Source organism: Salmo trutta, chromosome 19 (genome assembly GCF_901001165.1).
Source record: "Salmo trutta chromosome 19, fSalTru1.1, whole genome shotgun sequence".
In the NCBI taxonomy this organism is placed as follows: domain Eukaryota; kingdom Metazoa; phylum Chordata; class Actinopteri; order Salmoniformes; family Salmonidae; genus Salmo; species Salmo trutta.
In genome coordinates, this window is record NC_042975.1 from 27,600,977 (window position 1) to 27,664,308 (window position 63,332).

The 63,332-nt window shown below is 42.5% G+C and overlaps 2 protein-coding genes and 1 long non-coding RNA gene across 5 annotated transcripts in view; all 3 read right to left on the minus strand.

Annotated features, from left to right (window-relative positions):
• Positions 1–7,294, minus strand: part of LOC115154276 (uncharacterized) — a 20,935-nt gene extending 13,641 nt beyond the window's left edge. For all 3 annotated transcript variants that reach the window (XR_003867858.1, XR_003867859.1, XR_003867857.1), the window contains exon 1: positions 7,200–7,294. This is a non-coding gene — a long non-coding RNA (uncharacterized LOC115154276). The remainder of the gene's footprint in view (positions 1–7,199) is intronic.
• Positions 7,295–9,950: 2,656 nt separating this feature from the next.
• On the minus strand, positions 9,951–37,618 carry LOC115154277 (phosphoglycerate kinase-like). Its single transcript, XM_029700334.1, has 11 exons — positions 37,354–37,618; positions 32,705–32,755; positions 32,422–32,577; positions 32,079–32,223; positions 19,018–19,121; positions 18,673–18,792; positions 14,589–14,703; positions 13,467–13,646; positions 12,958–13,135; positions 12,514–12,612; positions 9,951–10,667 (listed from the first exon to the last, which is right to left on the minus strand). The coding sequence occupies exons 1-11, from the start codon at positions 37,416–37,418 to the stop codon at positions 10,627–10,629; spliced, it is 1,254 nt and encodes a 417-aa protein (XP_029556194.1). The 5' UTR covers positions 37,419–37,618; the 3' UTR covers positions 9,951–10,626.
• Positions 37,619–52,031: 14,413 nt separating this feature from the next.
• Positions 52,032–53,655, minus strand: LOC115154278 (cytochrome c oxidase subunit 7B2, mitochondrial). The gene is made up of 3 exons (XM_029700335.1): positions 53,566–53,655; positions 52,446–52,561; positions 52,032–52,274 (listed from the first exon to the last, which is right to left on the minus strand). Exons 1-3 carry the CDS (start codon positions 53,600–53,602, stop codon positions 52,191–52,193), a joined length of 237 nt encoding a protein of 78 aa, XP_029556195.1. The 5' UTR covers positions 53,603–53,655; the 3' UTR covers positions 52,032–52,190.
• Between the last annotated feature and the right edge of the window lie 9,677 nt (positions 53,656–63,332).

Sequence of the window (63,332 nt, forward strand, 5' to 3'; positions counted from 1 at the left end):
GAGTTTTGTGATGAATGAGCCATCTGATTCAATTAATGATGGATTGGAGTTTGCCTTTTTTTCCTAAATTAAATTAAAGGTGCTCCAAAGCTTTTGATGATCATACTTTATATAATGTATTTTTGTTTCGTAGTATAGTTTCTTTTTCATTTTATTTAGGGTAGTCACATAATTTCTCAATTTGCAGTACGTTTGCCAATCATTTGGGCTGCCAGACTTATTTGCCACACCTTTCGCCTCATCCCTCTCAACCGTAAACATGTTAAATTCCTCATCAATCCAAGGGGATTTAATAGTTTTTGCAATCATTTTCTTAATGGGTGTATGTGCTTATTAGTAACTGGAATAAGCAATTTCATAAATGTGTCAAATGCAGCATCTGGTTGCTCCTCATCACACCACAGACCAGCAAATATTGTTTACATCATCAACATAAGAATCACTACAAAAACAAAACGTATTGTATGACCTCCTACACTATATTAGGCTCAGCCTTTGGAACTTTGGTTTTCCTAGATATAGCTACTATATTGTGATCAATAAATCCTATGGATTTGGATACTGATTTAAAGCGAATTTCTGCAGCATTAGTGAAGATGTGATCAATACATGTTGATGATTTAATTCCTGTGCTGTTTGTAACTACCCTGGTAGGTTGACTGACAACCTGAACCAGGTTGCAGGCACTGGTTACAGTTTGAAGTTTTTTCTTGAGTGGGCAGCTTGATGAAAGCCAGTCAATATTTAAAATCACCCAGAAAATATAATTCTCTGTTGATATCACATACACTATCAAGCATTTCACACACATTATCCAGATACTGACTGTTAGCATTTGGTGGTCTATAGCAGTTTCCCACAAGAATGGGCTTTAGGTGAGGCAGATGAACCTGTAGCTATATTACTTCAACAGCATTTAACATGAATATAGACCGCACCACCGCCCCCGTTGGCATTTGTCTTTTCGGTAGATGTTATAACGATGTATTGCTACCACTGTATCAAAGGTATTATCCAAGTGAGTTTCAGAGATAGTCAGACTACAAATGTCATCTGTTACAAGCAGGTTATTGACTTCATGAACTTTGTTTATTAGGCTACATATGTTAACATGGGCTATTTTTAGCACTTTTCTGGGTTGCTTTATTGTTTTTAATGCTTTATTTGGAAGCTTACCAGAGGTAGAATTGCTCATGTTATTTACATTGTAGCTGATAGTGCACGGTGAGCTGCACACAGTGGACTTCCTACTAGGGCACACCGCCTCAGTGCTGACAGTGTAACTCTGGTTCAAAGGCACATGATTACTGCATACAATAGCTGAAGGATCAACAGAGGTATTCAGGGCAGTTAGGAGGACATAAATACATTGTGTCTGCCAACGCACCTGGGAATATGTACATTTGATGCAGCATTATGATGACTTATTATCACAATGGTAGGGATTAATTGAGTTGGTCATGGGTCATTGATAAGTCATTGTCTCAACGCAGCCAGCAGCGAAGATGATTTGGATTCGTCATTCCTGTAGAGCAGTGGTTCCCCAACGTTTTATAGTCCCGTACCGCTTCAAACATTCAACCTCCAGCTGTGTACCCCTCTCTAGCACCAGGGTCAGCGCACTCTACAATGTTGTTTTTTGCCATCATTGTAAGCCTGCCACACACACTATAATATAATACATTTTTCAACATAAGAATGAGTGAGTTTGTCACTTCCCACGAGCCGGGTTGTGACAAGGAGCTCTTATAGGACAAGGGCACAAATAATATAATCAATACATTTGCTCTTTTTTTAGCCATCTTACATATAACATTTTATTTGTTCATCGAAAATTGTGAATAACTCACCACAGGTTAATGAGAAGAGTGTGCTTGAAAGGATGCACATAACTCTGCAATGTTGGGTTGTATTGGAGAGAGTCTCAGTATTAAATCATTTTCCACACATAGTCTGTGTCTGTATTTAGTTTTCATGCTAGTGAGGGCTGAGAATCCACTCTCACATAGGTACGTGGTTGCAGAGCGCATCACTGTCATAACAGCACGATTTGCCAAGGCAGGATACTCTGAGCGCAGCCCTACTCTGAGCGCAGAAATCTGGCAGTAGCTCTGATTAAATAAAATTTTCATAGAACCGCTTGTTGCAATTTCGATGAGTCTCTCTTGTTCAGATATCGGTAAGTGGACTGGAGGCGGGGGATGAAAGGGATAACGAATCCAGTTGTTTGTGTCATCTGTTTCGGAAAAGTACCTGCATAATTGTGCACCCAACTCACTCACGTGCATCGCTATATCACATTTGACATTGTCCGTAAGCATGAGTTCATTCGCTCACAAAAAAAATCATACAATGATGGAAAGACCTGTGTGTTGTCCTTGTTAATGCAGACAGAGAAGAGCTCTCACTTCTTAACCATAGCCTCAATATTGTCCCGCACATTGAATATAGTTGCGGAGAGTCCCTGTAATCCTAGATTCAGATCATTCAGGCAAGGAAAAAACAGATAGGCCAGTCGTGTGAGAAACTCATCATCATGCAAGGAGTCAGACAAGTGAAAATTATGGTCAGTAAAGAAAACTTTAAGCTTGTCTCTCAATTCAAAAAAACAAGTCAATACTTTACACCTTGATAACCAGCTCACTTCTGTATGTTGTAAAAGCGGTATATGGTCGCTGCCCATATCATTGCATAGTGCAGAAAATACATGAAAGTTCAGGGGCCTTGCTTTAACAAAGTTAACCAACTGCTTGCACGTGCGTTACCACTCCACTATGTCTTCCTGTCATGGCTTTTGCGCCATCAGTACAGATACCAACATCTTGACCACCAAAGTCAATTTGATGTCACAAAGCTGTCCAGTACTTAAAAAATATCCTCTCCTGTTATCCGGGTTTCCAGAAGAGGATGTCTTCATTAATTGACCCCCCATAAATATAACAGACATATACCAGGAGCTGTGCCAGGTCCGCCACGTCTGTGGACTCATCCAGCTGTAATGCATAGAATTCACTGGCTTGTATGCAAAGCAGTAATTGTTTCAAAACATCTCCTGCCATGTCACTGATTCATCGTGAAACAGTGTTGTTTGATGAAGGCATTGTCTATATAGATTTTGTTGGCCTTTTCCCCCAGCATTGTCCCAGCCATATCCACGGCAGCAGGAAGAATTTAGTCCTCCACAATAGTATTGGGCTTGTCTGTCCTAGTCACTCAGTAGCTCAGCATGTGGAGTTGCAATCTACTGCAGACATAGCTTGCAAAGTTCTGTCATACTTTCCAGGTCTATGCCCAAACAGTTCGAGCTTCTAATTTTAAAAATGAATCTCTCCAGAAATAAGTCTCTCACTGTTGCCACCTGTTATAGACCCCCTCAGCTCCCAGCTGTGCCCTGGACACCATATGTGAATTGATTGCCCCTCATGTATCTTCAGAGTTCGTTCTGTTAGGTGACCTAAACTGGGATATGCTTAACATCCCGGCAGTCCTACAATCTAAGCTAGATGCCCACCATCTCACACAAATTATCAAGGAACCCACCAGGTACAACCCTAAATCCGTAAATATGGGCACCCTCATAGATATTAACATCTGCTGTTTTCAATCAGGATCTCAGCGATCGCTGCCTCATTGCCTGCATCCGCTATGGGTCCGCGGTCAAACGACCACCCCTCATCACTGTCAAACGTTCCCTAAAACACTTCCGCGAGCAGCCCTTTCTAATCAACCTAGCCCGGGTATCCTGGAAGGATATTGACCTCATCCCGTCAGTCGAGGAAGCCTGGTCGTTCTTTAAAAGTAATTTCCTCACCATCTTAAATAAGCATGCCCCTTTAAAAAATTTTTTTAACAGATATAGCCCTTGGTTCACTACAGACCTGACTGCCCTCGACCAGCACAAAAACATCCTGTGGCGGACTGCAATAGCATCGAATAGTCCCCACGATATGCAACTGTTCAGGGAAGTCAGGAACCAATTACAATCAGTCAGTCAGGAAAGCAAAAGCTAGCTTTTTCAAACAGAAATTTGCATCCTGTAGCTCTAACTCTAAAAAGTTTTGGGACACTGTGAAGTCCATGGAGAATAAGAGCACCTCCTCCCAGCTGCCCACTGCACTGAGGCAAGGTAACACTCACCACCGATAAATCCATGATAATTGAGAATTTCAATAAGCATTTCTCTACGGCTGGCCATACTTTCTTCCTGGCGACCCAAACCCCGGCCAACAGCTCCGCACCCCCAGCAGCTACTTGCCCAAGCCTCCCCAGCTTCTCCTTCACCCAAATAGCAGATGTTCTGAAAGAGCTGCAAAACCTGGACCCCTACAAATCAGCTGGGCTAGACAATATGAACCCTCTCTTTCTAAAATTATCCGCCGCCATTGTTGCAACCCCTATTACCAGTCTGTTCAACCTCTCTTTCGTATTGTCCGAGATCCCTAAAGATTGGAAAGCTGCCGCGGTCATCCCCCTCTTCAAAGGGGGTGACACTCTAGACCCAAACTGTTATAGAGCTATATCCATCCTGCCCTGCCTTTCTAAAGTCTTTGAAAGCCAAGTTAATAAACAGATCACTGACCATTTCGAATCCCACCGTACGCTGTGCAATCCAGTTTTGAAGCTGGTCACGGGTGCACCTCAGCCTCTAAACGATATCCTAACCGCCATCGATAAAAGATTGTACTGCGCAGCAGACTTCAGCGACCTGGCAAAAGCTTTCGACTCTGTCAATCACCGTATTCTTATTGGCAGATTCAACAGCCTTGTTTCTGAAATGACTGCCTCGCCTGGTTCACCAACTACTTCTCAGACAGAGTTCAGTGTGTCAAATCAGAGGACCTGTTGTCCGGACATCTGGCAGTCTCTATGGGGGTACCACAGGGTTCAATTCTCGGGCCGACTCTTTTCTCTGTATATATCAACGATGTCGCTCTTGCTACGGGTGATTCCCTGATCCACCTCTACGCAGACGACACCATTCTGTATACATCTGGCCCTTCTTTGGACACTGTGTTAACAAACCTCCAAACGAGCTTCAATGCCATACAACAGTCCTTCCGTGGCCTCCAACTGCTCTTAAACGCTAGTAAATGCATGCGTTTAAGAGGGCAACCGTTCGTTGCCCGCACCCGCCCGCTCTACTAGCATCACTACTCTGGATGGTTCTGACTTAGAATATGTGGACATCTACAAATACCCAGGTGTCTGGCTAGACTATAAACTCTCCTTCCAGACTCACATTAAGCATCTCCAATCCAAAATTAAATCTAGAATCGGCTTCCTATTTTGCAACAAAGCCTCCTTCACTCACGCCGCCAAACATACCCTAGTAAAACTGAACATCCTACCGATCCTTGACTTTGGCGATGTCATTTACAAAATAGCCTCCAACACTCTACTCAGCAAACTGAATGCAGTCTATTACTGTGCCATTCAGTTTTGTCACCAAAGCCTCATATACCAGCCACCACTGCGACCTGTATGCTCTAACCGGCTGGCCCTCGCTACATATTTGCCGCCAGACCCACTGGCTCCAGGTCATCTATAAGTCTTTGCTAGGTAAAGCTCTGCCTTATCTCAGCTCACTGGTCACGATAACAACACCCACTCATAGCATGCGCTCCAGCAGGCATATCTCACAGGTCATCCCCAAAGCCAACACCTCAGTTGGCCGCCTTTCCTTCCAGTTCTCTGCTGCCAATGACTGGAACAAATTGTAAAAAATAAAATAAAAAAATAAAATCGCTGAAGGAGACATATCTCCCTCACTAACTTTAAACATCAGCTATCTGAGCAGCTAACTGATCGCTGCACATAGCCCATCTGTCAATAGCCCATCCAATCTACCGTCCTCATCCCCATATTGTTTTTATTTACTTTTTTGCACACCACTATTTCTACTTGCACATCTATCACTCCAGTTTTAATTTGCTAAATTGTAATTACTTGCTACTATGGCCTATTTATTGCTTTCCCTCCTCACGCCATTTGCACACACTGTATATAGACTTTCTTTTTTTCTATTGTGTTATTCACACTACGCTTGTTTATTCCATGTGTAACTCTTGTGTTGTTTGTGTCGCACTGCTTTGCTTTATCCTGGCCATGTCGCAGTTGTAAATGAGAACTTGTTCTCAACTAGCCTAACTGGTTAAATAAAGGTGAAATAGAAAATATATAAGACTCTTCTGGCCCCTTCTTATTAATGGTATATGTTGCTTTTATACATGCCTTACTACTCAAAAGTAGTCTTCATTCTCACTCAAAAAACTCACTTGGCTTATTTTTTAAATTGGCACGTTTTGTTTCTAAATGTCTGCGCAAATGTGAAGGTTTCATTGTGAGATAGTACTTTTGCACATATAATACACTGTGGCTGAGAAAAGGCACTACTCCCAATATAAGTGAACCCCAAATCAATGTAGTTCTCATCATATTTGCGCCTCTTCGATGGTCCAACGTCCCCGTCTGTTGTTCGGTGCTTTCCCGGGTAAGGGGGCAGTAGCTCTTCAGCTGCATCAGATTCACAACTGTCAGTTTCCATGCTAGCTGGGCTAACAACAAATGTACAATTACTGATGCTAGCATTGGATGTGCTCGTGAAAGCAGAACAACTTGTGTCGTTGACAGGTGCAGGTGTAGTACTGTAGTACTACCAGTAGAGCTGGTATGTGTCTCTATGGACGCGGGCCTTACTTTTTTTAAAACCATTTATCAATTTTCAAGCAAACGGAATGAGCAGCATATGGACAGCATTTGTGGAATTCCCGCAAATGAGTAACGGTTAATGTGATTGGATGTTAATTATTTGACGAGGCTACCTGTATTTGACATCGTGTTGTTATTTCGCTGAACACCTGATAGTTTCATTTTAGGCAGTGAAACGAGGCTGCTCAGGCGAGAAAAAAATCTCACCCAAATGTATAGCACTGTTGGAAAATATAAATGGACAGTAAGAAAATGTGAAGAAATAAAAAAATTATTTGGTGTACCCCCAGTTTGGGAATACCTGTATTAGGCTATAACTAGCAATGCAAATGGATTTCTGATTCGAATAATATTACTACACAGATCATACATGTAACATTAGTTAGCAAGCCAGAAAGCTAAAGTTTGCTAGCTAACAGTACGCTTTTACTTGCAATAAAACGACTTTGACAAAATTAGAAACTTATCTGAAAATGTAGCTAGACTCTTACCCGCATACATGGCAGACTAGAACCATTTAACTCTGTTTTGTTTCTGGCCAGCATTGTGTCAAGTCACTCCAGTTCACACAGACCGGTTCACTGACCGTGGCTTGTGCAAAATGTAGCCCATCACTTTTTCCATCTGATCTGTCGATAGCGCCTGCTAAATTCAGGGCATCAATGTTGTTAAGAAAAGCAGCAAATGCTCAATCTTTCAAAAATGGCACGATAGAAAGGCCTGTCAACACATACTGAACAGCTCACGTTATAAACTCAGCAAGAAAAGAAACGTCCCTTTTTCAGGACCCTGTCTTTCAAAGATAATTCTTAAAAGTCCAAATAACTTCACAGATCTTCATTGTAAAGGGTTTAAACACCGTTTCCCATTCTTGTTCAATTAACCATAAACAATTAATGAACATGCACCTGTGGAACGGTCGTTAAGAAACTAACAGCTTACAGACGGTAGGCAATTAAGGTCACAATTATGACAACTTAGGAAACTAAAGAGGCCTTTCTACCGACTCTGAAAAACACCAAAAGAAAGATGCCCAGGGTCCCTGCTCATCTGCGTGAACGTGCCTTAGGCATGCTGCAAGGAAGCATGAGGACTGCAGATGTGGCCAGGGCAATAAATTGAAATGTCTGTACTGTGAGACGCTGAAGACAGCGCTACGGGGAGACAGGACGGACAGCTGATCGTCCTCGCAGTGGCAGACCACGTGTAACAACACCTGCACAGGATGGGTACATCTGAACATCACACCTGCGGGACAGGTACAGGATGGCAACAACAACTGCCCGAGTTACACCAGGAACGCACAATCCCTCCATCAGTGCTCAGACTCTCAGCCTATTGCAGACAGAGGCTGGACTGAGGGCTTGTAGGCCTGTTGTAAGGCAGGTCCTCACCAGACATCACCAGCAACAACGTCGACTATGGGCACAAACCCACCGTCGCTGGACCAGACAGGACTGGCAAAAAGTGCTCTTCACTGACGAGTCGTGGTTTTGTCTCACCAGGGGTGATGGTCGGATTCACATTTATCGTCGAAGGAATGAGTGTTACACCGAGGCCTGTACTCTGAAGCGGGATCGATTTGGAGGTGGAGGGTTCGTCATGGTCTGGGGCGGTGTGTCACAGCATCATCGGACTGAGCTTGTCGTCATTGCAAGCAATCTCAACGCTGTGCGTTACAGGGAAGACATCCTCCTCCCTCATGTGGTACCCTTCCCGCAGGCTCATCCAGACATAACCCTCCAGCCATACTGCTCGTTGTGTGTGTGATTTCCTACAAGACAGGAATGTCAGTGTTCTGCCATGGTAAGCGAAGAGCCCGGATCTCAATCCCATTGAGCACGTCTGGGACCTGTTGGATCGGAGGGTGAGGGCTAGGGCCATTCCCCCCAGAAATGTCTGGGAACTTGCAGGTGCCTTAGTGGAAGAGTACGGTAATATCTTACAGCAAGAACTGGCAAATCTGGTGCAGTCCATGAAGCGGAGATGCACTGCAGTACTTAATGCAGCTGGTGGCCACACCAGATTCTGACTGTTACTTTTGATTTTGAACTCCCTTTTGTTCAGGGACACATTATTCCATTTCTCTTAGTCACGTCTGTGGAACTTGTTCAATTTGTGTCTCAGTTGTTGAATCATATTTTCATACAAATATTTACTAATATTTGTTAAGTTTGCTGAAAACAAATGCAGTTGACAGTGAGAGGACATTTCTTTTTTTGCTGAGTTTAGACAGAAGTATGCTACATGGCAGATCAATCCAAACTCATCTCCCGGCATGTCCAGCCCATCCATTATCTCAGCCAATCATGGCTATCTTTTTCCATGGCTGAACCAACTAAGTTCGTAATTGAACAATTTTATTCGCATTTATGGATGGAATACAAGTTGGTTACGCACCTGTGAAGTGCCGTGTGACATACGCCTAGTTTCGTGAAACTAGTCACAAATGATTAACGGTCCGGTCTGCAAGTATCCTAGTTTTAGAACAGCCTGCGATATGCTTTATGAAATGTAAAATGCAGGCCACCAATGCACGATAGAAATAAAAAAAACATAGTGCTGGTATTATGGGTCATATCTTTTTAACAGTAATCTCTCAAGCCGTTTTCTCTAAGGAAAAAAAGATGGAGACTTGGCTGCAGAACCTGGGTATGAAATGTAGTGGGAAAAGTGGGAGGTTTGAGTGAGACTACAAATTCAAAGACAGAAAAATGGTCTATACTCAGGGGAGAGAAACATAGCTAGACAACTGTTTCACTATAAACTCAATGCTGCTATTGTTTTTACATTTCGTAAAGCTGCTTGTGTTTATTAACCAGGCAAAGGGTAGCTAACTAGAAGGCTGGTGGTGACTGGTTAGCTATGGGGAAGCAAGAACCACTTGCACAATGTGTATAAGCGGAGGCGGAGCCTGTCTGCCCATACTCATTGCTTGCTCCCCCACAGCTCACCAGCTGATGCAGGCTGTGTGTGCCGCATCCTTCCCACTGCTGAACAGTATTAAGTGTGCTCATCACTGAAAATCTCTCAAATCAAAATCTTTTGTACAGTCCCCTTAATAGTCATATTTTAGTCAGAAATATTCACCTCGTTTTAGTAATCTGAAAATATATATATTTTTCCCTTTACTTCTAATTTTATTCTGGTTCTATTATTGAGTCAGTCTCATCAATTGCCACTGAAAAAAGGTATTTCACTATTTTAGTTGATGAAATTAAACAATGAATGACACTAAAGTACAAAGAAAGTCAATTTTTTTTATTTTACACCAACTGTTTTATTCTGTGAGCGTCTGTTCAGGTCACATGACCTGCAGTAGCTCGACCCCTGAAACCACCACTGGGGAACAACCATCTTACAAGCCACAGGGTCATAGGATGGATGACATAACAGGGGGGAGAACATGGTTGAGACAATAGGGGCAACTGACAACATTTGTGTGAAGAAAAATATAAAGGTCTAGATAGTTACAACCCATTTTTATGCTTGAAGGGTTGTAAAACTCCCTGGGCTGGCTGGCTATACAAGAGTAATACAAACAAACACACGCAAGCGCTCTTTTACAAAGGCTACGCAGATGACAAATTCCCACATTTCTGTATGATGAAAACAGTTGTAGCTGCAGTTGACTGGTCTCTGAAAAACACAGCTCAAAGGAACATAAGTGCATATGAGGGAGTGAGGGTGGGTGGTTTCTGCTGAGAACACCACTTCCTCAGTGATGTAGATGTTGGGCACGAGTAGGAGCGAGAGAGATATTGCAGTTTGTGTCAGTAGTAGACTAGAGAGCAGGGGTGGTGCTAGACAAGCGCAGGGTGGGAAACTTAGGGAGCACTTTGCCTTGGGGGCTGGGTGGGTGTCCAAACTCTGGTGGGTGTGTTTGTCTTCACTCCCACCTCTCCTAGGTGATGGGGCTTAGGCGCTGCTGAGGGCATCCACACCGGGCAACACTTTACCTGTGGGCAGAGAGGAAGGACATACAATATGGTCACCGCACTACTGTTCCCTGAAAGAGGGAAATGAGGTACAACACGCAATGAGTCGCCGCACTCTTGCGACTTCAGTTGAAGTATCTACAATAACACCTCACAGGTACACTTCTAAACGTGGAGAAGGCCCCACCCCTGCTCGAAAAAGCTCCTGTAGGAACATAAGGATGTCCCTCACAGAACACTGAAAAAGAACAAGCCCTTTCTTTCGGCTCAAACACTTTCCACTTGTATGCATATAGCCCTCTTGTGGAGGGTGCACTTGCAGACAGAATGGTAGCAATAACATTTTGAGGTAAGCCTCTAGCCATCAGATTGGTCCTCTCAGGGGCCAGGCCCATAGGAACCAAATCTCTGGCTTCACGTGTCAAACCTGCCCATGCGCCTGGGACAATGATCTCCGTGAACCAAGGCTGCCTGGGCCAACGGGGAGCCAAAAGAATGAGTGAATGAATGAAGCCCTCCTGGCGCACTCTCTCCACATGGGCTGAATCAGAACCACTGGCAGAAATGCGTAAAGGAGGGTCAGAGGCCACTGATATAGCCCCCACTCCTGAGGAAGAGGGACCCCCCTGGATAGCAGATCCGCACCCGAGTTGAGGCAAATGGGAACATGCATCAACCGAAGTGAGAGCAAATGCACACTGCTCCACAGCTACAGGGAGCGGGCCAAGATGAGGAGGGGATGGACTGAGTCCCCCCCTGCCTGTTGATGTACTGTATACCATCACCATGTGGTTGGATCTGACCAGCATATGTTCTGACAATCGGGAGGTGCCCGAGGACACGGTCAGAAGTTCCAGGTAATTGATGTCGGGCACTCTGACACTATCCATACTCCCCAAATTGAGTAACCCTCGCACAGCGCTCCCCACCCTTGGGGGGGGACAAGTCATGGCCACCTTGCGGGATAACACCTGGCCCATTAGACGGGGTTCTTTCCAGTGCCCGAAGGCATGTCAGGGACACCTGAATCGACTGGTTTAGGTGGCGAGATGCATCCAAGCGCGTTGCTAGCACCCAGCGTAGAACGGCTGCTCCAATAATAATCCCAAAGGAATGACCACTATGATAGAAGCCATTATCCCCAGTAGGCGGAGGAACTGCCAAAAACGACATGTGCGCCCTAACCAGCCTCTCTGAACAATAAAACGTCGCCCAGCTGAGCAGCCGAAAAGTGACAGTGCTTGTTCGGGAGTGTAGGATTCGCATTATCCACATCCTTGTTAGCAAACGGGGCTAGGTAGCCAGCTAGCTTGCCATCCACTGGAGGAGTGTGCATCAGCCCTGCCCCCTCTAGATCCATGAAGGGGGCACACCCATGTAGTATCAGCTTAGCTGAATGCGGGTTGGACCAGGTTGTTGTCCATTCGTCAAAGAATATCCAGTTTCTAATTGTTTGCTTTAGTAGTGTGAATCGTTTCTTTTCATACTGAGGTGAAGAGCGGAATAATTGAAGAAATGAATCTGAGCCTCACGCTTATCACCTGTGGAAAGCGGGGCTTCCAGTGAGGCGCGGATTTCATTTGATTGTAGATCCTTCAACCCGAAGACGCAAAAGTGCAACTCCCTATAGTATGGTGTACCGAAGTTAACTGATTGATAGGGAACTACCATACAGAAATGCAGTCATTTGTTGGTAGTCTGCTGTTGCATCTACTTACAGACACTACATCATGCCCCCTTGCAGATCTGAAATGTGTGTAAGCAACAGGGAAGAAACTACGTAGTGTCATGGGGCAGCGGCTAGGGGGTTGATTTTGAACTGGACATAGGTCAACAGTCCGGATGAGACCGTGGTGACGTTACTCACCCTCCAGAAGCTCCAGACTGGCTCCGCCTCCTGTGCTGACATGGCTGACCTTGTCCTCTGTGCCCCATTTGGCGCAGCAGGTAGCTGTGTCGCCTCCACCTGGGCATCAACAAGACAACATGGGGTTAAAATTAAGGTCATACAGACCCTTCACTGTGATAGTGATCATTCACTACTATAGATGTGAGGAAGAAAGGGTGTTGGTATTTGGCGCCATCTAATGGTGAGAATGATAAAAAGAGTGGATGAAGAAAAACTTCCAATCAAAACGGCAGCGCAAGGATAAACTTGAATAAAAGGATTTGATAACATTATACACAGTAGCAGGCTTGGTTTTAATTAAATATCTCAATTATACATGTATTTATTTGCAAACATTGTCTCAGATGCCTGGTGAAAGACGTGCTTCATGGTAATTGTGCAAACAGTGGTAGAGGGTCTTACCGATGATTGTGACGCAGCCTGAGTTGGTGACCTCCACCACTTTGTCCATCAGGCTCTTGGTTCCTTTGGCGAAGTTCTCAAACTCAAACACACCCACAGGGCCGTTCCACACAATCTGCTTGGCTCTGCCTACAGCCTCTGCGAAGAGCTTGCTGCTCTCCGGTCCACAGTCCAGACCCTGGGGAGAACAGAGGGAGCGAGGGACAGAGCTCAGCCCCAGTTTTACGTATTCATCTACAATATCTACATAAAACCATCTTATATTTTATTTCACTGTGAAAGTGATACAGTATATCAAATTGCTAGCTAGCACAATAACTAAGGAAAATTCCCATGACCACCCCTCAAGAAGACCCATTCAGGGTTGTGTTCATTAGCAACCAAACTGAGAAAAAAACAGACTGAAACTTGGAGGGACTTCCCTGGACTTGTCCAAAGCTCATTTTAGTTTTCTGTTACAAAGCGTTTACATTTTTACATGACCCAGGTTGCTCTCCTCCTCTCCTCACCATCCAGCCTGCGGGGATGCCAGCAGCCACAGTGGCGTTGCCAGTCTGGGCATGCTCGTCAAACTTCTCGGCGATGATGAAGTCGACGGGTAGGTTGATCTTGACCTTGTTCTTCTCAGCCTTGGCCATCAGCTCTTTGACGATCTTGGCGCCCTCCTCATCATACAGGGAGGTGCCGATCTGCCAGGGAAGAGAGGATCACTCATTTAAAATGTTGAACTACAACCACCATGATATACACCACAGTCAATCATTGAACATATTTAACTAGGGGTCGCGCTAACAAAGGACTCTGTGTTTTTCCACACAGAAAAGGAAAGACAATTTTTTTATTTTTTTATCTTGCTGCATTTTGTAAACGCAGATCTAAAATGCTTCTTATTGTAAATTATGCTCAGCTTCAGTCAGGGTTCACTCCAACTCATGAATGTAAAAGGAGTAACTTCGTGCTTCAGTTGCAATACATTTTCTCTAGTCATTGGCTCACCAGACAGCGCTCTGACTGATGTGTAGACTACTTTTCTCCAGTACTTTCCTCCAGAGTAGTTTCTCTCTGGTAGCAAGTTAAAATGCAAGATTAACTTCAAGCAAAACATTAGGAAATGTAGCTGGCAAAAATCTTTCTATGATAAACATTACAAATTTGAAAGCCATACATTTTTGAAAAATAATACCTTGCTTTTTCATTGTAAGCCAAATAGCGTTGCACTTCTAATGAAAATGATATTCTGCCAAATGTGTTGCACTAACGTATTTTGTGTTAAGAAAAACTATAGTTGCACGCCCCTTATTACTCTATTGAAGAAAAAAACGGAAGAAATAAAACAACTTTCAATATAAAAAGTCGGTGAAATGGTTGAAACTCAGATTTTTTGATGGTCTGCATTTTTTAAATGCAGATTTCTGAAAGCTAATGTGACCCCAGATTTAACTAGATTGTGCTGGGGCACGAGTGAGTTCCGAGTTACATCCAATCAAAGAGGTTAAAATTATGATACAAACACAATTGGCCAAAAAAAGGGACAGAATCTTCCTCTCCATTGCTCCCACCCTTCTCCCCTCCAGTGTCTCCCTTAAACAAAGTATCATCTCCCTCAGTCCCCCCCCTCCCTTTGTCCTCACCTCCATGTTGTTGAGGACATTGAGGAAGGTGAAGGCCATGCCACCACCGATGATCATCTCATTGACCTGGTCCAACATGTTGTTGATCAGTTGAATCTTGTCCTTGACCTTGGCTCTGCACACAACAGAGAGAAACTATGAAAACACTAGTAAACATAGTAAAACTGATAGTAAAAATGATATGAAGCTCATTTATTTGAAGCCCATATCTATAATCCATTACAAAACACACTTACAATTTTTGATAATTTTTTTATTTGACCTTTATTTAACTAGGCAAGTCAGTTAAGAACAAATTCTTATTATCAATGACGGCCTGTTCAGGGGCAGAACGACAGATTTTTTACCTTGTCAGCTCGGGGATTCGATCTTGCAACCTTTCGGTTACTAGTCCGACGCTCTAACCACAAGGCTACCTGACGCCCCATAGTCATAACGCAGTGTAAGTGTAGTTATAAACTCACATGGTAAAACTCAGTTCCAGAAAGGTTTCTAGTTGAGGAAGATAGCCATATTCGGAAAGTCATTTTTTCGGTGTTACATTATTTGTTTGTTGTCTAATGAATTTAGAACTAAATCCTACCGCCTTTCATGCATTGTCGTGTGGCTTATTATTAGCCAATTCACATCAATGTATTTTGTCACTGGCAGTGGCTGAGGGCCAAAAAGCTGAACTGTGTCAGTGAAAGAACCGGATTGGATATAGCAGTTGCACAATGCCCGGCTGAAATGGACTGCGACACTGGCCAATTTTCGACATGTTTCCAACGGTAGCTAGCTGTGTGTGTGTGGCTCAACTTTCCCACTGTGCAAGGCTGTAAAGTGGCCAGTGATAAGGGAATACTAGAATGCATGAGTAGAGTACTGTCACACAGATTGAAGTATTACATAACAAGCTTAAAAGAAACTAGTCCATTGTTGACATAGTGCCAAAATATGTTGCATGTCAGCAATCAAGTTTAAGACATTCATCTTTCAAAATACAGAAGGACATGCAAAACATTTTTCATCCTATGATTCCAAATACTGTCTGTATTTCAAAAGATCTACATCTTGAAAACTTGATTGTTAACATTCAAAATATTTTGGGACTATAATATCAACAATGGACTAATGAAACAAATACCAAGAGACAGTTTTTTGGGTGGAATTCTCCTTTAACACTAGAAACTCTAGCTAAAGCAGTCATTTTGACTGCTCATGAAGGTAATTCTTTTTTTAATAACTGCCATTTTTTAAAGTCCTGAACCCCTCCGTCCTTGACCTTTCCTAAATAAGTCTATAGAACACACTGCCATTGTTAGAATCTTAATATCACAAACAGAATTGGAGTTCAAATCAAATTTGATGTGCCGAATACAACAACCTTACCGTGAAAAGCTTAGTTACAAGCCCTTAACCAACAATGCAGTTCAAGAAATAGAGTTAAGAAAATATTTACTAAATATATATATAAAAAATAATAACAAGGCTATATAAAGGAGGTACCGGTACTGAGCCAACATGCGGGGGTACAGGTTAGTCGAGGTAATTTGTACATGGAGGTAGAGGTAAAGTGACTATGCATCTTTTCAGTCTCCTGAGGGGGAAAAGGTGTTGTGGTGCCCTCTTCACGACTGTCTTGGTGTGTTTGACCATGATAGTTCGTTAGTGATGTGGACACCAATGAACTTGAACCTTTCGACCAGCTCCACTACAGCCCCGTCAATGTTAATGGAGGCCTGTTCAGACCGTCTTTTCCAATCAGTCCTGCCACATCCGACGAGTATCAGAGCCGGTGTAGTAGGATTCAATCTTAGTCCTGTATTGATGCTTTGCCTGTTTGATGGTTCGTCTGAGGGCATAGTGGGATTTCTTATAAGCGTCTGGATTTGTGTCCCGCTCCTTGAAAGCGGCAGCTCTAGCCTTTAGCTCAGTGTGGATGTTGACTGTAATCTATGGCTTCTGGTTGGGATATGTACATACGGTCACTGTGGAGAGAACATCGTCGATGCACTTATTGATGAAGCCGGTGACTGATGTGGTATACTCCTCAATCCCATTGGATGAATCCCAGAACATATTCCAGTCTGTGCTAACAAAACAGTCCTGTAGCGTAGCATCCGCATCATCTGACCACTTCCGTATTGAGTGAGTCACTGGTACTTCCTGCTTAAGTTTTTGCTTGTAAGCAGGAATCAGGACGATAGAATTATGGTCAGATTTGCCAAATGGAGGGCGAGGGAGAGCTTTGTATACATCTTTGTCTGTGGAGTAAAGGTGGTCTAGAGTTTTTTTCTCTCTGGTTGCACATGACATGCTGGTAGAAATTCGGTAAAACAGATTTAAGTTTGCCGACATTAAAATCCCCGGCCACTAGGAGCGCAGCTTCTGGATGACAATTTTCTTGTTTGCTTATGGTCTTATACAGCTCGTTGAGTACGGTCTTAGTGCCAGCATTGGTTTGTGGTGATAAATAGATGGCTACGAATAATATAGATGAGAACTTTTGGTTGTGTGGTCTACAGCGTATCATGAGGTACTCTACCTCAGGCAAGCAATACATCAAGACTTCTTTAATATTAGTTAAACAGTTTTATGAGGGCATGTCCTTTTTTTTGAATGGTTTTCCCCGTTGCCCCTCCTCCCGACAGTAGGGCCTGCTCCGCTCCTTCTCCTGGTAGTGGAATGTGCCGTGCCCAGTTGATAAATAACCCTGATAATTGCCTCAAAACTGAACCTAAACTAATTTCACACCTATAACAGATTAAATAAATTAAGTAAAGTGTGATGGGGAGAATGGGTGAGTTGATGAGTGAGGGTAAGCGAATGATGCATAATGATGTAATCACCAATTGTGAATGAAGAACAGGGAGGGACATTCTATTGTGTTTGTATATTCTAATTATTATCTCAAAATGGTGTGTACCCTATATCAGTCCTTCAAATCCAAGCAGTTTTATCAGTCTACTCTGGACAAATTGGAGTACACAGCGAGAGAGTGTGTAATTTAAAATGGCAAGAAGACCAAGACGAATGGATGCACATACTGCATTAGGGCTGCTACAAGATCTGAATGAACACGACTCAGATGGCGGGGAAGAAATTAATCTGACATCGCTGATGATTATTCAGATTCTGAGCCTCAGCCTGAATAACAGAGGCCTAAGCGCAAAAAAGGCAGAACGGTGCACACTAAGCAGGTGCCCCTGCCACTACCAAATGAAACAGTGAGACAGGAGCGAGGAAGGGACAGCACCGTTTACATAGAACAAGCCGGTGACAACGCTATGGGTCGATTATCGGCACAAAATCTCATCACTAAGAGCGCAGGTCCTACAAGTAAAAAACAACATCAGCAATGCACTCACCATCTGTCGTTGATTATGTGACATGGACATGCTACAGCATTCAGGGACTGTACTGTGTCTAAGGCGCACACGGAACAAGGAGACACTGCCTGGGATCAGACTGTTGATGAGCTGGAAGCATTCATTTCAATCCTGTGTGTTCGTGGAGCATTCAGTGTAAAGAGCGTCTATATGGAGAGCTTCTGGTCAGACATCTATGGGATACTTTTCTTTAGAGAAACCATGTCACGGGATCGCTTCAGAGAGATCATGCGTTACCTCCATTTTGATGACAAAGAAACAGACATTCGTCAATTCGTCATGGTATCCAACGTATAAATAATAGACTGACTGCTGTCATATCAACACATTCATTATAATGCCATTATTGCTTTTGTGCTGATTTTCACTATTTATCAAGCACACTTGGCGCTTAGTGGTTTTAGGCTACTGATGTTTTCATTTGACCGTGCATCTTGCTGACCATGCGTCTTGGTGGTTGGGGTATCATTATAAAAAGCTGTCACCGTGTTGTAATACATTCTCTTTCTGTTTCATAGTTGTAACAAAGAACACTTCACAAATAAAATTGATTTAAAACATTGGTGTTTTTTGTGCTGCTAGTTGAAGAGCCAGTCCTCAATAGAGTGATACCAAAGAAGCAGATGCAGGCCTCTGGGTAGTTCCTTCCTAATTGATCACCGATGAGCTATCCCAGCCCCATCCATAACCAGAGCCGTGGACCAGTTACTTACCCCCCGAGAATGGCCAGAAAGGGCCTGGCTGGTTTCTCCAGAGCCATGGCAAAGTAGTCCAGCTCCTTCTTCATCAGGAAACCTGCAGCCTTCTGGGACAGGTTCACTCCAACCATGGAGCTGGGGGAGGGAGAGGCAGGTATGCGGGGAAGGGGAGAAAGTAAGGGAGAGGAAAAGCAGTTTGAGAAGGAGAAGCAAGGAGACAGAAAAAAAAGAGTAAGAGGTAGAAAGAAGAGAATAAGAAAAGTAGGAGACACGGAGTGGCAATGAGTGATTTGACAGAAAAATTATTATCTTGAAGGACAATAATCATCATCACTCCACAGTAGTGTCCAGTGAACCTACCTGTGGGCTCTGTGTGCTGTGCCGAAGGCATCATTGACGTAGACATCTCCCAGTTTAGACAGAGAGGCTCTGAAGGAATCAATCTGCTCCTGGGTTGCTTTGGTCTAGCAGAGAAAGGAGAGAGGATAGAACACATTGTTATAGATGGCAGAGGGCTCAGGTTACAACCAACAGGCTCTATTACATCTAGAATAGAGAGCTGTACGACGCATTGTGCGGTATACAGAGGGGCTCATTTATTCATATAGATGGTATCAATGACTAGTCATTCTTTATGTGAAGTTATAGTTTATTTTTTGAAATTCAACAATATGACCCATATCTACAGTCTACAAAACTGCTCTTTCCATGACAGACTGATAAAAGGTAAATCCAGGTGAAAGCTACAATCCCTTATTGATGTCACCTGTTAAATTGCCTTCAATCTGTGTAGATGAAGGGGAGGAGACCGTTGAAAAGAAGGATTTTTATGCCTTGAGACAAACCGAGACATGGATGGTGTAAGTGTGCCATTCAGCGTACCGGTTTGAGTGTGTCAAGAAATGCAACACTGCTTGGTTTCACATGCTCAGTTTCCCGTGTGTGTATCAAGAACGGTCCACCACCCAAAGGACATCCAGCCAACTTGACAACTGTGGGAACCATTGGAGTCAACATGGGCCAGCATCCCTGTGGAACACTTGACACTTTGTAGAATACTGTCATGACTTGGCCTCCTGGATGAAGATCAACGGTGCAGGCTAACCAAAGGTTTCAAGACCCACCTTCTCCTGGGGGTTGGCCAGTTTTATGACGGTCATAAATACCTTGCAGGAACTCTCTCCCACTCTGCAGAAATGGAAGTTAAAAATCCCGTTGTTACAGAGAGATTTTGCAGTACTGTAATATAAAAAGGTTGGACATTGAAACAATATTTCTAACGTAAATAATGTGGGAAATGGTTGGTGGGACAATAATCCTATCAAATCAGTTATTGTTTTGCGATATTGTTAAGGGCGGTATAACTAAACTATCTCTGAATGTGTACGCATTCAAGGGGTCAGGTTTACATCTAAATGTTGTATAACTTATATGATTAAATATGAAACTATTTGTGAGAAGATGAAATGTGATTTTAGCCTTCTAAATGAGAATGTTTTTTCAGTAGCCACGCCCACGTGAGCACAGACACTGGGGCAACATGATGGAACCGCCCTCCAAGGCGAGTGCTTAAAAGGACTTGCTGATGAATGAACATATTAGAACAGCGTGACCGACAGCGTGAGCTGAACGGTACGAAATGGTTAGAAACTGAAACTTTCAACAGAGAAGAAGAGAATCTCTACAGACCAGTACATTGCCGGGTTGCTGCTGGCATGTAAAATGGTTCTAGCTGTACCCTGAATAATCAACCATTGAGACCAGTATACGGACGGTGTTGAGCCGGATGTCACGAATGGTTAGAATCTACCAGACCAGAAATTGTAAGACTCAAACTCTCGAGTTAAGAAGATCAAGACTACATGTTGGAGAGGGGAAGAATAAGAGGGGAAGAACATTTTCCTCCCACCACTGTGTGGTACTCTGATGGACCCAGTCTAACGAACACTTCTAGAACAAAGATAGCCTACTTCCACAACTACTAAGTACATTGTGACTTCTGGTGGACAACCAGAGACTTCTGTCAAACTACTCTCCACAGACTGATCGAGTGATTTCAACAGAGAGAGACCACAAAGACATACATGCGTAAATATGTACATTGCATTTCTAAAACCCGAATGAGCAGTTGTTAGGGTGCTAAATATCCATATTTACCATGAGCGTAGTATTCAACTGTATGTACGATCGTTGAATTCCTTTGTCTCTCCTTCTCCCACTCTCTTTCCCCACCCCTTTTCTTTGTGTAACCAGCCGTCATATCGGGTTAGTCCACTAGGGACTTTTAATTGCATTGTGTTAGTAATCAATGTATAATCTATTGTGTGTGTTTATGTAATTCTGTGTGATTATTTCATTAGTTAGTAAATAAATAATTAAGCCAATTTGTGTATCGCCGACTCATCATGGAGACTAGGGTTCGCGCAAATTTATAGGATATTACAGCGTTCAGAATGAGACTGAAACGGGAGCAAATGATTGATGGATGACGGATGGTATATCGAGATACTCTGATATTTAATTTGGGAAATGGTAACTCGTTAAATAAACTCTTCCCCAGATTACTACATAATTTTTATATGATTCATTTAAATGCGTAATAATTGAACGTGGTATGTAATTATTCGATGAATAGCCATCATCACGACAATACCGTTCCCCTACGAATTGAGGCTGTTCTGATGGCAAAGTTAATCAAGTGTATTAATGGTTTATAATACAGATCACTAGGTGTGGAACACCTAAAACGGTTCAAAACCAGGCAAAAGCTGGTATATTTATCAAATGAAACGGTGGTTTACAGAAATGGCCCAACTTTTCCGAGCGCCCATCTTTGTTGTGGCGACTTTGGTACCAGGGCTCCTCCTCGCTGGCAGCTGCAAACTTGTGGTGTAGGAGGTGAGACTCGCTTCCATGGTGGTTAGTCATTCATGTCTCTTCATTTGCCATCTCTGGTTCTGAATGTTTCCCATAAGAAACATTACCATATGAAATGGATTCACTCGCCGAGTTAGTGAAATCCTGGTAGTTCAGCGTTTGACACTCAGCATCCCACCACCACTCTTCTTCTTCTTCTTGAGTGCACTGGGCCTTCAGCATTGCACTGGGGTCACACTCACATGAATCATGGTGAACATCAGCATGGGATGGCCAGTTTTGAGATGCATCATTCTTATGTGATTCATCAAGCCTGTCAGTCTGGCTACTCACGGAGATCAAATCTGGTGGGGCGTCCGTCTGGATGTGACCATCTATTCATGTGCTGGTTTGGCAGCTTATAGCTTGAGGAACCGTATAAGACGCACCAGTCTCGGTTTCTTTATCTTGACTCTCGGGTATCTGCACCAGTTCTTCCACTTTGGCACGTAGCTCACTCCTCTCCCGTTTCAAGTTCTCAATGCACTTTCCTTGGACTGTGCATTCTTCATTGAGGTCATCAACCTCTTCTCGAAGACACTTTTTCTCCTCTTTAGTTTTGCACAGGAGATCTTAAAACATTTTCAGCCTCCTCTTCAAGTCTTCAGCTTCATCGTGTGGAGCACATTTTCTTCTATTTACCCGTTTCAAAGTTTGCAGCTCCTGCAAAGTACCCTTCCAATACTTCTCCAGCTTGGAGGATCGCCATTGATCTTTGTTTCAGCAGGCTTTCTTTAGCCTTCTTCCTCTTCTCAGCTTCGGCAATTAGCGGAGCTTTTAGCACATTTTCCTTATTATCTGGTTTGCTGACAGAAACTTGGACTTCTTGCTCAAACCCAGCCCCCTCTTGCTCAGGGGACTGGGTGAGTAAATGTCCATCCTCCATGCTGACAATACACTGTAGAGTACTACTCCTGGCCAAGGCATCCGGTTCTGCTTGCCAGGCCTTTTGGTGAGTGTCTAGTGCCACATCCATCATGTTATTTATAGCTTTCCATTTTCCATCTCACATCTCTGGGCACCTGGTGGCTTCAGGAAGTTTAGAAGGAACTCCCTTTGAGCTTCAGGCAGTACTTCTTTGCCATCCCCCTGCAGCCAGAACAGTGAGGGGATCCGTCATCCATCCATGAATGTCTGCGGCCATTTTGTACAAATGTGCGCTCTGAATTCTGTCATGCACTACACCTCTTGGCAGGGCTTCCCAAACTGCCCCCCCCCCCCAAAAAAAAGCATGCACGGGGGGGACAGAACAGAATTTGGGAAACCCTGCTCTAGAGGCCACCAGGTAAAGCTGTGCCTGCATTAACTCCACCAGTGTGGCAGAACACTAGGTGTGGCACATATGAGTAGTGATGCAAGACAATTCAGAGGCTCAGCACACAAGGCACGATACAATGGTAAGGTGATTTACACAAATGCTCCAAACGTCAAGAGAAAACACTGGCCTCCACACTTACTGAACATAAAAGGGAAGTTCTATATTTTAAAACGTAATGTAAGAGGGTTCCTCACCCTGAAAGTAGTCTATAGGCCAGGAGAGACTAATCCATGGTTCAGTTATTTTTGTGGAAAGTGCTACGCTGCGTACAGACCCCCCACACACTCAACATCGTTGCAATACATTGAGTTTCATGTAAGCCAATTTGGCGGGGAAACTGAAGGTAGCTGTAGCCTATTTCCTGTTTCTGAATCCTTTATTAAAGAATGTGAAACCATGTGTATTTGCTGCTTTTCATGAAATCATGTAGCTGTTCTTTAGGCTTTATGGCCTAAAATAAACTTGTTCATATGGGCAGAATTTTATATTTTGTAGCATAGGCTACCGAATGTATTAAATAAACAGATTAAGCAAAAATATTTGGATTTGATAAAAGGCTGACATTTGATCTTTTCAATTAAAAAAAGACTGTCACATGACAACAGAAACATTGTGATTTTAGAGACACAAAGTAACAATAGCCTCTATGATTAAAGGGATCGGAGTCCATCTATTACTGGGCTCTCACTATTATCATTATTTACATAATTCAAATTCACCATATAGGGCTATTGGATTGGATCCAACGTGGATCCCAACGAGACATCAAAATATTCTGGACATTCTTCCAAACACCGTATTCCCGCACTGGCTGTTTTTGCATTGTGTGCTATAGGCCTATCACAACAGCGGTTTGTCACTTGAGTCTCCAAAAAAAAATATTTCCTGGATCAGTTGATGATGGTCGACAATATCACAAGGCCTAACTAAACAGCTGGATACCAAATGCGCACCCAACAAGTAAGGTATATTAGACTATGCATAGCATATTGAAGAACCACGCAAGTTAGGTGACTTTTGGTTAAAAGCGTTTGATTTTGCAATTGCATAAATCCTTTGGATTTGTGTGCCCATGAAAAAGGGGTTTAACAGCGTAGCCTAACATCATTATGAACACAATCTAATAGACTCAGCAAAACTTTGGCCCCCATAAGGGGTTGTGGGTTTCATATTCAGATGATTGATCTTTCAGAACATTCACACCTAGCCTACTGGTCAATCAGCTCAGTCATCAGGACACTATCCTGTGTGCAGTGCAGGTCAGTCATTTTTCCCCCTCCTTTTCATGTCGAAAAAATGCAACTGTTAGCCTATTGATACAGACTTTACATAGGCCATTACCACTATAGCCTAATACTCCAATTGATTGAAAGATTGTGTGTGCTGCCGACAAACAGCAGTGCAGTATTTCTAAAAATTAGCGTAAACTGAATCCTAAAAAATTCCTTTTGCTGAAAATTAATGAATCTGCACAGCCCTTGCTAAAGCCAATGATGTTTGAGTAGGCTAGGCTTATTCAAGGAAATATGATAGGCCTAGTTTATATTATATTGATAATTAGATTCTATAGATCAAATTGAAAGAAAAATAAATGTTATTTCAACCTTGTAATTTATTATGTGAAAGTTTTTTTATTCATTAATTAATGAATGTATTAGTGGGCTTATGGATGACATTTTTCAAGTTATTCACCCAACCCAGTTTTATTTATTCTGAAAGGCATGCAACGAATGCAGAGCATTTTAATTTATTTTATACAATATTCGGCCCATATGAACACATTTATATACACCATTCTGCCAATATGAACATTTATTTTAGGGTTTAAGTGAGCCAATATATGAGAGCCTTCAGGACAGGTTTAACTGATTTTCCCCACGGAAGAGATATGAGAGCCTTTACGAGTTCCCCACGGAGCAACGAAGCCACCAGCACATGCATTGTTCCCCAGTTAACTTCTCCAGGGTAGGGGGCAGTATTTTGACGTCCGGATGAAGAAGGTGCCCAGAGTAAACTGCCTGCTACTCAGTACCAGAAGCTAAGATATGCATATTATTAGTAGATTTGGATAGAAAACACTGAAGTTTCTAAAACTGTTTGAATGAAGTCTGTGAGTATAACAGAACTCATATAGCAGGCAAAAACCTGAGAAAGAATCCACCCAGGAATTGTGGAAATCTGAGGTTTGTAGTTTTTCAAGTGATTCCCTATCCAGTATACAGTGTCAATGGGGTCATTTTGCACTTCCTAAGGCTTCCACTAGATGTCAACAGTCTTTAGAACGTTGTTTCATGCTTCTACTGTGAATGGGGAGACAGAATAAGATGACTGAGAAAATGACATGAGCTCAATCGCGCTCACTCACGTGAGAGTTAGCTGTGTTCCTTTTCATTTCTGAAGACAAAGGAATCATCCGGTTGGAATATTATGGAAGATTGATGATAAAAACATCCTAAAGATTGATTCTATACATCGTTTGACATGTTTCTACAAACTGTAGTATAACTTTTTTGACTTTTCGTCTGGACTTAGTAAGCGCGTGCCTTGCATTTGGAATAGTGAACCTAACGCGAACAAAATGGAGGTATTTGGACATAAAGATTAACGTTATCGAACAAAATGAACATTTATTCTGGAACTGGGATTCCTGGGAGTGCATTCCGATGAAGATCAAAGGTAAGTGAATATTTATAATGTCATTTTTGTCATTTCTGTTGACTCCAACATGGTGGGTATCTGTATGGCTTGTTTTGATATCTGAGCGCTGTACTCAGATTATTTCAAAGTGTGCTTTCGCTGTAAAGCTTTTTTGAAATCTGACACAGTGGTTGCATTAAGGAGAAGTGCATCTATAATTCTTTGAATAACAGTTTAATATTTTATCAACGTTTATGATGAGTATTTCTGTAAATTGATGTGCTCATTCACCGGATGTTTTGTGAGGAAAAACATTTCTGAACATTACACGCCAATGTAAAATGGGGTTTTTGGATATAAATATGAACTTTATTGAGCAAAACATACATGTATTGTGTAACATGAAGACCTATGAGTGCCATCTGATGAAGATCATCAAAGGTTAGTGATTCATTTTAGCTGTATTTCTGGTTTTTGTGACGCCTCTCCTTGCTTGGAAAATGGCTGTGTGGTTTTTCTTGTCTCGGCGCTGTCCTAACATAATCTAATGTTATGCTTTCGCCGTAAAGCCTTTTTGAAAATCGGACAATGTGGTTGGATTAACGAGAAGTGTATCTTTAAAATGGGATATAATAGTTGTATGTTTGAGAAATTTGAATTATGAGATTTTTGTTGTTTTGAATTTGCTGCCCTGCTATTTAACTGGCTGTTGAATAGTGTGTCCCACAGGTGGGACGTTAGCGTCCCACATACCCCAGAGTAGAGGTCGACCGATTAATTGGAATGGCCGATTAATTATGGCCGATATCAAGTTTTCATAACAAATCGGAAATCAGTATTTTTGGACGCCGATTTGGCCGATTAAAAAATATATATGTTTTACCTTTATTTAACTAGGCAAGTCAGTTAAGAACACATTCTTATGTTCAATGACGGCCTAGGAACGGTGGGTTAACTGCCTTGTTCAGGGGCAGGCCAGATTTTTATCTTGTCAGCTCAGGGATTCAATCTTGCAAACTTACGGTTAACTAGTCCAACGCTCTAACCACCTGCTTTACATTGCACTCGACGAGGAGCCTGCCTGTTACGCGAATGCAGTAAGAAGCCAAGGTAAGTTGCTAGCTAGCATTAAACTTATCTTATAAAAAACAATCAATGAATCATAATCACTAGTTAACTACACATGGTTGATGATATTACAAGTTTATCTAGCCTGTCCTGCGTTGCATATAATTGCTTAGGTACACGTTGCTCCATCTATAAACATCAATGCCTTTCTTAAAGTCAATACACAAGTATATATTTTTAAACCTGCATATTTAGTTAATATTGCCTGCTAACATGAATTTCTTTTAACTAGGGAAAATGTATCACTTCTCTTGCAAACAGAGTCAGGGTATATGCAGCAGTTTGGGCCGCCTGGCTCGTGGCGAACTGTGAAGACTATTTCTTCCTAACAAAGACAGCCGACTACGCCAAACGGGGGATGATTTAACCTGTCTGGGAACCCACCCTAGTCAACAGCCAGTGGAATCGCGTCGTGCGAAATACAAATACCTCATAAATGCTATAACTTCAATTTCTCAAACATATGACTATTTTACACCATTTTATAGATACACCTCTCCTGAATCGAACCACGTTGTCCGATTTCAAAAAGGCTTTACAGCAAAAGCAAAACATTAGATTATGTTAGGAGAGTACCCAGCCCAAAATAATCACACTGCCATTTTCAAAGCAACTAGCATGCATCACAAATACCCAAAACACAGCTAAATACAGCACTAACCTGTGACAATCTTCATCAGATGACACTCATAGGACATCATGTTACACAATACATGCATTTTTTGTTCGATAAAGTTCATATTTATATATAAAAACAGCATTTTACATCGGCGCGTGATGTTCAGAAAATATTTTCCCTCAAATGCTTCCGGTGAATCAGCACTACAATTTACAAAATTACTATTCGAAAACATTGTTAAAATGTAATATTGTCATTCAAAGAATGATAGATTAACATCTCGTGAATGCAATCGCATTGCCAGATTTAAAAATAACTTTACTGGGAAATCACACTATGCAATAAACGAGGTGCTATGCTTAGAAAAATAGGCTAGGCGATACAGGTTAGCGCCATCTTGGAACCATCTAAAATCAAATATACTATTGTAAATATTCCCTTACCTTTGATTATCTTCATCAGAAGGCACTTCCAGGAATCCCAGGTCCACAACAAATGTAGTTTTGTTCGAAAAAGTTAATAATTTATGTCCCAATAGCTCCTTCTTGTTAGCGCGTTCCGAATGCTACTCATAATGTACTGAAGCGCACGGGACTTGTCGTCACGAATGTGCAAAAAATATATATTTACGTTCGTTCAAACATGTCAAACGTTGTATAACATAAATCTTTAGGGCCTTTTTCAATCAGAGCTTCAATAATATTCAAGGCGGACGATTGCATTGTCTTACTAAATGTTTCGGAACGAAAGAGTACCCATGGGCGCCCGCGTCATAGTAGTAATGGCCCTCCCCCTATGACCAACTTTCCAGGCCTCTCGTTCGGTCAGTTTTTACCAGAGAAGACTCAAACCACTTTGTAAAGACTGTTGACATCTAGTGGAAGCCTTAGGAAGTGCTAAACGAATCCTAACTCACGGTGTGTTTCATAGGCAAAGTGTTGAAGGTGATTCCACAAATCAGATTTCCACTTCCTGCATGGAATCTTCAGGTTTTGGCCTGCCATATGAGTTCTGTTATACTCACTGACACCATTCAAACAGTTTTGGAAACTTTAGAGTGTTTTCTATCCAAATATACTAATTATATACATATTCTAGTTACTGGGCAGGAGTAGTAACCAGATTAAATCGGGTAAGTTTTTTATCCGGCCATGCAAATACTGCCCCCTAGCCCCAACAGGTTAACAAAAGCGCATTTGCGAAAAAAGCACAATCGTTGCACGACTGTACCTAACCATAAACATCAATGCCTTAAAATCAAAAACACAGAAGTATATATTTTTAAACCTGCATATTTAGCTAAAAGAAGTCCAGGTTAGCAGGCAATATTAACCAGGTGAAATTGTGTCATTTTGCGTTCATTGCACACAGTCAGGGTATATGCAACAGTTTGGGCCGCCTGGCTCGTTGCAAACTAATTTGCTAGAATTTTACGTAATTATGACATAACATTGAAGGTTGTGCAATGTAACAGGAATAACGTTTTGTTTTCGAGATGATAGTTTCCGAATTCGACCATATTTCTGTGTGTTATTATGTTATAATTAAGTCTAGGATTTGATAGAGCAGTCTGACTGAGTGATGGTAGGCAGCAGCAGGCTCGTAAGCATTCATTCAAAACCTCCACTTTCGTGCGTTTTGCATTGCGCTGTTTATGACTTCAAGCCTGTCAACTCCCAAGATTAAGCTGGTGTAACCGATGTGAAATGGCTAGCTAGTTAGCTGGTGCGCGCTAATAGCGTTGGAGTAGTTGTTTCCCCTTGCTCTACATGGGTAACGCTGCTTCGAGGGTGGCTTTTGTCGATGTGTTCCTGGTTCAAGCCCAGGTAGGAGCGAGGAGAGGGACGGAGGCTATACTGTTACACTGGCAATACTAAAGTGCCTATAAGAACATCCAATAGTCAAAGGTATATGAAATACAAATAGTATAGAGAAAAATAGTCCTATAATAACTTCAACCTAAAACATCTTATCTGGTAATATTTAAGACTCATGTTAAAAGGAACCACCAGCTTTCATATGTTCTCATGTTCTGAGCAAGGAACTTAAACGTTAGCTTTATTACATGGCACGTATTGCACTTTTACTTTCTTCTCCAACACTTTGTTTTTGCATTATTTAAACCAAATTGAACATGTTTCATTATTTATTTGAGGCTAAATTGATTTTATTGATGTATTATATTAAGTTAAAATAAGTGTTCATTCAGTATTGTTGTAATTGTCATTATTACAAAAAAAATACAAATAAAATAATAATAAAATAAAAATATATATAAAAAAAAAAACCGGCCGATTAATCGGTATCGGCTTTTTTTGGTCCTCCAATAATTGGTATCGGTATTGGCGTTGAAAAATTATAAATCGGTCGACCTCTACCCCAGAGAGGTTAAATCGCACACACGCGGACGAAAGTAACCAACATAAATTAACGCATTGCAGCGGTGCTTCGATTCTATACAGTGTATCTATAAGATGGTGAACATACCGCAGTAATGCCAGTGGAGATGACTGCACGATCAGGGTACTGCACGTGAATATACTGTATGTACTTTTGATCCAGTTCCTACTGCACTTTAGCAGGCCAAGTTTATAACTATTTCACAGAAACGTCAAGGCTGATCTGTGGAGTCACATCAAAATGCCAGGAGTTGGCAAAAAAGCAGTTCAACCAGGTCATCATAGCATTTGCCCTTAACCACAGACCTGGGATCAGATCATGCTACCCACAATCCTAACCTTAACCATAAGGTGAATAAAAAAATATCAGAACCCAAATCAGTGGTTATGGGTAACATCTAGGCTTACCTACTCCGTCACCTGCCACCACCCAGCCAACGGGGGACCTTGTGAAAGGTTGACAGCTTCCCCCTTTCCCCATCCCCTCTGCCCCCTCTAAGGGCTGCATAGCAGCCAGGGCTCACATGGCAAGAAAAGCAACATGCTCGGCCCAGGACAACCCACAACCCTTCACTCAAAATGTCAGCAGGTCAGGGCAGCACCTCGGCTGTATGAGAGGAGATGGAGGTGGTAGAAGTAACCTCCAGCCCTTTGATTCAGGCTCAAACATAGTTACTACAAAACTTATCCTATAAACCTACGCATTGACATAATACTCTCAGAGGTGCAAACTTCTTAAGAGCTGCTGTCTGTTGTAGTGGGTGATTCCTCTCAAAACTAGAATTTTTTTAAAAAGAGCATGATTTGGGGAATTTCACAACATTTAACCATACAAGGGGGTCCTTTGGAGGATGGATTGACAATTTTTCAATATATCGTTGAACATAATATACTCTACGGGCATATCAAAGTTCCAGAGGGGGATCTCTGCTGGTTTTAAAGCTATGGCCCATTTTATACAGAGAAATTGGCATAGTAGACAATCAATTTAACCAATCACAGCCCTCTTTTTACTTGTATCATCGCACATCCTGCAAATCACCAGCAGAGGCAACCATTTTGAATCTATTTTCACATTCAGTCTGTTGGTTATGCTGACAAATTGGATCATAACTAAAAGTAGCAGAAATCCCACTCTGGAACTTTGATTTGCCCGTAGAGTATATCATGTTCAACAAAATATTGAAAAATTTGGCAAAACAATGTGTATATTTCAATATTAAGGTTTATATTTTTCAATAATCCTCATTTAATGTAAAAAATGTGTTATTGAAATCAAAATACTACTCATATTACAGTGCAAGCGGTACGCTTCATATGACACCAATGTTTGTTTTGCAGAACCTACAGATGAAATATTATGGAGTCTTAAAGGAGGCCTGGGTAAGGCCAAAATGTCACAAATACAAAAATTTCAATTCATTATTTCTCAATTATGTGTTAAGATACAAAACGTAAAACAAAACGTCAAATATACACAGAGTATACCAAACACTAAGAACACCTTTCTAATATTGAGTTGCCCCCCCCCCCCCCGCCACACCTCTTGCCCTCAGAAGAGCCTCAATTCGTCGGGGCACGGACTCTACAAGGTGTCAAGTATTCCACAGGGATGCTGGCCCATGTTGACTCCAATGCTTCCCACAGTTCTGTCAAGTTGGCTGGATGTCCGTTGGGTGGTGGACCATTCTTGATACACACAGGAAACTGTTGAGTGTGAGAAACCCAGCAGCGTTGCAGTTCTTGACACAAACCGGTGCGCCTGGCAACTACTATCATACCCCGTTTAAAGCCACTTAAATATTTTGTCTTGCCCATTCTTCCTCTTAATGGCACACATACACAATCCATGTCTCAGTTGTCTCCAGGCTTAGAAATCCTTTAACTGGTCTTCTCCCCTTCATCTACACTGATTGAAGTGGATTTAACAAGTGACATCGATGAGGGATCATAGCTTTCACCTGGTCAGTCTGTCATAGAAAGAGCAGGTGTTCTTAATGTTTTGTACACTGTGTTAACAATTCTCCCTACAAAGGATTAAATGTTGTGAAAATCCCCCAAATCATGGTATTTTTATGTTCTAGTTTCATGAGGAATCACCCTAGTATGGGTGTACTCACAGATGTGCGTCTCAAATAGACAAGATAAGACACCATTTTCTCTACCCTGGTCTCAATCTGAAAAATTATTGTTTTTTCGGTCAGATGTCTGACTGGTGACTCATGCCACTGTAAGCTTGGTTCTATTTTCTTCTCTGCCCTTAGCGGCTCTGCTGACGCTAACACCACTTGACAGTGACGCAGCTGCAGCTTGGGCCTCTGCAGGGCAGGAGTCCTCCATTTATGTAAATAGAAAAGGCCTCTGGGAATGGCTACTGCGGCTGCAGCCGTTGACATGCACCCACCTTGTTTCCGGAGGCGTCCTTGCCCTTGCCCTCCTCAGCGACGTGGAATCTCAGGTTTTCCAGGAGGATGACGGAACCAGCTGCGGGGTCGGCGCAGGCCTGCTCTACATCGGGACCCACACAGTCCTTCAGGAAGTGCACGTCCCTGAGAATGAGTGCAAAGCAAACACGTGCACATTTGAGTACTTTATTGGGCTCCATAATGAAACACTGACTGAGTACAAAGAACCCAAATATTTCCAAAGTGACAAATATGATTAATTAATTGGGACGAGTAATATGTTACTCGGAGCATGGTAATAGGTAGCTATGGAGGGCCATGGAAGGAGCCAGGAGGTCTCACTTGCCCAGCAGGCTCTTGAGCTCGGCGGCCACGGGTTCCAGGGAGAATTTGTCAGGCATGGGGTTCCCATCAGGACGACCCAAGTGGCTCATCAGCACCACGGCCTTGGCCCCATGATCCAGACAGTGCTTGATGGTGGGGACAGCAGCCTTGATCCTGGAACACACATGTACAAAGTATGAGCAAAGGCTGGAATAGGACTCCTATAGAATGACATAGCAGCATTTGGTCTAATAAGGTGTATTACTAATAGATGATCAAATTAAAACAAGCTCATTATTACCTCTGGTTGTTTGTGATTTTATGGTCCTTCATGGGCACATTGAAATCAACCCTGCAAAAGAGAAATGTCAAACATCAGTTTTGGACACAGTAATAGCGAATTGTGTTTTGAGCAGGGGTTGGAACCGGTTCAGGGAACAGAACAGAAAAATAACGACATTGAAGAACAGAACCAGAACCGAGAAAGAAAGTGATCTATACTGTTTCGGGAAACAGAACCCTTTTAAAAGCATCGGAACCAGTTAATAATGTTACTTTATATTCAGGGTATTTTTTTTTTCCAGTCCCACAAAAAAAATGCAACAAAGCGCCTATGCAAAGCCCTCGCCGTCACTCAGAAACGTATTCCAGTGTCTGCATGCCTGCTAGCTGAAAATCTTTGCCAGTATGGTGTAGGCTACCTGCCCCTCCCCCTCCCTCCAAAGATTTTTTTATGAGAGAACAATGGATTAATTCTTCAATGTTAATTAACTACAAAAAGGCAAGACGTGTTTTTATTTTAATTCTGGTGCCTTTCTGCACACAAGCTTGTTAGCTACCTAGCTAGAGCTGGCCTAGCTCTCAAAAAATCTAGGCAGCATTATGTGTAATCTAATGGAACTGAGAGTCTTCCTATTATCAATTTCTTTCAATCAATCAGTCATTTGTGTCAGTGCAGTACATGTTGAGTGCCCTTCTCTAGAAACATGCTGAAAGTCTGTTAATTTGTTTACAGAGAAATAGCATTGTATTTGGTCAAACACCATTTTTCCAACAGTTTGCTACGAGATGGCAGCAAGTTTATAGGTCTGCTGTTAGAACCAGTAAAGGCCGCTTTACCACTCTTGGGAAGCGGAATTACTTTGGCTCCCTTCAGGCCTGAGGACAGACTTTCCTCTAGGTTCAGAAAATAAATGTCAGATAGGAATGGCTAGAGTCAGCTACCATCTTCAGCAGCTTTCCATCTAAGTTGTCAATGTCAGGAGGTTTGTCATTATTGATCGATAACAATAATTTCCCCACCACTCCCACACTAACTTTACAGAATTCAAACTTGCAAATGCTTTTCATCCATTAATTTATTTGGGGGGGTTTTATGCATGAATATGATGGCGCACTGTTCAATGTTGGCATTTCCTGCCTAAGTTTGCCCACTTTGTCAATGAAGTAATCATTAAAATAAGTTGAATGTCTTTCTGCCCACAATTTCATTTAAAGTACTCCAAAAGGTTTTTCCATCTGCCTCACAAGTCCTCAACTGGCAGCTTCATTAAATAGTACCTGCAAAACACCAGTCTCAACGTCAACAGTGAAGAGGCGACTCCGGGATGCTGGCCTTCTAGGCAGAGTTCCTGTGTCCAGTGTCTGTTCTTTTGCCCATCTTAATCTTTTATTTCTATTAGCCAGTCTGAGATATGGCTTTTTCTTTGCAACTCTGCCTAGAAGGTTAGCATCCCAGAGTCGCCTCTCCACTCTGTTGATGTTGAGACTGGTGTTTTGCGGGTACAATTTAATGAAGCTGCCAGTTGAGGACTTGTGAGGCATCTGTTTCTCAAACTAGACACTAATGTACTTGTCCTCTTGCTCAGTTGTGCACCGGGGCCTCCCACTCCTCTTTCTATTCTCGTTAGAGCCAGTTTGCTCTGTTCTGTGAAGGGAGTAGTACACAGCGTTGAATGAGATCTTCAGTTTATGGCAATTTCTCGCATGGAATAGCTTTCATTTCTCAGAACAAGAATAGACTGACAAGATTCAGAAGAAAGGTCTTTGTTTCTGGCCATTTTGAGCCTGTAATCGAACCCACAAATACTGATGCTCCAGATACTCAACTTGTCTAAACAAGGCCAGTTTTATTGCTTCTTTAATCAGAACAACAGTTTTCAGCTGTGCTAACATAATTGCAAAAAAGTTCTCTAATGATCAATTAGCCTTTTAAAATGCTAAACTTGGATTAGCTAACACAACGTGCCATTAAAACACAGGAGTGATGGTTGCTGATAATGGGCCTCTACGGCTATGTATATATTCCATAACATTTTTTTAAATATTATTATTATTTTTTTTTTTAAATCAGCCAATTTCAAGCTACAATAGTCATTTACAACATTAACAATGCCTAAACAGTATTTATGATCAATTTGATGTTATTTTAAAACGGATTTTTAAAAAAGTGCTTTTCTTTCAAAAACAAGGAAATTTCTAAGTGACCCCAAACTTTTGAACGGTGGTGTACATTCAGCAGTCCATTAATCAATTGGTGTATGCGTGTCTGAGGCAGGGCTGAAGCTACGAACCCATAGGCTTGGCTCTCTCATCCTCTCCAGGCATCTGGGAGGGAGGGTGGACAACGAGCCTGTCATAGTGGATGTAAGCAGCTTTCATGGCTGGGATCAGTTCTTTCCTCTTCTGGCGCATAGCTTCAGGATAGTCCTCATTGAGGAAGATATACATTCCTTTTAAGTTCTTGGCTCTTTCCAGAACAGCTACCTTCTCCTTGAACCTCAGGAACTTGTCACCTGGGCCGGCGGTGGGTTTTCCAGTCCTGTGGGCGCACTCCACCTCAATCTTAAATTTCTCCGATAATTTCTCTCACTTTGTCCTCAGACTCCGTCCAGGTCTCATGAGATTCTGCAATTCCGTCCACAACCATGTTGTTCCACTTTGATTGTCCCTCAATATTTATCCATCATTTTAATCATATATTCACATACAGAACTGATGTCCTCTCTCAATGACTGACTTACAGATTGCTGTCATCTTGCCGTTCCCTTGTTTCAACTTATCGAGCTGACCCTGGAGAACTGCAAACTGTTCTTCAGGTCCTGGACCTTTCTGGTCAGGTTGTCTATTATTTTATTAGTTGAATCCACTAGTATTTGGACAAAACGCTTGAAGCTATTTTCCTGTTGAAACAACTGCTTGTAGAATTATTTTTGTTTGTTTAAAAGATCCTTCACGTGTGATAGAGAGACACAACTGTCCTCAACGGTACTCCCGCCGACTTTGGTCTTTGTCATGGTAGCTAGCAATGTAGGTTATGCTGTTACTCCTCGCAGTTCCAGACAGGGCAGGTCACAGGGAAGATTGAAAATAACAAACAGCAGGGATCTAGACACAAACCCAGGTCAATCCGCAGTCCCAGCCACAATGGCTAACTGTGTCGCGGGCTGCGTTCAAGCCCTCAAGAAAACCCTGCTTGCTTGATATGCAGCTAGCCCCACGTGCCATCTCCTCATTGGTTATACCCACATGGGTGATTGAAAGACGAACTGTTTTGCCAGTTGTCAATGTAATACTATGAAAGTGTAGATGCCAATCACCATATAAGATGAAAAAGCCTGGAAGGAATAGAGATGACTAGAAACAATTCGGTTGACCGTTTTATGTGTGGATTAAATGTCGGAGTAGAGGACCTTGGGAATTTCAGGTAAAATAACAACTCAATATTTAAATCCTAGGCCAAATTAGCTAGCAACAGCACGCTACCTAGCTAAATAGGACAAATTAGCTATCAAGTGCATGTTAACTAACTAGCCATACATGTTTAATGCTTTTCGACCTGTCCCCCAAATTAATGTAATTGGTTCAGTTTGTTTTGATATTTTAACCTGCGTGTCTTGATTGCGTTTGGTGTAGGGGGACAAAATACATGTATGCACGATAGCGCACACGCGCAGCCGGTGTGGGTTCCATGTAAGTGTGCCAGAGCGCAGAATAACTGACATTTACAAACGCTCGTTGAAAATGACCGGTGTCAGTAAACGTTGGCAAAAATGTGTAATACGTTTTATTGCCAGAAGCACAGTTGCAGTCACCAACGCTCTAGATAACATAAAAACAGCCTAACCAGCTCTGCTAGGGCGAGTAAAATGGTCAGAGTGAGCTGTTCTCTCATTTGTGTCTGGAAGTAGCTAGCAAGCTTGACAACGTTAACGTGGGTGCTTGACTGCTGTTAAGTCAGAACGCTCGGATCAAGACTACTCCGCCAGAGCGTCCTGCCTGCGCTCTAAACGCGCCGCGAACGAAACGCTCGGAATTTACAAACGGACAATCTAACAACGCTCTGCGTTTACGAACGCCCAGAGCACACTCAGGCACTCCAGCTTTAAATTTACGAACACACCCCATGGCTAACACAGTCACGTCATCCATGCTACTGTACATACGTAGTGCCTGTTGAAGGATGACACTCACACAAAATACATTTCCTGTATACACGTTTCATAACTATAACATGTCTTCTTTTTTGTTTGTTGTTTATAGTTCGGTTGATAGTTGCAATATTACTACCCCCCCGGGCCTAAAATGGCAGTTTTGGGCTCAGTTCAGGCTGCCAGATCTAGGCCGAATGACTCTCGCCTCGTCTCTACCGTCATTCATTTCGGACACGGGCCGGATCTGTCTGCCAGACCCAAGCCAGCAGTTTTAAATTTGGCATGCCGTAATCAGGCCAGATGTTTGTGCTACCTGGGCTCCCGAGTGCGGGTAGTGTTCACACCAGCCCAAACAAACCGAACTAAGGGGGTCAACCAACTGGTGTGAAAGCCCCGTAACGAATTGGCAGGCAACTCGGTAGCGATCTTGTTACGAATCACCGTGGCAAAGATGGTCGCTAGCGATGGTATAATCCCCTTTCCATTGGCTCTTCGAAGTCACTTAATTGGAACTCACCTCATGATCACGCGCTTCCCCTCTACGTCCACCTTGTCCAGGGTGAGTTTATTTGACAGCGACATTTTGATGTTTTACTTGCACCTGCTCTGCTGTGTTCCTCGTTTCGATCTTCAGCTCACTCTGCTGATGCAGGGTAGTTCCCGAATGAAATGACCTTAGCGCAGGGAGGAACTTCTGATGGACGGGACGTTAGCTTTGGTCAAAAGCTAATACGAGACTGCTGCATCAGCACTGCCATTGGGTTGTTCTTCTTCTACTTCGATGCGGTTTAACAGCGGTTGGCATTCAATACATGTTGCATTACCGCCACCTACTACAGTGGAGTATAACTAGTACTTTGCTTAAAAAAAGAAAATTATATTTAATCAACAAATGTCCTACCATCTAACCCTACACTCACTAAAACCCACCACCATATTCCACTATTTAAATCTATCTAGTCCTACCTCAGGCCAACAGCCTGAAAGGACGGGACACCACCACTCAACACCCTGTAACTCTTCTGAAGTCAAGTCTCACACCCAAATACCTCTCTGCAGCTGCCACCACAATCTCAATTTTCTGCAAATTACATTCCATACATGCAGTACAGTCAATAATCATTGCTATAAATGCTAAAATTCCAATCTTACTGAAGCATATATCACTTGTTGGCCTATTCCTCTGTACTGGTACAGATCTACTACTCACACCACTCCTCTCAGAGTCCTCTTCTTTTTTCACTTCCTCAGCATACGACAACTTCTGCACTACTCTAACCCTGGAAACCTCAACCTGCCTCTCTTGCACGGGACATTTCTGATCCCCAGGCCCATGGGCATCCCTACAATTAACGCATACCACTACTTTCCCCAATGCTACACATTCATTTTTTGTGTGTTTTTATTTAACTAAGTCAGTTAAGAACAAATTGTTATTTACAATAACAACCTACCCCGCCAAACCCAGACGATGCTGGGCCAATTGTGCGCCACCCTATGTGACTCCCAATCACGACCGGATGTGATACAGCCTATAATAACCTCAACCTAAAACTTCTTACCTGGGAATATTGAAGACTCATGTTAAAAGGAACCACCAGCTTTCATATGTTCTCATGTTCTGAGCAAGGAACTTAAACGTTAGCTTTATTACATGGCACATATTGCACTTTTACTTTCTTCTCCAAGACTTTGTTTTTGCATTATTTAAACCAAATTGAACATGTTTCATTATTTATTTGAGGCTAAATTGATTTGATTGATGTATTATATTAAGTTAAAATACGTGTTCATCGTTCATTCAGTATTGTTGTAATTGTCATTATTACAAATATATATATAAAAATCGTCCGATTAATCGGTATCGGCTTTTTTTTGGCACTCCAATAATCGGCATCGGCATTGAAAAATCATAATCGGTCGACCTCTAGTAACAAGGTAATATATTCGGCACAAAAGCTCGTACGGGATAACTTATATATCTAACATCACTTCATCAGGCAAAGACTGAACATCAAAACTTAAAAGAACAGACAACGACTCTTATGTTTTCTCACTCACGCCAGCCTGTGCGTTTCACCAAACGACGAGCATCACAAACACCTGGAATCTTCCTCTTCAGTTGGTCAACTTTTACATTTACTGCTACCCCAGTAATCACTCCTTTCAATGGCGCCCTTTTCTTGAGAACAAAACAATTCACATTTCTTGCCCCCATTCGTTTAACACGGAGCGCCTTGTCCCTCTGACCAGCAGAAATACAAACAATTATCACAAAACCACTTCTGGTAACCTTCCCCCGATTCCACAGCACCCAATTCTGTTTTCACCCACCCTGAAACCACAAATGGATCAGCCAAAAGGCAATGGTACACTTTTTCAAAGAATTTCACTCCTACCGTCACAGACTCATCTTTATCCTGACCCTCGGTGCAAGCCTCGGGCTCCGAGAACTACACCACACCTACCACCTCCGTTACTTCGCCCTCACTCACTTCCATTTCTCTTTCTGTCTTCAATCCTGCATACAGCTCACTCTGCTTACACTTTCTACCATTCTTTTTTAACAAACTATCTCCCTTTTTTCTACCATTTTTAACCGATTCAAGCACACACTCTTCCTCCCTCTCTCTCTTTGACCTTCTCTGCCTCTCTTTTTCCTTCCATTCCTCCTCTGTATACCCCCTGTATATATTGTTATTTTTTACTGCTGTTCTTTAATTACTTGTTACTTTTATCTCTTATTCTTATCTGTATTTTTTGAAACTGCACTGTTGGTTTGGGGCTTGTAAGTAAGCATTTCACTGTAAGGTATTGTTGTACACAACAGTCTACACTCGGCGCATGTGACTAATAAAATTTGATTTGAAGTATACATCTCCTTATGATAATACTGCACTTTTCCTGACATACATTTTGTTCTTGCCCTCAAGGGACGCCATTTTCTAGGCCTTGCCATTGGGTTATGTCAGTGCCGGTCATATGAGCCCTGCCCTCCATTTAGTAGCACAGTATGAGTCATAATTCCTATAAAACCTAGCGGTAAAACCCCAAAATGAAATGCTAATTAGCTGCTAATGTGGCTATCATACAGAACTACACATCCTGTCGCAAGCTTTGACATAAGCACTCAAGGCACAGGGTGAGAAAGACCTCCACATTTCTCCATGCAAACTCTTATCGACCAGTAGCAAGTAACCGAGCAGGTCCTCCAATGACTGCACCTGGTTGGGCACGGCTGGCTTCCTCTACTCGCATTACATATCTATACAACGGATATTGTGAACTGCCAAAATAGGCTGCATGGCTACACTTATGAGCTCCATGGAAGCATTGGCATGTAGTTGAGAGAATCCCCTGGTCACAAGGGCGGGCCGCTCATTAGGCAGGATTCGCCGGCCACCATTCAAATCAAATCAAACTTCACATGCACCAAATACAACAAGTGCAGACCTTACTGTGAAATGCTTACTTACAAGCTCTTAACCAACAGTGCAGTTCAAGAAGAAAATATTTACCAAATAAACAAAAGTAACACAATAAAATAACAATATTGAGGCTATATACAGGGGGTAGCGGTACCAAGTCAGTGTGCGGGGGTACAGGTTAGTTGAGGTAATTTGTATATGTAGGTAGGGGTGAAGTGACTACAGTGGTTGCTCCACTAAACGTTTTGCGATTATGCTGCAGGACTTAGAGGTAATTTGTGGTTTAGTACAGTACCCTGCGTCACTACTTCATTGCTCCAGAACAGCGCAAGTGGGAGTTAGAGCACTGATTATGTTTTTGGGTCCCAAGGCGCTACTGTGTCTCTCCCGACCGGTCACATTGTACAGTGCCTGAGTGGCACAGCAGTCTAAGACACTGAATCGCTGGTTCAATACCCGTACTGGCCTCGACTGGGAGACTGTAATGGAAATTATATGATTAAAGGTTTGACTAAATGATTTCACTCAGAAACCCTATAACCTGTTGAAATGTATTTGAAATAAGGCTATAATAATGGGTTAAAAACTATATTCCAATACTGTGTGTGAGTAAGACACTGTTACCACTTCAAAATGAGCAGGGCAGAGTTGATAAGACAACCTTGGGAAAGGAACAGGAGATGATGCCTCCCTAAGTTAGGGAGAGAAACAACGGCCTGGGAACGGCTAGTTGGCAGGAGATTAGAAGACAGGTGGCAAGGTTGATAAGGAATGTATGTGTACTGTGGAAAAATACAGCCGCCTAAAGCGGGGTGCAGTTCTCTACTGATGTAAGTTTGTGTGTGTGTGTGTGTGTGTGTTAATATAAAAGGCTTTGTACATTGTAAGGATTTCAGAGCTCTCATAAATAAACATTCTGACCATTGTTAGCTGGGCCTCAGTCTGTTTATTTCAACAGGAAACTTAAACCTTCTGGTATACAAGCTGAGTAGTTTAAATTGAAGTTCGGTTTAAGAACATTGATAACTTAATTCACGTAACAGAGACCATCTCGTGGGTCTCTGTTACGTGAATTAAGTTATCAACGTTCTTAAACTGTAGGTTTTTTGTTTCTCTCACTCTAAAAACAGCAATAAATAATTCTAAATAAGAAACTGGCTTTATTTACAAATTAGTAACAATGTCTCACCCCATGTTCAAGAATGGCCTTTTTCACACTAATTTTGTTATTTGAAAACAAAATAATCTCAAAAATATTATTATCTTTTAAACAAAGAGATTATTATTCATTTAGAATTATATAAAAGTATAATATTATATAATATTCTCACAGATATATTATTAACCCTGTTATTAGCAGGACAATATATATTGGTCATGGCTCCTGAGTGGCGCACAAAGGGATTGCCTTGCAGTTCTCAGCTGTATCCACTGGGGTCAACGTAAATAGTCCGGTGGCCATTTGATTAATTGTTCAGCACTCTTATTGCTTGGGGGTAGAAGCTGTTAAGTAGCATTTTGGTGCTAGACTTGGCGCTCCGGTACCGCTTCCCATGTGGTAGCAGAGAAAACCGTCTTTATGGTCCGATGCCGAGCAGTTGCCATTCCAGGTAGTAATGCAACCGGTCAGGATGCTCTCGATGGTGAGCTGTGGAACCTTTTGAGCATCTGGGGAACCATGCCAAATCTTTTCAGTCTCCTGAGGGAGAAAAGGTTTTGTCATGCCCTCTTCACGACTGTCTTGGTGTGTTTGGACCATGATAGTTCGTTGGTGATGTGGACACCAAGGAACTTGAAACTCTCGACCCGTTCCACTACGGCCATGTCAATGTTAATTGGGGTGTGTTCGGCCCGCTTTTTCCTGTAGTCCACGATCCGCTCCTTTGTTGTCCTGGCACCACACTGCCAGTTCTCTGACCTCCTCCCTATAGGCTCTCTCATCATTGTCGGTGATCAGGCCTACCACTGTTGTGTTATCAGCAAACTTAATGATGGTGTTGGAGTTGTGTTTGGCCATGCAGTCGTGGGGTGAACAGGGAGTACAGGAGGGGACTAAGTACACACCCCTGAGGGGCCCCAGTGTTGAGGATCAGTGTGGCAGACGTGTTGTTGCCTACCCTTACCACCTGGGGGTGGCCCGTCAGGAAGTCCAAGATCCAGTTGCAGAGGGAGGTGTTTAGTCCCAGGGTCCTTAGCTTAGGGATGAGCTTTGTGGGCACTCTGGTGTTGAACACTGAGCTGTAGTCAATGAGCAGCATTCTCACATAGGTGTTTCTTTTCTCCAGGTGGGAAAGGGCAGTGTGGAGTGCGATTGAGATTGCGTCATCTGTGGATCTGTTGGGGCGGTATGCGAATTGGAGTGGGTCTAGGATATCTGGGAGGATGTTGTTGATGTGAGCCATGACCAGTCTCTCAAAGCACTTCATGGCTACCGACGTGAGTGCTACAGGGGCGGTAATCATTTAGGCAGGTTACCTTCGCTTTCTTGGGCACAGGGGACTATGGTGGTCAGCTTGAAACATGTAGGTATTGCAGACTTAGTCAGGGAGAGAGAGATTGAAAATGTCAGTGAAGACACTTTTCAGTTGGTCCGTGCATGTTTTGAGTACACGTCCAGGTAATCCATCTGGCCCCGTGGCTTTGTGAATGTTGACCTGTTTAAAGGTCTTGCTCACATCGGCTGCTCGTGCATGCTTCAGTGTTGCTTGCCTCGAAGCAAGTATAAAAGGCATTTAGCTCGTCTGGTAAGCTTGCGTCCCTGGGCAGCTTACATCTGGGTTTCCCTTTGTAGTCCATAATAGTTTTCAAGCCCTGCCACATTCGACGAGCATCAGAGCAATTGTAGTAGGATTCAATCTTAATCCTGTATTGACGCTTTGCTTGTTTGATGGTTCATCTGAGGGCATAGTGGGATTTCTTATAAGTGTCCAGATTAGTGTCCAGCTCCTTGAAAGCGGCAGCTCTAACCTTTAGGTCGATGCGGATGTTGCCTGTAATCCATGGCTTCTGGTTGGGATATGTACGGTCACTGTGGGGATGACGTCGTCGATGCACTTACTGATGAAGCCGATGACTGAGGTGGTATACTCCTCAATGCCATTGGATGAATCCCGGTAACATATTTCAGTCTGTGCTAGCAAAACAGTCCTGTAGCGTAAAAACAGTCCTGTTAATTCCTGCTTTAGTTTTTGCTTGTAAGAATTATGGTCAGATTTTCCAAATGGAAGGCAGGGGAAAGCTTTGTATGCATCTCTATGTGTTGAGTAAAGGTGGTCTAAAGTTTTTTTCCTCTGGTTGCACGTGACCTATGGCGGCAGATTGACGAGGGCGGCATTTTCTGGAGCTACACTGACCAAGACGCACATCCAACAACAAAACCTTACATAATTATCCCAGTGCACCTCTCCAGGGTGCTGTTGGAGAGACATCGCTGTGGCGCTCCACCAACATTCAGTCCAAAAAATTATCTAATATAAATCATGTAGCAGATATAGCATTTGGTAGAAATAGTATGTGACCTTTTCTGTAGCCTACAGGCTGCTGATGATAAAATGTATGACAATGTAATGAGATGGACACTTTTTACATCATGCAGGTTTCTCCAATCAAATAGCCTAACCTAAATGCCGCCCAATCAAATAAAAAATGCGATGACAACATATCCTAAAAACAAGACCGGTCAAAGTAAAATGGACAATATGTAATGGACAATCAGGCTACTCACAACTGTTGTCCAGGAGTTTCATCCCGTGGGCTAAATTGTCATGATCAGAGGTTTCAAGTTTGTATCAGTCCATTCTTTGCGAGCTGATCATAGCGAAAAAGAAAATACTTCTGCATTTCCCGCTCTGTAAGCACATTGCAAATAAGCTCAGGATAACTCCTCCTGATAGAGTTGGATATTCAGAGCTTAAATAGTCACATTGATAAGTCACAGGAATCAGGACATATGACCTGTTTTACAAACGGTGGGCCTACCCCATGAATGGGTATGCATGCAATTCCATTGCTGGCTAACATGTTTTTTGCTGTTGTTCTGATTGGTTCAGATTTGGTCAGGTCTGGACCAGCCTTGATTTGGCCTAAACATAGATTTTTATAAATTACATTTTAAACTTTCATTCAGAATCGAAAATTAACTAGATTTCAACATACGGAAAATACGTCTTTTCAACTTTCATTCAGATTTTAGACATATTTTCAATGTCATTTTGCTTACTGGGACTATTCTTGTAGGGCGGCAGAATGGCCAGGGCCGGCCCTGCTGGTCACCTATAGAGACCTGCCAAGAGGAAGGAACATAAGTTCCACATGCCTTTCAATGCATGACATTGAACACCTTGAAATGCATTTGTTGTAAGAAATATGCTATATAAATAAAGTTGGACTTGTTTGATGTCATTACAGCTGTAGAATATTTTATAAATTGTAATTTTCACGAGGACAAGTGCAGTTTTTCAATAAACTTTTAATTGATAACTTGGGATATAGTTGGAAGGATCCTACAAATCAAGACTGTGAATGCATGTACCACTCCAAATAAATGAATACTGTCAAACAAAGTCAATTCTGAATGCCAATATATTTTTAGATTCATTCTCATCAATGAAAACATTCTAGAATTGAGTTATCATTCATTTAAATCTGGTATCTGGGGTAATCTGGTTAATGATTATATAATTGATTAAGTGGTTCTTTCCTTGTAGAATACTGACAGCTGTATATAACACATTGTATTGCTAACATTTTGCTCAATTAATTTCAATACAGCATGTGGATTCATCATGGATTGAGCACGGGTCACTGATCGGGCTGGTGAACGGAAGCTGACAGAAGCTGACAGTCTCGGCTAGAGATGACCAGGAGCTTCCTGCAGGAATTTGTAGTCTTGCTGAGGTCTTCTCTGTTGCTAATTAGCATTATGATTTTTTTGAGAGTAAATTGAGGCAAATTTATTGATAAAACTCACCTTGTCTGAGAGAGTTACAGTTATCAAAACGTCACACAAAGATAAGCCTACACCAAACACGTACTTAATTTGAAGTGTTTGTAAAATTCACTATGTGAAAAATGAATGGTGGAAAGACAATTTGGAACTATTTCCATGTTTGACCGCTTGGTTTTATGGGTATTATGACGAGTCCACTGTGGTGGAGGAAATTAATTACCTGGGCCTTCCCCGGGTGAACCGGGTTAGCATTGATTGCATTAGTTTTAGAACCTGCGTGGTGATAGCCTACTGAAGGTATGTCTGGACTGATGGTCTGTTTACGTAGCAGCAGGGGTGGACTGGGCCCAAACTTTGGCCCTGGCATTTGATCCGCACCAGCCCATGTAACCGGTTTGAAATGGCTGGCTAGTTAACGGTGCACGCTAGTAGCATTTCAATCGGTGACATCACTCACTCCGGGACCTGGAAGTAGTTGTTTCCCTTGATCAGCAAGGGCTGCAGCTTTTGTGTAGCGATAGGCAACGATGCTTCGAGGGTGACTGTTGTTGATGTGTGCAGAGGGTCCCTGGTTTAAGCCCAGGTTGGGGCGAGGAGAGGGACGGAAGCAATTCTGTTACACCCACATCACTGTGCGCACCGCCAACTGTTAAAAAATAAATAATTACATACATCTTTATGTGGTGCACTAACTAATATCATAGTCTAATTAATTTGGGGATCAACACCTGAGGAATTTGTTTGGATCCCCATTAGCTTTTGCAAAATCAGTCGCTACTCTTCCTGGGGTCCACAAAAAAAGACAAAACATGACGAGTTAAAAACACTGATACACTAATAGACAAGGACAGTCACACAAATGTAAAATACAATGATAAACAAACAATACAACTACAAAAAATTATACAAACAATACAACAACAAAAATTACGTGTGTGTTAGTGTGTCTGTGTGTCCCCTCACAGTCCCCGCCGTTCCATGAGATGTTGTTTAATCTGTTTTTTAAAGGTAATTTTGCTGTTTGCTTGAGTAATTGGAAATGGGAGTTCCATGCGATCATGGAAACTGGAAACTCAAAACACATTAACTAGATCGCTCAACTCTAAATACACTGAACACAAATATAAACGCAACATGCAACAATTTCTGAGACTTGACTGAGTTACAGTTCTTATAAGGAAATCAGTCAATTAAAATACATTCATTAGGCCCTAATCTATGGATTTCACATGACTGGGAATACAGATACGCATGTGATGGTCAATGATACCTTAAAGAAAAGGTAGGGGCGTGGATCAGAAAACCAGTCTGGTGTGACCACCATTTGCCTCATGCAGCGGGACACATCTCCTTTGCATAGAGTTGATCAGGCTGTTGATTGTGGCCTGTGGAATGTTGTCCCACTCCTCTTCAATGGCTGTCCGAAGTTGCTGGATATTGGCGGGAACTGGAACATACTGTCGTACACATCGATCCAGAGCATCCCAAACATGCTCAATGGGTGACATGTCTGGTTATTATACAGGCCATGGAAGAACTGAGAAATGTTCAGCTTCCAGAAATTGTGTACAGATCCTTGTAACATAGGGCCGTGTACTTTGATGCTGAAACATGAGGTGATGGCAGCGGATTAATTGCATGACAATGGGTCTCAGGATCTCATTACGGTATCTCTGTGCATTCAAATTGCCATTGATAAAATGCAATTGTGTTTGTTATCTGTAGCTCATGAAACACGGGGCCAACACTTTACATGTTGCGTTTATATTTTTGTTCAGTATATAATACCCACTGCTAGCATCCATGTATTTATCCAACAGTATAAGCCTATTGCCATCACAATGGCCGGTGCGCTCGCTCTATATCTCAAAGCCATATCAAATATCTTGGTTGTAAAATACCGTAAAACTTCAATTAAACGCTAAGTCCCTTTATAGTCGGGCAACAGCACACATTTCAGCAAATAAATACTTTTTTCAAATAAACGACAGGTCGAAATGAATTGCTTACAAGGTTACCATGAAGTGACTACTCTAACAATTGAAACACATGTTCTTAAAGGTGGAAGGCAGGCGGTAGGAGGAGGCAAGATCAGCTGGGACCATTCTAGCCAATGAGAGTGTGTGAACAACTCCTATATCTCCTAAGTCTGGGTTTTTTCAAAGTTGTCAATGCCCCCTGCGTCCACTTTTATATCAGTGCATTCCTAACAACCTAACCTTTACGGAACTTCGATTGAATAAAGTAAACATCACGTCGCAATTATCAAAACAAAAAATTGTTGACCAAATTCGATTCTCATTGACCTCCTTACAAAACTTCCTCACAGGCTGTAAAGTAACAAAATGCAGAAAAAGTGAAAGGTTCTGAATACTTTCCGAATGCACTGTATGTGCTGGCCCAGACAATATTACAATAAAGTAGATATGTGTAAATTAAACTATAGAGTTAGGAAGCAAGCCTGATGAACCAATCCACTAATCTTTCTGATGATACCAACAGATTTCATCACTTTGCTACAGACAAATTGAATAGGATCTTTCCAGGATAAATGTTCATCAATAAGAACTCAGAGGAATCTAGTGGGTGTGACATGTTCCATTTCATTGCCACCAATTGAGATTCTGGCTCTTTTTTTCCCTTCAATGTTTCTTATTCTTAGTAGTGAATACAATAAAGTGGGATTTTTTTTAACATTTAAAGATTTAAAAAAATATCTGGAACCATTCAGAAAATTTGGCCATACCGGAGTTGGTGTCATTAATTAGCGAATCAAAATTCTTGAGAGATAAAATCTAATTGTTATCATCAGCAAAGAGAATGGGAAGTATGGTAGATTTGAGCCAATGTGAGCAAGACTTTAAACAGGTCAACATTCACAAGGCCGCAGGGCCAGATGGATTACCAGGACATGTACTCAGAGCATGTACAGACCAACTGTTAAGTGTCTTCACTGACATTTTCATCTCCCTGACCGAGTCTGTAATACCTACATGTTCCAAGCAGACCACCATAGTCCCTGTGCCCAAGAAAGCGAAGGTAACCTGTCTAAATGACTACCAACCTGTAGCACTCACGTCGGTAGCCATGTAGTGCTTTGAAAGGCTGGTCATGGTTCACATCAACACCATCATCCCGGAAACCCTAGACCCCCTCCATTTCGAATACCGCCCCAACAGATCCACAGATGACACAATCTGAATCGCACTCCACACTGCCCTTTCCCACCTGGACAAAATGAACACCTACAGTATGTGAGAATGCTGTTCATTGACTACAGCTCAGCGTTCAACACCATAGTGCCCACAAAGCTCATCACTAAACTAAGGACCCTGGGACTAAATATCTCCTTACAACTGGATCCTGGACTTCCAGATGGGCCGCCCCCAGGTGCTAAGGGTAGGCAACAACACATCTGCCATGATGATCCTCAACACGGGTCCCCTCAGGGGTGCGTGCTTAGTCTCCTCCTGTACTCCCTGTTCACCCATGACTGGGTGGCCAAGCACGACACCAACACCATAATTAAGTTTGCTGACGACACAACGATGGTAGGCCTGATCACAGACAATGATTACATTTACATTTACGTCATTTAGCAGACGTTCTTATCCAGAGCGACTTACAAATTGGTGCATTCACCTTATGATATCCAGTGGAACAACCACTTTACAATAGTACATCTATATCTTTTTTGGGGGGGGAGTTTTAGAAGGATTACTTAATCCTATCCCAGGTATTCCTTAAAGAGGTGGGGTTTCAGGTGTCTCCGGAAGGTGGTGATTGACTCCGCTGTCCTGGCGTCGTGAGGGAGCTTATTCCACCATTGGGGTGCCAGAGCAGCGAACAGTTTTGACTGGGCTGAGCGGGAACTGTGCTTCCACAGAGGTAGGGAGGCAAGCAGGCCAGAGGTGGATGAACGCAGTGCCCTTCTTTGGGTGTAGGGACTTATCAGAGCCTGAAGGTACGGAGGTGCCGTTCCCCTCACAGCTCCGTAGGCAAGCACCATGGTCTTGTAGCAGATTAGTCAGCCTATAGGGAGGAAGTCAGAGACCTGGCAGTGTGGTGCCAGGACAACAACCTATCCTCAACGTGAGCAAGACAAAGGAGCTTATCAAGTACTACAGGAAAAGGAGGACCGAACACGCCCCCATTCACATCGACGGGGCTATAGTGGAGCGGGCCGAGAGTTTCAAGTTCCTTGGTGTCCACATCACCAACAAACTACCATGGTCCAAACACACCCATGAAGAGGGCACGACATCGCCTTTTCCCCCTCAGAAGACTGAAAAGATTTGGCATGGGTCCCCAGATCCTCAAAAAGTTCTACAGCTGCACCATCGAGAGCATCCTGACCGGTTGCATCACTGCCTGGTATGGCAACTGCTCATCAACAGAGCGTAAGGTGCTACAGAGGGTAGTGTGTACAGCCCAGTACATAACAGGGGCCAAGCTTCCTGCCATCCAGAACCTACAATTGAAGTCGGAAGTTTACATACACCTTAGCCAAATACATTTAAACTCCGTTTTTCACAATTCTTGACATTTAATCCTAGTAAAGATTCCCTGTCTTAGGTCAGTTAGGATCACCACTTTATTTTAAGAATGTGAAATGTCAGAATAATAGTAGAGAGATTTATTTCAGCTTTTATTTCAGTCATCACATTCCCAGTGGGCCAGAAGTTTACATACACTCAAATAGTATTTGGTAGCATTGCCTTTAAATTGTTTAACTTGGGTCAAACATTTCGTGTAGCCTTCCACAAGCTTCCCACGATAAATTGGGTGAATTATGGCCCATTCCTCCTGACAGAGCTGATATAACGGAGTCAGGTTTGTAGGCCTCCTTGCTCGCACACGCTTTTTCAATTCTGATTGAGGTAAAGGCTTTGTGATGGCCACTCCAATACCTTGACTTTGCTGTCCTTAAGCCATTTTGCCACAACTTTGGAAGTATGCTTGGGGTCATTGTCCATTTGGAAGACCCATTTGAGACCAAACTTTAACTTCCTGACTGATGTCTTGAGATGTTGCTTCAATATATCCACATAATTTTCATACCTCATGATGACATCTATTTTGTGAAGTGCACCAGTCACCCCGGTGCTTCACGGTTGAGATGATGTTCTTCGGCTTGCAAGCCTCCTCCTTTTTCCTCCAAACATAACGATGGTCATTATGGCCAAACAGTTCTATTTTTGTTACATCAGACCAGAGGACATTTCTCCATAAAGTACAATCTTTCTCCCCATGTGCAGTTGCAAACCGTAGTCTGGATTTTTTTATGGCAGTTTTGGAGCAGTGGCTTCTTCCTTGCTAACCGTCCTTTCAGGTTATGTCGATATAGGACTCGTTTTACTGTGGATATAGATACTTTTGTACCGGTTTCCTCCAGCATCTTCACAAGGTCCTTTGCTGTTGTTCTGGGACTGATTTGCACTTTTCACACCAAAGTACAATCATCTCTAGGAGACAGAATGCGTCTTCTTCCTGAGCGGTATGACAGCTGCGTGGTCCCATGGTGTTTATACTTGTGTACTATTGTTTGTACAGATGAACGTGGTCCCTTCAAGCGTTTGGAAATTGCTCCCAAGGGTGAACCAGACTTGTGGAAGTCTACTATTTGTTTGAGGTCTTGGCTGATTTCTTTTGATTTTCCCATGATGTCAAGCAAAGAGGCACTGAGTTTGAAGGTAGGTCTTGAAATACATCCACAGGTACACCTCAAATTGACTCAAATGATGTCAATTACCCTATCAGAAGCTTCTAAAGCCATGACATCATTTTCTAAGCTGTTTAAAGGCAGTCAACTTAGTGTATGTAAACATCTGACCCACTGGAATTGTGATAGTGAATTAGACGTGAAATGTCTGTAAACAATTTTTTTAATACTTGTGTCAAGCACAAAGTAGATGTTCTTACCGACTTACCAAAACTATAGTTTGTTAACAACAAATTTGTGGAGTGGTTGAAAAACGAGTTTTAATGACTCCAGCCTAAGTGTATGTAAACTTCCAACTTCAACTATATATGCTAGGCGGTGTCAGAGGAAGTCCCTCGTTATTTTGTGTTACTTTTTACTTTAATTTATTTAGTAAATATTTTCTTAAGTCTTTCTTCAGGGCTTGTAAATAAGCATTTCATGGTTGTATTCGGCACGTGACAAATAACATTTGATTAGGTCATTGATACAGATTAGGAATAACAAGGTCCAATTATCCAACCGTGTGGCACACCACAGGATCTCTTGGCCCTGCTAGATCACAGCAGTTCAAACAAATTCTCTATAGACATAACTACATAACAAATATGTATAATCATGAAAACCGTAAATACATTTAAGTCATTTAGCAAACGCTCTTATCCAGAGCGACTTACAAATTGGTGCATTCACCTATAATATCCAGATGCAATTTAGAAAGTCATATTTCATGATCAACTGTGCCAAACACTGGATATATCTAAAGATGCCAAGAGCGTATTCACTGTTAAGGGCTGTAAATATTTTATCCACAAGTTGCAAAAGAGCAATATCTGTAGAGTAGTTCTTACAAAAAACATATTGGTGCTCATATTTAACTACGCAAGTCAGTTAAGAACAAATTCATATTTACAATGATAGCCTAATACAGTGTTGATTTAAATGTGCCAACATTCTCTTATACACCAATTTTTCTAGGATTTTAGAAAAACATGTTAGTACAGATATATTCTTGACTCTTACTTTCCTGATTCCATTTGACAAGGGCACCCCCTACCATTTGAAAGGTACATGAAAGGGGACACCGCAACAGAGTGCTTAAGTAAAAGATAGTCAACTTTTGGTTTACATTTTAATTTATTGATTACATTGGTAATGCCAGGACGGCAACAATTAAAAACATGGGTATCCATCTGCCAGAATGTTTATAGGGATATCTGGGATAAGTGTTTTGTGGTCTGCTGTGGTCGATTTCTCAAAAGAGCAGTCTCAGTCCATTATTCTTCCGCCTCCCTCCATGGTTTGGGTTGGACCTTCCCAACTGGAGACAGATTCCATGTGATGCCAGTTTGTGTTAGTACCTGAAAACGAGGACAGATGTTGAGCATCACAAATAACTGAAATGAGTGTGCACACAGCAAGTTAGGATATGTTGGTGTGGGGAAAGAATAATACACACAAGAAAGACTAGGCTATACAAATATACACTTTTGGGCCTACTATAAATTGGCACAACAAAGATTAAAACATACAAATCCCCAGACAGACACACAGAACGCGAATCCTCCGACCATCAGGCCAGTGCTATACTTGGCATGGAATTCGGGGGCATGTGTCGAACTGAGCCTCACATGACAGGCACCTTGTCCTGCATTGAATAGATAAAACAAAAATGTAGGGGCAAGGCACAACATCCACACAGTGAGTAAATGTCAGTGATTCTGAGGTCATGAACCCTTGGTTATTTTGTATTTATTTAGCCTTTATTTAACTAGGCAAGTCAGTTAAGAACACATTTTTATTTACAATGACGGCCTAACCCGGCCAATAGCCCAATAGGACTCCCAATCACAACCGGATGTGATGCAGCCTGGATTTGAACCAGGTACTGCAGTGACGTCTCTTGCACTGAGATGCAGTGTCTTATACCACTGCACAACTCGGGTTATACTGATAACACAGCCGTAAAATAATTAACAGGCTTCGGAATTTGAACTTCTCCGTTTTAGCACCCCAGGACTTCTCTCTCATCTTATCCAAAGAGTAGTGGGATGGAATGTCAAAATTACTTCTGCACGGATTAACTATATTGTCATGTTGGATGATTCTATTAAAAAGTCCCTCGGTATCTTGAGTATCTGACTTTAACACCAAAATGCCTTTGAATATGTTAAAAAATGGTGCAATCGCTAACCAATACGTGACTCTGGGGATGGGGTGAAGTGAGGACAGCTAGCTAGTTAGGAGGCAAGTTGACATTGTAAGTGGCCATCTAATTGTGCCCCTCACTGCCTGTAAGTGAGTGTCATGGCAAACTAACCGAACACTGACAAGAATTGCACGAAACAATAACACACACCTGGCCAATGTTCAAAGTGGAGTTAGCGAAGTAAAGAACCTTAAACAACTAACTTAGCTAGCGAACGCAAGCCAACTACTACTACAATCACTCAGTCAAGTTACAAGCGCTAACGTAATATGGTTAAGGTAGGTAGGCTAGCTCACTACAGACTGCTATCTGTCAGATAGTTTAGCTAGGCTAAGTAAGGACAGTCACTTATAACACTGAAAAATAATTTCCAGTTTACAGAAATGTTCAAACAGACACAAGATGAAGGAGCAGCAATCTATGCCTTTTAAACGATCTCTTACCGGAGACGTTCAGAGCTGCTTTAGCAAACCGAAGCATGTTGACTCTAGTTCGTAGATACCCTTGAAGAACGTTTACGACAATTACCGGAAACTGGTTAAAAGTAACTCATACGCGCATGCGCATAATTTTCTGAACCTCGGTTAGTGCTGTCTGAGATCCTTCGGACGTCCCTAAATAAAATAAAATCAAATTTATTTATATAGCCCTTCGTACATCAGATGATATCTCAAAGTGCTGTACAGAAACCCAGCCTAAAACCCCAAACAGCAAGCAATGCATGTGAAAGAAGCACGGTGGCTAGGAAAAACTCCCTAGAAAGGCCAAAAACCTAGGAAGAAACCTAGAGAGGAACCAGGCTATGAGGGGTGGCCAGTCCTCTTCTGGCTGTGCCGGGTGGATATTATAACAGAACATGGTCAAGATGTTAAAATGTTCATAAATGACCAGCATGGTCAAATAATAATAATCATAGTAGTTGTCGAGGGTGCAACAAGCACGTCCGGTGAACAGGTCAGGGTTCCATAGCCTCAGGCAGAACAGTTGAAACTGGAGCAGCAGCATGGCCAGGTGGACTGGGGACAGCAAGGAGTCATCATGCCAGGTAGTCCTGAGGCATGGTCCTAGGGCTCAGGTCCTCCGAGAGAAAGAGAGAATTAGAGAGAGCATATTTAAATTCACACAGGACACCGGATAAGACAAGAGAAATACTCCAGATGTAACAGACTGACCCTAGCCCCCCGACACATAAACTACTGCAGCATAAATACTGGAGGCTGACACAGGAGGGATCAGAAGACACAGTGGCCCCATCCGATGATACCTACCTTAACTATTTAGCAGTCTTTTGGCTTGAGGGTGGAAACGGTTCAAGATCCTGTTGGTTACAGACTTGGTGTATTGGTACCGAATGCCGTATGGTAGCAGAGAGAACAGTCTATGACCTGGGTGGCTGGAGTCTTTTTTTAGGGCCTTCCTCTGACACCGTCTGGTATAGAGGTCCTGGATGGTATGATGTACTGGGTCGTCCGCACTATCCTCTGTAGCACTTTGCGGTCGGATGCCAAGCATTTGCCATACCAAGCGGTGATGCAGCCACTCAAGAGGCTCTCAATGGTGCAGCTGTATAACTTTTTGAGGATCTGAGGTCCCATGCCAAATCTTTTCAGCCTCCTGAGGGGGAAGATGCATTGTCGTGCCCTTTTCACAACTGTGTTGGTGTGTTTGGACCATGATAGGTCCTTAGTGATGTGGATACCGAGGAACTTGAGGCTCTTGACTCGCTCCACTACAGCCCCGTTGATGTGAATGGGGATGTGCTCGGCCCTCCGTTTCCTGTAGTCCACAATCAGCTCCTTTGTCTTGCTGACATTGAGGCAGATGTTGTTGTCCTGGCACCACACTGCCAGGTCTCTAACCTCCTCCATATCGGATGTCTCATCGTCGCGATCAGGCCTACCAACGTTGTGTCGTCTGCAAACTTAATGATGGCGTTAGTCGTGCACGGCCACGCAGTCGTTGGGTGAACAGTGGGTCCAGGGTGTCTGGGATGATGGTGCTGATGTGAGCCATGACCAGCCTATCAAAGCATTTCATGGCTACAGATGTGAGTGCACAGGAACTATGGGGGTCTGCTTGAAACATGTAGGTACTGTATTACAGACTGGGTCGGGAAGAGGTTGAAAATGTCAGTGAAGACACTTGCCAGCTGGTCACCGCATGCTCTGAGTCACCGCATTCAATCTTAGTTCTGTATTGAGCTTGGCCTGTTTTCAATGGTTCGTCAGAGGGCATAGCAGGTTTTCTTATAAGCGTCTGGGTTAGGGTCTCTCTCCTTGAAAGCGGCAGCTCTAGCCTTTAGTTTAGTGAGGATGTCTGTAATCCATGGCTTCTGGTTGGGATATGTACATATAGTCAATGTGGGGACAACGTCATCAATGCACTTATTAATGAAGCCAGTGAATGATGTGGTAAACACCTCAATGCCATCGGATGAGTCCTGGAATATATTCCAGTCTGTGCTAGCAAAACAGTCCTGTAGCTTAGCATCTGCTTCGCCACTTCCTGTTTGAGTTTTTGCTTGTAAGCAGGAATCAGGAGGATAGAATTATGCTCAGATTTGTCAAATGGAGAGCATTGTATGAGTCTCTGTGTGTGGAGTAAAGGTGATCTAGTGTTTTTTCACCTCTAGTTGCACAGGTGAAATGCTGGCAGAAATTAGGTCAAACGGATTTCGGTTTTCCTGCATTAAAATCCCCGGCCATTAGGAGTGCCGCCTCGGGATGACATTTTCTTGTTTGCTTATGGCCCTATACAGCTCATTTAGTGTGGCCTTAGTGCCAGCATCGTTTTGTGGTAGTAAATAGAGTCAGTTAAGGACAGTTTTGTTACAAACAAGACACACAGATTTGGCATTGGAGAAATATGATAAGATGAACACATATGCCTATCTCTCTGTCCATTCTTAGCCTGTAATTTCAGTAATTTGTGTGTTATTAAAAAAAGATTCCGCTAATATGTAAAATTACATTGAATTGCATGAAATGTTTATAAAAGGACATTTTTTTCTCTGACCTGCAAATACGATGATAGATTCATCCAATGCTTTCACTATAAAGGAGATCTTTCCACCCCTACTCTTGTCCACGGTGGTCTGCGAATCCACAACCTCTGAAAATTCCAGCGTTGCCATGTAATGCTTACAGGACGAAGAAAAGTTACTACAACTGCATATCTAAGGCCCTGGTCTGTCCAAGAAGTGAGGGTAAACGGTGTTTTCTCTGCTGTCCATTTTGTTTTAATTATTATTTTGGGTATAGGGGAGGGTCACTTGTTTTTTTTCAACCATTCAGGGAGGGTTTACATAAAATATATTTTGCTGAAGGTAGGGCCATCCAGTTTAATTTCAGAGGTTCAATTTTCTACATGTAACCAGTATTATAATTAACGTTCACTCCCTAATATACGTCTCAAACTCATTCCACGGAGGGCCGAGTGTCTGCGAGTTTTCGCTCCTCCCTTGTACTTGATTGAGGAATTAAGGTCACCGATTAGTAAAGAACTCCCCTCACCTGGTTGTATAGGTCTTAATTCAAAGGAGAAACCAAAAACAAGCAAACACTAGGCCCTCCATGGAATGAGTTTGATTCCCTTGCCCTAATACATAGCCTATCAAAACCATATTACTACTGCTACCATTATTGCCGATTAAACTCAACTCCACAATTTACAATGGAATTGTGCAGCGACTAGTGTGGGTGGACTGGAGTTTCGACATCACATAAAATAAAGTTAACAAAAACTATGGGTAGTTTTTGTTAACTTTATTTTATGTGACGTCGGAGCTCCAGTGGAGGAGGAAAAGAAGAAAGCCTGTCGGTATTATTGATGTTTTGACGAAGAGTATCTCCGTTCACATGTGAAGATGGGATATGTTAGATAAGCAGTGAGAGCCTTTGTTGCCAAGCCGTTGTTTTGCCTGAAGTGCAAAAGGTATGGACATGTATCAAGTGTGTGCCAAAGGAATGTTGTTGAAGAATCTGAGGGTGTACGATGTAGTTGCGATGGGCGTGGCAGTTGAATCTAAATAAAGGAGTACATTGAGTTTTGTTTTGTTTATTTTTATTTTGTTAATTATTTGGACTGATATACAGCCAAAACAGTAGGTGGCAGCATGCACTTATAGCATTTGTTTGCGGACCGCAGTAATATCAAAGAAGACCCCGTACAGTAGGTAGTGGCAATACACCAATAGGTGTAGTCTGCCACAAAACTTTAATGAAGAAAAAGAAGAAGAAGAAACTACGGATTACATCACCCATAGAATAGCAAGCAATTACACAGGACATTGCAGGATCATTATTTCTGCTGTCACTACCACTACTACTAGTACTATTTCACAACCATAACTACTTCAAGACTATCAAGCACACCCCATTTACTTCAGTAAATGTCCTTTTCTAGTTATTCTTCATTGTTGATTTTGGTCGGTGTCCACTAGTTACCACAGCCACAAAGTCAGAATTGCCCAGCTAGCACAGTGGATCTGGGCCAATTCGGGGCGCTCCGCTGAGGGTCAGTCTCGCCCGACGTCATGTGGCCCAAGTCTGGGCTGCCTTCGGCAGTATTACTTATGGCTAGGATGCAGGGTTTGAGCTTGGGCCGATTCCGGTGTGAGTTATCTGGCCCAAATGTATTACTTGAGGCTCGGGCCGATTGGGGCTACTCTCTGGCAGATGATTACATGGGCTACTTTATATAATTAACATTTCATAATTTATTTTTCAAAATGTTCTCATTGTTTCCGTAATACAATTAACACTAAAGTGAAATTCTTTAAGAGTCCTGTGTAGTATTTTAGTATTTTGATACTTTGTGCAAGGGAATTGATAAGCATTTAAAACGTTGTGGCTGGAGCCTCCCGAGTGGCGCAGCGGTCTAAGACACTGTATCGCAGTGCAAACTGCGTTGCTACAGATGCTGGTTCGAGACCCATGCTGGCCGTGCCTGGGAGACCTATGAGGCAATGCACAATTGGCCCAGTGTCGTCCGAGTTAGGGGAGGGTTTGGCAGGCCAGAATGTCCTTGTCACATCACGCTGTAGCGACTCCTGTGGCGGGCCAGGCCCATGCATGCTGACACGTCACCAGGTGTATGGTGTTTCCACTGACACAAAATGTTTTTTTTTTGTGGATGGGTATAATTTGTATGTTTAAAATGTATAATAGTAATATTTAAAATTACTAAATCGGGTAATTTTGTATACATTTATTTAAATTTACATCGGGCCACTTCTGAGGGAATTCTGGTAAAGATGCCGGCAAAGTCAGCTGAATTCCGTTAGACGCAAAAGGCCCTATGTAAATGGGCCTATTCTGGGCAGTCATTTATTTTTATTCTGGGCCGAGTCCGACACCCAATTCCGGGCCGATTCAATCAGTTTCGTCCCCCCGGGAGAGGGGCGCTTCTGGGACGATTCCTCATTGCTAGCTGGGTGGCTATATCATAAAAATTCATGAAAACAAAAATTTGCTTTTGGTCATAATTTAAGGTTTGGGTTGGGCATAAGGTTATCAGTGTGGTTAAGGTTAAGCCTAAAATCTAATTTTAACAAGAGAAATTGTAGAAATGGGCGGGGTTTATGACTTTGTGGCTGTGGTAACTAGTAACAACCATTTTGGTCCTCACACTTGAACGCAATGCGATGCCACTATAATGTAAATAAACAACCTATCGAGTTATGAATGCACAAATAGAATTACTTATCTGAAAGTATTTATGTTTCTATTGTACAAATACCAAAGCTTTCCTACTCTCGGCATCAGTGTCAGGACTCAAGGATAATTTCCTTCAGGTGAATGAGAATTCTGGTCTCTGAATGGAGGTGTGGGTTCAAATCCCACTTCTGACATATACCTTTCGTCACAGTATAAAAAAGAAAAATGTGCTCTTTGATAAACACATTTCATGCAATTCTACCACACTTTATATGGCTGAAGACATGAGCAGAAACTGTTTTAATACGACAAATCACAGGGTATCCAAGGCCTACTCTGTTGACACTAACAAACAGATCAATAAAAACGACCTTGTCTTGAATGCAACCATCTACAGTAGGCTTAAGAAAAGCTGACACACAAATTTTACAATATGACGTCCAACTAGCCTGAAGAAGGGCATTATTTTCCCAAAAAACTCTCCAGTGGCAATTTGTTGAGAACTTTATTCATAAGAGGACATTACAGCATAGGACAAAGGCCTCATGGGAGAGGACAACCTGCTGTGTTGACTATTGTTTTTTTCAGCCCAACAATAGATTAAATATTTCTATGACACTAAAACACCTGAATGAAATAAACACAACCAAACAATCAAGAGCCCTGAAGGTATACAGTGCCTTCAGAAAGTATGCATACCCCTTATTCCACATTTGTTGTGTTACAGCCTGATTTCAAAATTTATTAAATATATTTTATTCTCACCCATCTACACACAATACCCCATCATGACAAAGTGAAAATATATTTTTAGACATTTTTGAAAGTGTAATGAAAATGAAATACAGAAATATCTCATTTACATAAGTATTCACACCTCTGAGTCAATACATGTTAGAATCACCTTTGGCAGAGATTACAGCTGTGAGTCTTTTGGGGTAAGTCTCTAAGAGCTTTGAACACCTGGATTGTACAATATTTAACCATTATTCTATTCAAAATTATTCAAGCTCCCGAGTGGCTCCCGAGTGGCGCAGCAGTCTAAGGCACTGCATCTCAGTGCTAGAGGTGTCACTACAGACACCCCGGTTTGAATCCAGGCTGTATCACAACCAGCTGTGATTGGGAGTCACATAGGGCGGCACACAATTGGCCCAGCGTGGTCTGGGTTTGGCAGTTGTAGGCCTTCATTGTAAATAAGAATTTGTTGTTAACTGACTTGCCTAGTTATATTGATTATTGCTAGACAACCAAGTCTTACCATATAGTTTCAAGCAGATTTAAGTCAAAACTGTAACTAGGCCACTGTCAAGACTTCCGCAGTCGGCTCCTCTCCTTGTTCGGGCGGCGTTCAGCGGTCGACGTCACCGGCTTTCTAGCCATCGCCACTCCATTTTTCATTGTTCCATTTTTTTGTCTTGTTCCCTGCACACCTGGTTTTCATTCCCTAATCACAATGCATGTATTTATTTCTCTGTTCCCCTCCATGTCTTGTGTGAAATTGTTTGTTGTTATGTGGTTATTGTGATGCGCCAGGCTATGTTTCCATGTTCCGTGTTTGTGCACGTTGTATGTTCATTTGGTACATTAGCTTTGGTGAGTGTTTTTTCGCACTTTGCACTTTTGCCTTTTTGCTGGAGGTTTTGACGCAGTTTGCGTCCGTCTGTTTGTTCACTCCAGCCTGAATAAAGTGTGCACCTGTTCACAACACTCTGCTCTCCTGCACCTGACTTCGCCACCAGTACACACAACCTTGACAGTCACTCAGGAACATTCCTTGTCATCTTGGTAAGCAACTCCGGTGTAGATTTGGTCTTGTGTTTTGGGTTATTGTCCTGATGAAAGGTGAATTCATCTCCCAGTGTCTGGTGGAAAGCAGACTGAACCAGGTTTTCCTCTAGGATTTTGCCTGTGCTTAGCTCCATTTTGTTTCTTTTTTATCCTGAAAAACTCCTGAAAAACGTAATGATTACAAGCATACCCATAACATGATACAGCCACCACTATGCTCGAAAATATGAGAGTGTTACTCAGTAATGTGTTGTATTGGATTTGCCCCAAACATAACACTTTGTATGCAGGACATAAAATGAACTGCTTTGCCACATTTTTTTCAGTATTACTTTAGTGCCTTACTGCAAACAGGATGCATGTTTTGTAATATTTTTATTCTGTACAGGCTTCCTTCTTTTCACTCTGTCAGTTAGGTTAATATTGTGGAGTAACTACAATGTTGTAGTACTCAGTTTTCTCCTATTATAGCCATTAAACTTTGGCCTCATAGTGAAATCCTTGAGCGGTTTCCTTCCTCTCCGGCAACTGAGTTAGCAAGGATGCCTTTATTTTTGTAGTGACTGGGTGTATTGATACACCATCCAAAGTGTAACTTCACCATGCTCAAAGGGATATTCAATGTCTGCTTTTCTTATTTTTACCCATCTACCAAAAGGCACCCTTCTATGCGAGGCATTGGAAAACCTCCCTGGTCTTTGTGGTTGAATCTGTTTTTGGAATACACTGCTCGACTGAGGGACCTTACAGATAATTGTAAAATGGTGCCGACGGATAGGGCTGCCATGCTTCAAGCTCTTAGGAAACTTTGTGTTATTACATACAGCCAGGAAGAACATTTGGATATTTGAGCGGCATTACCAGCATTGCGACCATGAATATGACTTTCTCGAACCGGATCCCTTGTTCGTATCCCCCATGGCAATTGAACTGATCCCAGAGGCTGTTCCAAAATCCTGCCGGCAGAAAAGAGGCACTCAGAGCAAACATTTAGTCAAACTCAGGAGGCGAGCACGCCACCCACCGCTTCCGAGTATATTACTCGCTAATGTTCAGTCTCTGGATAATAAAGTTGACGAGCTCAGGGCAAGGATTTCCTTCCAGAGAGACATCAGGGATTGTAACATACTCTGTTTTACGGAAACATGGCTCTCTCGGGATATGCTGTCGGAGTCCATACAGCCAGTTGGATTCTCAGTTCATCGCGCAGACAATAATAAATATCTCTCCGGGAAGAAGAAGGGCGGGGGTGTATGTTTCATGATTAAACACTCATCGTGTGATTGTGATAATATACAGGAACTCAAGTCCTTTTGTTCACCCGACCTAGAATACCCCACAATCAAATGCCGACCATATTACCTCCCAAGAGTTCTCTTCGGTTATATTCACAGCCGTGTACATTCCCCCTCAAGCCGATACCACAAAGGTCCTAAAATAACTTAAATGGACTTTATGCAAACTGGAAATCACATATCCTGAGGCCGCATTTATTGTAGCTGGGGATTTTAACAAAGCAAATTTGAGGAAAATGTTACCGAAGCTTTATCAACACATTGACTGTAGTACTCTCACTGCCAAAACACTCGACCACTGCTAATCCAACTTCTGGGATGCCTACAAGGACCTCCCCCGCCCTCTCTTCGACAAATCTGATCTCAACTCGATTATGCTCCTCCCTTCCTATAGGCAGAATCTCAAACAGGAAGTTCCCATGCTAAGGACTATTCAACGCTGGTCTGACCAATCGGAATCCACGCGTCAAGATTGTTTTGATCACGCGGACTGGGATATGTTCCGGGTAGCTTCCGAGAACAACATAGATGAATATACTGATACGGTGATTGAGTTTATCAGGAAGTGTTTAGGAGATGTTGTAGCCAATGTGACTATTAGAACCTACCCTAACCAGAAACCATGGAAAGATGGCAGCATTCGCACAAAACTGAAACCGTGAACCACCGCATTTAACCATGGCATGGTGACTGGGAATATGGCCAAATATGAACTGTGTAGTTATTCACTTGGTAAGGCAATCAAACAGGCAAAACATCAGTATAGAGACAAAGTGGAGTCGCAATTTAACGGCTCAGACACAAGACTAATGTGGCAGGGTCAATAGACAATCATGGACTACAAAGAGAAAACCAGCCACGTCGCGGTCACCGACGTCTTGATTCTGGACGAGCTAAACACCTTCAATCGCTTTGAGGATAACACAGTGCCACCAACACGGCCCGCTACAAAGGACTGTGGGCTCGCCTTCTCTGTGGCCGACGTGAGTAAGACATTTAAGCGTGTTAATCCTCGCAAGACTGCCGGCCCAGACGGCATCCCTAGTCGCATCCTCAGAGCATGTGCAGACTAGCTGGCATGAGTGTTTACGGACATATTCAATCTCTTCCTATCCCAGTCTGTTGTCCCCACACGCTTCAAGATGTCCACCATTGTTCCTGTAACCAAGAAAGCAAAGGTAAATGAACTAAATGACTATCGCCCTGTACCACTCACTTCTGTCATCATGAAGTGCTTTGAGAGACTAGTCAAGGATCCATTCACCTCTAACTTACCTGACACCCTAGACCCACTTCAAATTGCTTACCGCCCCAACAGATCTACAGACGATGCAATCACTATCGCACTGCACACTGCCCTATCCCATCCTGACAAGAGGAATACCTATGTAAGAATGCTGTTCATTGACTATAGCTCAGCATTCAACACCATAGTACACTCCAAACTCATCATTAAGCTCGAGGCCC

Excerpts from the sequence above, each read along its gene's own strand:
- LOC115154278 (XM_029700335.1), bottom strand. The coding sequence starts at position 53,602 with ATGCTTCGGTTTGCTAAAGCAGCTCTGAACGTCTCCG. Across the intron at positions 52,562-53,565 it reads AGCAGCTCTGAACGTCTCCG|GACAAGGTGCCTGTCATGTG; the intron begins GTAAGAGATCGT and ends TATTCAATGCAG. Across the intron at positions 52,275-52,445 it reads GTGTGTCTGTCTGGGGATTT|GTACTAACACAAACTGGCAT; the intron begins GTATGTTTTAAT and ends CCTCGTTTTCAG.
- LOC115154277 (XM_029700334.1), bottom strand. The coding sequence starts at position 37,418 with ATGTCGCTGTCAAATAAACTCACCCTGGACAAGGTGGACGTAGAGGGG. Across the intron at positions 18,793-19,017 it reads ACAGCACACAGAGCCCACAG|CTCCATGGTTGGAGTGAACC; the intron begins GTAGGTTCACTG and ends TCCCTCCCCCAG. Across the intron at positions 14,704-18,672 it reads TTTCTGGCCATTCTCGGGGG|AGCCAAGGTCAAGGACAAGA; the intron begins GTAAGTAACTGG and ends TGTTGTGTGCAG.